The sequence below is a fragment of the Phalacrocorax aristotelis genome, chromosome 3, assembly GCF_949628215.1.
Source record: "Phalacrocorax aristotelis chromosome 3, bGulAri2.1, whole genome shotgun sequence".
NCBI lineage: Eukaryota > Metazoa > Chordata > Aves > Suliformes > Phalacrocoracidae > Phalacrocorax > Phalacrocorax aristotelis.
In genome coordinates, this window is record NC_134278.1 from 65,826,034 (window position 1) to 65,898,122 (window position 72,089).

At 37.8% G+C, this 72,089-nt stretch overlaps 1 long non-coding RNA gene across 1 annotated transcript; it reads left to right on the top strand.

The window, feature by feature from the left end:
- Positions 1 to 20,381: 20,381 nt before the first annotated feature.
- LOC142055774 (uncharacterized) lies at positions 20,382 to 58,766 on the top strand. Its single transcript, XR_012660040.1, has 3 exons — positions 20,382 to 20,585; positions 35,353 to 35,447; positions 56,509 to 58,766. It is a non-coding gene; the product is annotated as an uncharacterized LOC142055774 (long non-coding RNA).
- The last annotated feature ends 13,323 nt before the right edge of the window (positions 58,767 to 72,089 follow it).

The window sequence follows — 72,089 nt, forward strand, 5'->3', positions numbered from 1 at the left end:
GCAAATACCATTATCTTTCAGGCCCAGATAATGTCTTCTTACCTTTTAACTTCAAAAAGGTATTAATTTATAAATCAATTTCACACTGCCACAGAAAATGTTGAAGATGACCTCCTGACTCCCCTTTCCATATTACTATTTGTTGACCTCGAACTGGTGGTTGTGGTGATGAAAAGTATTGGCCGCTTTCTAGGTTGCCTTTTTGTCAGCTGGTGTTGTAAACGTACAAGGATGTGGGTTTATAGTCACATTGTTAGAGCTGTGCAGGACATATGCTACTTATAGTGCACTGGGGTCCAAATCTGACATTGTGCTTTTCCCATCTATAAGAGAAATATTAATGTTGTGCAAACTTTTAAATTCTGTGGTTTGTGCACTATCTATAGCAGCATTCTATATTTTTTTTAAGGTTGGTAAAAAAAGCAGAGTAGAAGAGACATAAATTTTAAGGTCTCTAACTTTTTGCATCTCCATCTCTTCCAATTTAAGAAAAAAGAACCATAAAATGAAACTAGTAGGGGACAGGATCACAACAAGCTAAAGCAAACAGCACTATGGAATTCCTTTCCAAAAGGTGTTGGGGATACAGAAATTTTACATGTGTCACAGGAGAGACTGGACAAGTAATTGAGAGAGAGAAGTATTGAGTGTCATTAAATAGACAAATCACATCAGAATCAGGAAATCCCTTGAGCTGAAAATAGCTGGGAAAGTATAATTCATCATATTGTTGTGCTTCCCTTTGCATCATTCTATGGCTATTGTTGCTGACAAAGTTCTGGATTAGATAGGTGCTTTGTTTGCACCAGAATGGCCATTGTATGTTCCAGGATCTTCCCTGTCCCTCTAGTTTCTCCTCTGAACCACAGATACTCTCCTTGTACCCTGTGAAATCAGTTTATTTTCCCCTCATTATTCTCAGGCAGAAAATAAATTCCATTTGTTTCTGTCTGTCCTGCTCTGTTCTCTCTCTGTTTTTATGGGAATTCCTTTTGAATTCTGCTTAAGTTACTATAACTCTGTTCTAAACCCAGGATTAACAGATTTTATTTCACTCTATTTCCCATTCTCCAAAAGTTACTTCTTTCCTCCTCTTTCACGAAGACTAGTTAAACAAGACCCTTTTCACCTTGGTAGTGCCAACACATTGTACCAGAGTCCTCCCATTCGAGTGCAATTCATTCTTATTTAACATACCTCCACCATTTGTGGTTTGTGTGATACATGATACAATTTACTCCATGTACAACCACATTTTTCACTGTTGCAATTCACGTGCAGTATATTGACAAATTACTCAGATTATAGTTCTCATAATCTGAGAAAACAAATTGTATTAGTTCAAGTTGGGACTTGTTCAAATGCTGGAGTTGAGGTCAAGGGTTTCTGAAAGACATGAGCAAGAGCTGAGTACCATCTAGTAATGAGTTCTTCCACACTTGTTACTCAGCTTAGTATGTTATTTCAGCTGTGTTAGTCAGGGAAACTTTTCTCAGAACACTTGATGGCCTCAATTGGCAGGTCAGGGGGGAAACTTCGACTACCTCCAGAGGTTAAAGAGCTTAACAGACCTACTAATTAACTTCAAGCTGTCATTTTGTCTCTGATATGGAGAGCAGAAAGACTGAGGAGTCACTGAGGTAAGCTTTTATATAGTCTTTTTTTAAAATTTAAATAGGCTAGTGGAGAAAAATGACATACAGAGTGATAGTCTTAGAGGATTCCAGGGATGACTATTTTGTATGCTGAAGCTGTGTACCGTTTTGGATAAAGGCAATGGTATTCATATCTGGCTAAAAACCCCATCTATATTCTATTGGGATGAGACCTATGTATTCAAAAACTGGTAGGGGCAAAGATCTCAAGTTTGTCTTGTTTGCAGAGTTCATATCTAAATCTTCAGAAAGAACTGATGCTGCAGTTTTCTCAAATCTTTGGAGTCTAGGTGTACTACAAAGAACATGAAACTGTCTTTGAATAGAACTCAAAGGCAAATGCATTGATATGTTTCCAAAAGACTAAATATGAAAGTGTTATGTAAAAACCTCACATGGAAATATATCTATAACAATGTGAATACTGAGGAGAAATTATCAGTATATTTAATATCTTTGTTCAAGCTTTCTGTCAGTATTCCAGGCATGGTTTAGAATGTTTCATGGCTTTTTTAGTATAGAAGTTGCACTTTGGTGTGTGAAATGTAGTTAGTACCTAATTTCAGGGTTTAAGTTGCTGCACAAAGCATAATTATATTTAATGTCTCAGAAAAGACCAGAGTACTCTCTGCTCCATCAAAGAGTTAACCTGAACTTTGAGAAAGGAGTTTAATAGAGCTATACAAAATATTACCTCAGTATTCCATCCCAGCCAGTTATTTGTGCAGATGTGAATTAATGGACTGTTATAAAGGTAGTGTGATTTCTGTCTTTTCAGTTAAGGAGTGATGATGGCCAAGGTTACTTTTAGTGTGCTACCATTAAGTAATACCAGTGTACTAATAAAAAAAATCTCTGCATATCATTTAAGAACAAATTTCTTAAGAAATATTAGGACAGGTGGAACTTTACACCCTTTGAGAAGCAGAACTGCCCTTGGTCTTCCTCAGACATCATCTGAATCTGTCAGAACCACCAATGGCTGGAAATGTTGAGGCTACCAGAAGTGATACCATACATCAAGCCAGAAAAACCTAATTGTTTGCTTCTAAGCATTTTCTAGTGCATACTGCTCTACTTGAAGTTATATACAAATATTTCGCAGAAGGAAAGATTTCTGACTGCCACCAGTCATCGGTTTCCTTTCTGTGACATAATTCTGAGGGTTGATCTCACTCTCACTGGGTGTCATGACGCCATGGATGTTTCTTCGTGGATATATGTCCCAAGTTTGAACATTTAACTGGCAATTTTGTTTTAAAAATTAACTGGGTTAATGTTGAATAGGACTAATGTGCCTTTGTAATAAATAAAACAATAACAAATTCTTTTTGGTATACAAAAATGTGTCCATTCTTGGAAAGAAATATTTTCTTCCCTGAACAAAGTAGCTCAGACCTTCAGACTTTTGAGCCAAACTTATAAAATATTGTTACGATCAGAGCGCAGCTGGGGGAGTTAGGGCTCCCAAATTCTAATTCAAACATCCTTTGAGGTGAAGAATTTCTGACACTCTCCCCACTCCCCAAATACTCCTATGTCTCCAGAATATAATCTGAAATAGGAATAAGAGGTATATAAACCTTATATGATTCGCTGTACAGGATTAGATATAATTCAGAGTTGTGATAGCTTTGTGTTTGTAAATGTTTTAAAACTGAAATATATTGTGTAAGAGCTAAATCTTTTTTTTATAGCTTTAGTTCTAGTAAAATAACATACATTTTCTCTTATCACTTTAATTACCAAAGGCAATTGATAATCTCTCTGTCCTTTGGGTAGTGAGTGCTTTTGATTTACACTTCTGTATAACCCACTGTTTTTCTAAAAGTTAGCCTGTATAAAGTACAGAAATTGAAAAATCTTTGCTTCAAAGGAACAGCACACACATAGGAGCACACAAACTTTAACGTCAGTGTGACTGTTGTTAATCTTTTTGGAAAACTTACTTTCCAAAAGTAAGGACTTAATTTTTCTAAAGCCCTTAAGAAGTGGATGAAACTGCTGTAGCCTTGATTGAAGTGGTATGACATTATTCTATTACACTATTGCCCTTTGATTCTCTTGGAGAAACCTTTTATGTAAGTGAACTTTGCATGTTTCGCAGTGTGTGATCTCAGCCTGTGCCCCACGCTTTTCTGAAGGATGTCAAAGTATTTAAATACCTGTAGGTTATGCAGATTGTGGAGATAGTACCTAGCAGCAAGCTGTGGACATACCCTGGAACATTACACTTGTGTTTAGGACAGAGATCACAGTGTGCTTAGATATTAAGGTTATGTTCAGAAAAAACTAAAACTTATTCCTTTCACTTAACATTAGGGACAAACAATTTTCATACCTGGGCTTGACAAAGATGGATAATTAATCAGGTGAGGATGGTTGATGACTACCTTTACTGCTTCATGGCAAGGATGAAGAAGGCACGAGCAGGGATGATGAAGACAGAGCAGAGAAACTGAGTGAAATCTGTGCATTGGCACATCTGATGCATTTCTGTAGCAGATTGTCTAGAGGATATAGATCAGTTTGAAGTAAATACACAGGAAGTATTAGACCAGCCAGGCAGGTTAGGAAGGTCACCAGGACCAGATGGCATAAACCCAAGAGTTCTGAATATGAAATTTCCAAACTTCTGGCTAAGGGATATAAAATGTCATTACAAATGGACACTAAGCTAGAGGACTAGGACAGTTGTGTATCTGCCATCTGTCAGAAGGGCTTTAGAGAGGATCTTGAGGATGACAAACTAGTGAGCCTGATTTCCATTTCTGTTCAGATGGTGTATATGTGTATGAATAAACACAAAGTGTTTGGAAGAAGTCACGTAGCTTCCAGAGTTCAGTGATGTTGTCAGTAACAATATGGATAAATGGTATCAAACGGACATAACACACACTGGTTTTTTTAAATTTCTTTGCTCAGGTTCCACACCAAAGGCTTATTTAAAAAATTCTGTTGCCATGGGATTGAAGGAAAGCTTTTTAAAGGAGAGAAGTCAATGGAGAGGCCTTAATAATGGCAATCTTTCAGATTGGAGATTGTTGCTGGCACCAGTTTTAGTCAGCATCTTCATCTGTGGTCTGGGTAGGGCAATGAACAGTGCAATCTGCAAGTCTGTGGATAATAATAAATTCTCTGTTCATGATCAATACCAATGCCCTCAGTAGCAGGGATCTCCAAAAGTACATCATAAAATGGAGCTGACCAAAAGTCAACAGGTGAAGTTCAGTGTGAAGTAATGCATAGAGGAAAAAAAGTATAAACCAGGCTGACATGATGCTGAACTTAGAACTAAAACTGAGAAGGGAACCTCTGACTTTTGTCAATACCTCAGTGTTGAGTGGCAGACAAAAAGCCACCAAAGTGTTTGGCATGTTTAGAAAAGCTAGTGAGGTTATCCTTAGGAACATAGAGGACCTGACATGAGAGGACAACAGGGCATCACTCTAAAAATTGGTGTGCCTGTATCCTGAGCATCATGTGCATTTTGGTCTCCACATCTTATGAAGGGTGTAGCAGAATCAGAAGTATGGAGAAAAACAAGTAAAATGCTCAAAAAGATGGAGCAGCTGCCTTGTGCAGAGATACTAAAAGGCTGGGACACTTTGGTTTGGAGAAGAGAAGGATGAGGGAGGATATGACTGAGGTTCATGGAATCATGTAGGCAATAGATGAACTGAGTATACAATGGTTGCTCACAAACCCCCATATTAGACCTATGGGAACTAAAAACCAGTAGGGGTTTTGTTTAAATCTGGTGAAAGTACTTTTTAACAGAGTGAACTTCTGGTACTGAAGGTCACTGGAGAGGGTGGAGGAAGCCACTACTGGCAGGTTCGGAAAGGGGTTAAACAAAGCCATGGATAACACTCTCACAAAGGTGCCCTTTAGTCCTTTTAATACTGGGCAGTCGTGTACCCCCTGACAATACTAACAAAACCATTCTGGACCCTAAGGACCTGTATGAGTGGAACGGACTACAGAAAGTGGCCAAGCTTATGTTCTCTCCTTGTGTGTCCATTACTGGAGGCAGAATACTGGGCTGGATCAGCACTGACCTGCCCCTGAAGGGCATTTCTTACTTATCCCTGCTTTTATTTGGCCAAAGAGTACTGTATGTGTTTTCTTTCAATGAATAGCCAATCTGCTTTTTAAACAAGATGATTGAAATTTTTATGGCCTCACAGATGAGGACTGCATCTACCTCTGCAGCACCCAGGTTGTCTCAGCCACAATGGAAGGATTGCTATTAGATAATAATTTCTATGCAGAGATCAAAATAGTGTATAGGTTCTGCTTAATCTGGTAAATGAACAAGTAAATGATAAGTCCTGAAAAAATTAAGCAATGCTAAGAATTCAGTATGCACAAATGGCAAAACTAGTGATCTCTTGACTGAAAGGAGAAAGAAGCTTCTTATGCCATTTTGTTTCCCCAGCCAGTGAAATGAGTAACAAACACGGACTAGCATCACAGTCATGTATAGCAAATTAAGGGGAAAGTAGAAAGTCAATATGCTTCTGAGTGCATAAGAATAAATATCATAGGCAAATGGAAGTGTAATAAATGGAGTCCATTGTCACACTTTATGCCATTTACTAACTGGCAAGTTATGTTGCCACAGGCCTCTGAAAGAAAGACACCTGTTTATGTGCCTTGGCACCAGGTTACATATTTCAAAATATGGTAGTGCTTCTTTCCAGGATAAGGAATACGTGTGTAATTGAGTTAGAGAACAAATATCGGGGCATAGAAAACCCTAAACTCTCTATGTCAAAGAGATTGTGGGAAAAAATAATGACCATCTGTCAAACAGGAGGAGTATATTTGAATTTCTTCTACCTGGTAGGCATACTAATCTGTCCTTCATTTCAGACAGTTTCAGATTATCAAGCACCTTGTGAAGGTTTTTAGATATCCAGGCTCAGGAAGCCTGTGCTGTACAGGGGAAAGATTTAAATCTTTAAGGTGGATGCTGCTGTGCATGGAGAATATAAATCTTATCAACTAAACATCGCAACAAATGATAAAGTGAGACCTTATTGATTTTGAGCCATTCAAGAATTGCATAGAGTAGTGGTTTCCAAGGGCTCCTGGTTGGAGAAATCCAAGTAAGGGTTTTCCATTCATAAATAGCCTTCCAGGTAATTTATGTTATTTAGGTGTGGATATGTGATCAGATTATTTAATTAGAGAGTGTTTCTTTATTCCAATAATGTGTTTAGTAAATACCTTTGATAATGATAACTTCTAAATTACTCAGTGGCTGCAGTTATGCTCAGCTGGGTAACCTGTGAAATGGATTCTGCATGAAGATTTAAAAATAGTCAAATATTCTGATTTATGGTGCAATTATGTGGAAAAATGGCTAAATATAATTTTCTCTTTCCTGAGAAAATAATTTTTATTCAGGACACTTACATAATACAATTAAATCAATGGATCTTATCTATGTTCTTAAAGATGAGAAAGTGCTTCTGTGCTATTTAGAATAAAAATAAAATTACGAACATGTTTAAGTGTTGTCCTGTAGTCTCCTAAGGGAATACTGGAAAATATTCCTAGAAAATAAATTAATGGTTTTATAAAACCTAATATATATTTATTTAGATTTGGTAGAAAATAATGCTCACGTAAAACACATAGCTAAAATTAGGCTTACAGAGACAAAGCGCTCCCTGTATTAATAGTAATATGCAGATAAATTGACTTAATCTCACACTCTTCAATAATCAGTAGGTAGTAATATTAAACTTCAGTATAACTGAATAGATTGCTAAATTTAAATCAGGTATCTGATTTTTCAATTGACATTCACCTAAGCACAGATCCCTCTCTCTCTCCATGTCCCCCACACCCAATATGGTTTGAATACTTACACAACAAATCTCAGAAGTCATTTCAGACCCAGCATTTTGTGTAGCAAAAAAGATCGTAGTTTTGAATAGTAAACAAATTAGACAAAATTTTCCTTTACAATAGAGAAGAAATTTGTTGAATAAATTATATTTTCTGAATTATTTCCTCTTCTCTAATAAGCAGACTAGATTAAATTGAGGACCCAGTATAAAGCAGCCACTGAGATATCTATTATCTCTTCATCCTTTTATCCTCTTGCAATTCTCTTGGGGAAGTGTACATGTATATGCTGCATGAAATGTTATTAACTGACATTAAGTCTCTCATCCCCTTAGGCCATGGCTTTTTTCCTGCTACTCTACTGACCATTAAGCAGCTCTTGTGGATGTGATCTGGAAATTGTTGTATTTATACCTTCTAGAGCACGTGTATTAAACTGCTCATTAGGTTTTGATATTACATGATTTCGTAAGCCTCATATAAGTTACAGTATCAATTATGTTTTAGTGTAGTGACAAGAAAATGACAGGCTATTGGTTCTTCGCTTTAAGTGTGTGCCTGTGTCTTTTAAAATATTATCAGTCATCTTTCAGGGTATCTATCTTTCACTCTTCTTTCTGTCATAACTACGTATGATTAAGGACAATATAAGACTGCCTACCCTAAGCCTTGGAGGAAGCCATGTGGAACCTTTTTTCTCTGGCTGACTTGTGTTGGTGGAAGGCAATATTTGGTGGCTTGCACTTTGAGTGGGAAAATTCATGTCCAGGCATGCTTCTGATGCATGTTGGCATGTTGATTATTTGAGTTAGTGCATCAAATCATTTACTGAAAGATAGCATGAGAGGTAGCATGGTGAGAAGGAAATTAAAACTATTGCACAGATATCTCAGTTGCATTCTCCACCAATTATACTGAAAGTATTTTGCCTGTTTGTACCTTGCTCCCATATAACAGCACCAGCAGAGCAGCAAGTACACTGATTGTCCTATTCACTTTCCTGTTTGGTTTAAATGTCTCCAGCCAGAAGCTTTCAACCAGGTTTAATATTCATTTGTTCTAAGATATTCCTTTTTTTTTTTTTTTTAAGCTTAAAGGCTCAAAACTTCAGCTCCCCATGGGAAAAGCAAAAGATTGTACCAGTGCAAGAATCTCATTTCACTCTGCACCTGAACTGTCTCTCTATTTTTATATTTTATGGCCCTGCAGTTCTTTCTACAGTCACACTGGCTGCATTAAATTATGTAAAAGCACAGTCTTGTGACACCTCTGAACCAATCTGCAAGAGAATACAAAACCTCTCTTTTGCTCTTTCCCTGTCTCAAAATTAAATTCCAAAAATTATATGCAAATAATATCACCAGTCTAAGTTTAATGAATGGAATCAAGGAAAGACAAGGGCAAAGGCATCAGTTTTATCCTCTACTAGTGTTGAAGAATTAGCACTAGAATTAGTACAAATTTGCATTACTAAATGGTCTTTGAATGACATGATAACTGGGTGCAATTCAAGTTTGTTAATATTTCTAAACAATAGCAGAAGATGAACTCTCTGCCTAAGTCTTAGTGCTGAAACAAGGAGCACTGAGTTCCCAGTCATAGACTTGCAGGGTGACCTTGACAAGTCAGAGAACATACCTCTCAGTGAGAGATGGGGGATATTAAAATATTTCCTAGCTCGCAGAGGTATTGGTAAGGTTCAATTAATCAGTCTTACAAGATCTTCACACAGAAGAGTTTAGATAAGAGCAAAGTATTATTACTAAAGTGGACCTCTCCTGAGCACTTAATTTTTCATATTACATAAACTTTTTTAGCTCATATACACTGTCAGCATGCAGAGCTATAGATCCCTCAGACCTAGCTTGTGTGGATCTTGTCAAAATACAGCTGTTTTTAGCACTACATCCCTATTAGGATATGACACAATACATCATAACAGCTCCATCAGAGCCATTAGGGTGTAAGCTGTCAATGCGTAATAAGATTACTATGCATTACACCTGCTGGTGCTGTGATAATGCTGAACTAGGTACACTGTCATAGAGTCTACAAAGCCTTTGAATATTGATGTTACAACGTCTCTCTAATGAATGCAGCAGCATTATTTTGAAGTAGAATATCTTCTCTAGTGTGTGTAAAGAACTTTTTTTTTTTAAATAAAGGACTTTAACTTATTGCTGTTTCAGAAAACCCCAAAGATGTCCTCCCCAGTATCTTTATATACTAAACATCTGCAAAAGATTCTACTAACAAATGAAGTTGTTTTAGTCTGAAGGAGGGGCAAAACTTGCCAATCTCTCTCTAAATAAAAGCCAAATTTATTCAAACAGATATAATCAGATAACTGGCCTTGGATGCCATGTACTATAGGAAGTTTGTGTTTGGAATGGCTACAGAGATAGGGACTGCTTCCAATGTGCTTTTTGTCTTTTCAAAAAGTTCAATTTTCAGACTAAAAAAAAAAGGAAAAAAATTTATGCTGTTTTCCCCCTAATATTAGTCAGAGTATAATTGAGACAGGCAAAAAGAAACATTCAAATAATTTGAAGTGAGCATACAAAAAACTCTGCTGATTGTCTAACCACAATCTAGGAAAGATATTATCAAATACAATAATCAGCAGAACCTTCTGTTTCAGAGAAAGACTCTATATTAGTAGGTTTGTGCTTCCTGCCAGCACCTGAGCACCAACCAATCAGTGGTGACTTTATCTTTCTCATACCTTTGTGACAGACCTTTTACTGGGAGAACTGAAGTGCTGGCTCGACCAGGGTCACAATAAAGACTTTGCTGATATTTTAATATCATCACCATCTGTAATTCTATGTATGCAACTTTTGTTTGCAGTATTTCATTATTCCTGAAATAACATGCTCAAAGTGAGCAAGGTGACAAAGCTACAGTAACAGATATATGCCCGTAGTTTGCATGAGAACTTGGACGTCCACTTATACGTTGCCTGTATAGGAGGAGGTTGTGACAAGCCTTGAATAAAGGGAGAGGTGAAGGGAAAGTACATACTCTAAGTGCTTACAATATTTTCAAGTCTTCCCAGAGAAGGCTGGGCTGAGTGGCTTCAAAGTAGCTTTAACATAGCACTTGGCCAGCAAGAGCATTTGTGCATCTTCAGTAGGTCCATAGCCTCTTAAACTGGAAGTTATAGCCTCTTCCAATCAGATGTCTTGTGAATGGTGAGCTGTTTGATTTTCTGAACCTGCCGTAGGGGCAACAGGCAGGCAGACCTATGATCAGAAAGGCTTAATAAATATTCTAGGAATATATATTCCAAAAGGTACAGACTCAGTAAGAAGATAAAACAGTACAGTCATTTTTCATAATGTTAAAAAGTCTTGTTCAAAGACTTTCTCATTAAAAATTAAATATCTTTTGGTGCAGCAATAGAAGGTAAATAGGAAATGCATTCAGAGACCTGACAGACACTTATGCTGAATAACAACCAGAAAAACATGCTGTGGTCTTTGAAGGAGACATAGAGCACAACTAAACAAGGAAAAATACAGAAAAGAATAGGTAAAATTAAAAAAAAGCAAGCAAAATGAGGAGGAGTGTCAATGATGTGACAGGTAGCATGAGTACAGGCTTTTTCTGTTATTAAGGTGAACAGGAAGACATAAGAAATTCAAATGCTTTGCAAGCATAGGCTGACACAGGGGAACAATGGGATGAAGGGAAGACTTGCTTACATGGAGAAAGAAGTTGCTAATTTAAAAGAGTAGCTAACAAAATTACGTGGAAATAATCTAGTGTTCTATCTCAGCATTTTTGTCTCTGGCTAGCATAGTCCACACAGAGGAGAGAATGAGAAAAGACAAAGACATGAATTAAATCATCTACTCAGGAACAAAATCCACCCTCATAAATATAGGAGCTTTCACTGAGATGAAAAGACATATAAAATGCTGGGAATGATCTAGAACAGGTAGTGAAGAGCAAGAGCTCTGAGAACAAACCTATCCCAAGTGTGAACACGTCATTTCCCTCTTGCGGACTTCTCAAAAACATGTCATGGGGTTTTGGAAGAGATCCCCACTTCTTCATGGCAAAATGTTCGAAACTCAAAAGTCTTCTGAAAGTGTTAAAATATACATTAACAGATATAATTTTCTTTGCAGATTTGCAGTGTCAAGGACAGAGTAGCTGCAGAGGAAACTTAAAAATGAAGTTGATTCAAAGACCCTCCCAAACTGAGCAAGAGCACCAAAAAGCCTTCAAAAGCAACATTTGCTGAGACAGCAGGAATCAAATTCTTCCAGAAATTAAATACTTCTTTGCTCCCACTACAGGTTTGATTTTTTGCCTGTCTTTTTTCTTTTTTTTTTTTTTGGAAGGCTATTTTTGAACCACAGTCCCCAGATGGTAAGAAAATGTCTTCTGATTTCCAGCCTAAATTTATTCGTAATCAGTTTATAGTCATTTGTCCTTGTGCCAGCACTGTCCTTTTGTTTTATTAGTATATCTGTATTATGTAGCTATTTGTAGATTAAATTATTTAGTATTACAAAAGATAATATCAATTTTTAAGAGAAATCACCAGTGGAGATTATGAAGATAAAATTCATTGTTGAAACAGCTGTTTGATTACGAAGTTATAGCCTAAAAAGCTTATAAATACAATAAGATGTGTTTTCACATCACTTCAGGGGAAAATAACACGTTGTATCTTTTTATTACTTCTTTTTATGATATTCAATAATGAAATACAGTTAAAATAAATTTCAGTAAAACAGATCTTGATTTGAGAAAAAAGCAGACTAGGTGGAGTCATTGTTGGTTCATTAAAGGAAGGAGCCTATTCTTCAAACTTGGTACAAGCGATGTGATGACATTCTCTTTCAGACCTGACTAATTACTTGGTCACAATTGGTAGCAGTATAACAATTCATTGGCAACTGCATAACAACCAGCTATTTTGGAAGCAGATTTGGACAAATGGATGTTTGAGGGAGGGAAGTTGAAAGTGTTGGGCTGAAGGAATAAAGAGTGTCCAGGGCTATGCAAACATATTGTAGAGATTGTATTGCTAGGTTGTAAGCCCTTCTGAGCAGTGATAGTCCCTATGCAGGTGCCTGTGAGTATTAACAGTCCTCGATGCATTACTGCATAAAACCCAACACTAATAATGTTTTCTAGATTTTCTCTCTTTCTTGTGTGAAGGAAGAATGCAGAGTAAACTGCTGTCTGTCAGAACCTCTATGAATAATTACAGGGATTCCCCTGCAGTGCTTTCCCTTCTGTACAGGACAGACTGAAGGTGTGTGAAGCAGAATATCAGAAATCACATTTCTTGGCTGAATGAAACTTCAGATTTACCTTCCTATTCCTATTATTAACTACCTGCAGCCCCTCCAGCAACATCTTGTATCCACAACTGGACATCTCATTCTCTACCCTGTATATGCTTAAGTATTGGTACTCTGTCAATGCTGAGCTGCTGCTTCCTTTCTCTCTATCCCTGTTTTTCCTCCTGTGTATTCTGGCAGCACAGGCCCCTTCTTTATTAACCTTTTACACCTGAATAAGCCAGAACAACACATGACTCCTGGCCTGAAGAAATGCAGACAAGTGAGTAGGCTGTCTGTCTATTTGCACTGCCTTTCTACATGATGTTTCTCCTATTCCTCAGTGGACACAAGGTACTGGAGATGTATCAAAGATGAGGAGAGTGTGTCTGCCTGCCTGCTCACCCTATATAGCTCTGGGAGACAAGTAGGGTGGATATGAGAGCGTAGCAGTTTGCGGCCACACCAGTGAGTCTCCCACAAATAGGGTGAGAGGTAAATGGTGGGTATAACTGCTTGCATTTCAGCTGATCATAAATGCCAACAGGATATAGCAGCCCAAAGGATAAACTGAACTCAAAAGTACTTGTAGTTACTCTGAAGCATGCACTATAAAAAAAATCAGAAGCAAGACATTCATTGAAGTTCTGGCTTTCATGCACTTGTGTTTGGCATTGTTATTTTAATCTCCTGACCCCATTCTGTGTTTCTGTACTGTTTGTCTTCTCTGGAAATGTTTAACTTGCTAGGTTAAAATTAGTCTTGTGTTATGGAGATACTGTGCTAGGCTACTGGGATTTTCCCCTCTAAAGCTAACCTGATCCTAACTCTGTGTCTTTCGTATGTCTAAACAAATACACTTGGTAGCCTGCCAGCTCATGGTGGCAATAGAAACTTCAGATGAATGTGAGAAAAATTTATAGACCACTCAATGCACTTTATCCGTGGCAATTTTTTTTTCAGGTATAAAAAGCCTTTTGGGCTTAATCCTGAAAATGCCTTTCAAAAGGCCCAACTGCTGAGGAGCTGTCTCTTCAAAGCATTCTCTCCTTCACGCCTGTGAGCCTCCAGTGCATTCCACAGAGAGGCTGTTAACATTCATTTTTTTCCATTACTGCCACATAACCTGTAAATTGTTATGTTTGGGGTTTTTTCCCCCCAAAGGGAGGTGGAAAAAAAAGGGGGGGCTGAAAACCCCCCTTCTGCACATTAACTCTTTACCTGCCTACTCTTCATTCACCATCTCCATCTTCCTCTGGGTCCATCCCATGTTTCTGCAGTCTGGACTGGCCACAGAGTAATTTCCCAGGAAGAATGTTGGAGTAATTCTACACTTTAGCCTAAATAAACTCTACCTGCTCTACGTGGTACTTGGAAGATATTTTCCACTGAAAGGCAATGACAAATTAATTCTATCTAATGATAATTTATTTATAAAACAACTTTGGAAATTAACACAAAAGTAACCTCTATCTTCTGTGAGATCACTTTTTGAGAAATATGTGATGGTATCCTATTTACACAGTAATTAAACATGATTGTCCTTATCTTCTACAGCCCCTGGAAAAAGGCTACTTCTACAGTGATTCCCTTGTCTTATGACAAGTTTAGGTAGTCCTGGAAACCTCTTGGTAAATTGGCCATTCATATCTATTTTCAGTCCCTTAACATTAATACTGAAATTAAGTAATGATTATTTAGGTGGGGAAAAACCACTAACAATAAGCAATCCTATTCTTCCTTGATATACAGCTCCTGATCTTCAGTAAGAATTAGGAATATTAACGTTCAAATGCTAACTTTTCTAAAGAAAAGACATTTTTTCTGGAAAAGTCATACTCTTACAGATAAAGTTTGTCCACATGTGTGCAAGTATTGGAACCTTTTTAATTCTGTACTTTTTCTATACAGTGGATCTTAAATATGAGTTTAATTTAATTGATTTCTGGATAATGAAGAACAGTACAAATAAAATCCATATAAATCTGCTTTATACCAACAACACCTTATGCTAATTCTGTCTTGAGTTTTCTATTTTTATTTACAATAAAAGAAATACATTTAATAATAATATATAGACTATGTGAACTGCCATTAACATGTATATGTTACATACTAGCTCCTCTTACAGCACAAACAGATTATTTTGCAGATGTACACAGCCTTTAAAATAGCTGAGAAAATCAAACTGATGCTTGAGACTGCATACTTTTATTACATAGAAAACAGCAAAAAATGTTCAGTATTTATGTCAGTCTTCCTAGAAAATATTCAAATGGCCTAAAAGCAAAAGTTGTTACTTATGAAGCAATAAGGTGAGATTCTCTTCTTATGCCCCCTGTCCTAATCGTCTCTGTTCGTTACAAGCATTTCTTATTCCTGCCACCATATTGGACTGATCTGGCAATTTCCTGCTCTTGGGCTGAACGCTTAATCAAACAAGTGATGCCACTAGAGCCGGTGGGTATGCTGGAAAGAAATTATTTTTGTCAGAGTACATGTTCACAGGACTGGCTCTAGGATGCTCAGTAGCAAGGCAAAGATATTAAATGTAATCAGTATAGTGAAGAGTTTCAAGAGCCCGCATGACCTTCGTTTGGAGGTGTACAATTTCAGAAAGTGATGTTTGATATCTAGAGATCTTAATCGCCATCCATTTGTTTCCTCAGCTGGTACCTTGGAGATGCCATTCCTAGGCAGATCAGCCCCTTAGAAACTTAAATTTTCAGTCCCATGCTTGTCCATAGTTCCCTCCTAGGTTCATTCACTGGTGCTAGCTGTGCTTAAACACCATTAAAATGAGTACAGCTAGGTAGGAAATATCTAAATAGTGATAGAGATGGGGCTGCTTAATCATTTTCTGGCGCTGAGCACAGGAATGTAAATCTACAGTGTAGATGCATAGCGCTGAGGCCATGCACAAAGGCCCTGTCTGTCCAAGCTTGGAGTACAGGGCTACTCCTGCCCCAGAATTCCTACATTAAAAGCAAACAAAAAAAGTACATATTTAGATCTCTAGAATGCTTGCTTACTTCAAGTTTCATGAGAGACTACAACCAGAAGAGACTTAAATAAATCAGGAAAGCTGGTGGGAAAGAAAGCAGAGCGGAATGCACACACCTCTGGTTCTCATTAATGATATCTCCAGGCCAAGATTTGAGAAGGATGATGAGAAAGAGTAGTTCTTTTCCCTTTTTCCTCAGAGACAAGCTCATCATTATAGTAACACACCTGATCTCGGCCATCCAAAAAGAAAATCCTGAGGTCACCAGATTCACCCATGGGACACTGAGTAAATTGAATGGAGTAGAAATTTCATTTTGATCAACTAGAGTTGTCATGCTTTTTTAAAATTAAGAGATATGCAACCAGTATCTATTGCTTGATGTATTATTGGCAGGAAGTCTAAAATTATTGGCACATATTATCTAGTAGCAATGAACATTAAAAACTAAAGCCTGTCTTTTAAAAAGACATCAGGAAGATAAGGTTCTGAGTCTTATAGAAATAAAATATTTTCTCATGTAATATTTTGTGGAGCTACAGTAGATCTTCTTTGATGAAACTATTTGCAAAACTTTCAAGAACATGTGGATTTTGAGAAGTTTTTGCCAATGAGAGAAAGGCCAGTTGAGTGTGTTATCAGATTCTGTTTTTCTAGACAGGGAGTTACGGTAGCTCTAGCACTCTATTTTTTATTTGTCCTGTGTGGCCCTGTCTAGACTTTATGAATATGGGATTTTGTGGCAAGAACATTCCTTTAAACATCCTCTTTTTGTACTATTTTGCTACAAGCTGTGGGAAAAACTTATTCTGAGATTTTTGTGGACAAATTACTTTTCTTGTGTTATATTGGTTACCTGTTGTAGCAACGATGATTTTCCAAATGTTATGAGCTCAAAGGCATTAATATATCTTATTTATATTAGGCTATCAAGTGGATTAAAAACATAGGCACCATGTATAAGCACCACATGAGAGTATTTCTGTAAAGAGAAATGAGAAGAATTGCAGTTGACTTTGGGATTCCCTTGGATGTGCCCTCTTGAGATACATTGTCAGCGCAGTGGTGTTGCCAGCAAGAGTATAAGATAGGTTCTCCTCCTGAATCAAAATCCACACAGAAAGTTCATGTATCACCTGTGTCTTATGCTCAAGTTATGAGAAGATCCAAGTTAAAGAACCCCATTAATTAAACATTTCCTTACCCGTCAGCTCAATTTTGCAGAAATAGCCATAAACAGGAACATTATTTATCTATTAATTTATTTTAGAATCAGGAAAATATTTTAGAGATGTTCAAACATTCTTTCAGGTTGGAGAAAACTTAAAGTACTATGCGAGAACATAAGGAATTATATGAAAACTTGAAAACTTAAGAAATTAAAGTTAACAGGAAACAGAAATTTAGATCTGATTTTATTATTATCTGAGCTGAATAATATGTGACATGTAAGTGCTATTAAAAACTGATCATTGAAGAGATTTTAACATTCATTCAGTTCCAGCTAGTTGTGGCAGCAATTTAGTCACTATATTTCTTGGATCACTTATTACATGATACTGACCTCTATCTTATTTCCCAGTAGCTTAACATCAAAATATACTGCTATAATAAATGCAAAGTATGTGTATAAGAAGCATTCTCTAATATTTTCAAGGTTTCTATAAACTTCACAGAGTGAAGAGGGTCCTTGCACAGCTATTTATAGAGAGGACTCTGCTCTTTCTACCATGACTTATCTACACTGAATCAACCCAGAAGGTTAGGGCAACAAGATGTATTAAAAGAAGCAATCACTTGATTTCTGATTGTAAATGGGTTTCGTATTTGAAACTGCAGACGGTATGAAACTCTCCACTTCCAAAGGAAAAAGGTATTAACTTGATGAGGCTGACCAGAGAAGAAATTAAAGCAAAATAATTATTATTATAAAACCAAGATGGACACTTAGAGTGTTCCCACTGCTACAGTGCAGTTGGTACTTAAAAGATTCAGTGGATAGAGCACATGGTTGGAAAGCAGTGACAAATTCTGGATTTTTATCATAACGTTTATCCTGGAGAATTTTTTAAATGTTTAATTAATGACACATTAGAAAAGCTTGATATGTTAATAAAACATCAACGTTTTGCACTGAAGTACATTAGGTGCCTTAAACTGCCAAATAAACAGTGACTATTCTGCATGGCAACTGTGTGACATGTTGGTTGTTTAATCATTAAGAGCTAGGCAAATACTGTAAAATATCTTTTGTGCAATTTTGATTGAGTTCCACATCCATTTTCTATTCCTTCTGCACTTGCTTTCCACAAAAGCTAGAGCAAACAGGCTTTATTTGAAGAATTTTACACAATAGGTGACATTTATTCCTGTACAGAGGAAACACAGAAGCAGCATATCTGAGTGCAAAACTGATTCAAAAAATAGCTTTTGCATTATTAGGGATTTACTGTAAGCACTTGAGAGACTGCAGTCTCTTCTCCAACTGGATTAACACTGCCTGCTACAGTGCGGGTTTGATGTCTCAAGATACAAGAGTAGCTTCAGCGATGTGGACCGCTCCCAGAGATGGACAACAGCTGCATCCAACCTTCCCACTGAAAATGAATGGGTGACTTCTACAGACAAGGAGGTAGCAATGCCATGCATTGGCTGTTAACAGCGGCTTCACACATTTTTTCAGTGTTGCAATGGCAGTGGATATGAGGAAATCTGCGGTCCAAGAGAATGAGGACATGTTGAGTAACAAAACATGGGCAAATGAAAGTGATATACTTCTGTGGGTTTTGGGGGGGTTTCCCTTCTCAAGCTCACAGGAGTCTTATATGCAGAGACTTCACAATGCAGTGAAAGAAAAATTAACTTCAGCTCTGTTTTCAGGAAATATATTCAATAGCATGCTAATTTTGGTGGCTATGAATCCCTGAAAAGCTATGTGGCTGAAGAGGACAAGAATTTAAGTGTTCTAAAATTCCTTAATCTTCTTTATCTACTGCAGCTCCCCAAGAGGTTCAAAACCTATTAGAAACCATGATCAGAGACCCGAAAAAATACACTGAATAATCTGAACTCTTACACTTTAATTCATGAAGCTCAGCATTCTATTGTGATGGACAAATCTCTGACAGAAGCCGTTTGCAATCCATCTAAAGCAATAAAGCAAATAAATTCAGGGAAATCTAGATCTACTTTTGCACATTCTGCAAGCAGAAAAAGCTAGGCTGGATGAATACATTGCTAATTGTGAATTATTCATCTCACTCTAGCAATCAGTAACATCCACATTAAACATTAAAGACCTAGATTCACAAGGAGAGTTTAGGCACATAAATACCTCTTCAGGCAGCCAGGGTTGACATTTAAATGCTAGTGGTATTCAACACCTACCCTCCTCCCCCTCGCCTTTTCATAGGTGCTTAAAACTGCATACATACTCAAGTTTCTGTTGAAAGGCATCAGAATAACTTCCAAAATTTCTGCAGCAAGGAGCTTGTAGATACCTGTTTTATTGCTTTTCCATGTCAAAGTTCACATGATAATACTCTCTCTTATCATACTTCTGGTATCCAATTTTTCATCTCACAAAAAATACACTCTGGAACTCTTTCCCTAAAATATTGTATCATTAGCTTCAGGCCTGAAAGCTGAGTTTCTGTACTCCTACCTGAGTACTAACATAAGGTGCAGAGTCAGTCTCCAACATCAGTGGTCTGATAAATATTTTGATATTACACAGACGACACACACAAAAATTGAGCTTCAAGAAGAGAAATTAATTACATTTTGCTAGAATACTTATAACATCAATACCAAAAATATTCATTTTGTGACTATATGATGATTGTATGACTCATAATGATAACAATTCTGATCCCTTTTCTGAGTTTTAACCCTGAGCTTTGTACCTCTGCTTGGTTTGCAGGGAGTGCTGGCTAATAGCATGGCAATTAGTGATTCCTACTTAATCATTTTAGATTTGGTTCAAGCTCTACTAGAAACAAAAAGGCTGGGGCTTCATATCTCTCCTCCAGGGTGAGCAGTAATCCTCTGGCAGTTCTCTTTGGGAATGACTTGACTTCCTCAGTTATTGAAGAGAAGTCTCAATTTCCCAGATTTAGATGAGGGTTAATGGCTATACACAAAGGAGACCTGGACTTCATAGTAGCTCAGGACTGATCTTCTGTATCTCTTTTTGGGTGCTACTAAAGCCCACAAATATACAAAAACTTCTTTAGATCAAATATGGAATTTATACTATCTTTTGATATCCTTTCTCTGAAATAAAGCTGCACTTGCTCAATCTCTTTCTTATTTAACCCTCTGCCCCTTTTCTAGGGTTGGGTTTTTCCCCTCAAATCTTTTCAATGTGAGTAAAAAAATTCTTCTCACTGATTAAATGCAACTGACTTTTTGGGGATGTTAGGTATAAGGATATGATGACGCTTGTTAAGATCATTTCGACGTTACATATAAAGGATCTGTACATATGTCATCTAATCAAACTCTCTCTCTTTGGTTTATTTTTCAGACAAGGAGCCCAGTATTGAACTTCATGGAAACTGGACTTTCCTCAGAAATTTTTCTTCCTCTTCTCCTTTTGTCAGTTTGGCCTCAAGTCACCACTTAAGGCCAATATTAGTTCAGCATGGGTCAGATCCCCATTGTGTCAACATGTCTGACAGATGCCTTAAAGGAAATGGTGGAAGACAAAAGCTCTTCAGTTGTTTAAACTTACGCTGCATAAACTACTTCAGATTATAGGTATGTGAAAAGTCTCAATCATAGATATTTACATGACTCAAATGATTAAGTTCCATACTAAATGTTTGAATTATGATAAACATCTGATATGAAGCTGAAAAAAGGCAGGAAATACAACGTAAAGTCATCAGTCCTCATTTAGCTTGTGTTGTCCTACAGTGGGGTGAGAAGGCTGGGATGGGGAAAGGGAAGAGTAAGAGAAAAGTATGATGTGACCCAAACCTTGAACTCCCTTTGAATTTTAGCACTTCTAGCACAAATGTGTGAAAGAAATATTTAGTCACATTTGTTTGGACTTTAAAAATATTTCACACAAAAGTTTTTTTTTTAATGTAGGAATGTTTTTTAGTGAATGCCTGTATGTGGTCTCTTAGCAAATAAAGCCTTTAAATTGAAACAAACATTATCGTGTCTGACTGGAGCAACCTGCAGACTTTCCAGTTTTCTGAATAAAACCTTTTATTTATGTATTTGTAGTAATTTTGTTGAAGCAAGAGACTAAAAGGTAGATCCACTTTGTTAGAAAGCATAGCAATGTTGTGAACAAAATCCTTCTAACAAATTAATCTGCAATATTTGCTACAGATGCGCAGTAACTGATTGTTAATTTGCAGGATCTCTGTCACTGTAGAAATAATTAATAATATCACATGAATTGGACCATATTTGAACAAACGAGTAACATGCATTTTAACAGAAGTGTAATGGTAACACAGACAATGTTGGACTTTTTTCTATTTTTAGTATGTGATTAAAACCTCCAGTTAGGTATTCCCGTTGTAACAGAAAAATTGGGAACAGGAAATTGTCCAGCGTACCAACGGCAAAATACATCTCAGTGGAATAATTATTTTGATATTAAGTCACTTTTATTCTGGAGTGCAATATTCACTGAATAGTTTTTCTGGTAGAGCTTATAGGGAGAGCTTATTCTGCTGTAGTTGTAATAGGCAATTTCCCTGTGCAGACATGCTTAAGGTTGTGCAGAATATGGTATTTGGAAATAATGTTCCATGCCAAGACGTTTCATAGAATATTTATTTTTGCTTGTGTTATAAAGCTCTGAAGATACAGATTTGTGAAAGGGATGAATGCCTACATGCTGATGGGCACTTAACAAATATTAATAGCCTGGCTTTAAAATATGAGACAGCTGTTTCAGCTGGTTTCCACATGTGATTCCAAATATTGCAGTGGGATAGGATCCCTATATATAGTTCAGAAACAGACCTCCAGCTCAAAGAATCTCCTGGAAAAGGACTTGTTTAGTTGGGAAGCAGGCACTTAGGGTGGGCAAGCTGCATTAAAGTTTTCTGATTTCTGGTCTTTAAGAGAATTGTATCAAGTTCTTGAACTGTAATATCTTAACTGTGAAGGACTGAGGAATTTTCTGAACTTTTCAGGTCATCTCCTATTTTGAGTCATGATATTCCACTGATGTTTAAAATAGGAAAGCATGGATGCTTTGCTCAGAGCATCAGCTCTCGGCTTTTTTAATGTGTTTGAGCAAGAAGCTATGTGTGATGAGGAGAGAAGACAGTCCAGTTTTTTCACCTTGATCAACCACAAGCAGTCCATTTCAGTACAACTTAAGTTGCATGCACCTCCCTGCATGAACTGCTGTGTGCCTGTCCAGTATGACCAATGAAGCTGTGTTTTAATGGATAAAGAGTGCAGCTATATCTAGAAGGGAACAACTTTGAAAAGTGGGATTTTAGGTTTTAGAGCACCATACTGGTTCCACAAGATCTTCCTTTAAGATTCCTTTATTATTCTTTGTAGGTTAATTTCATCCATTTGCAAAGTCACAGGTCAGGCATGTTTATATTGTGTGATAGGTATTCTGTGTAGTGCTGAAAATCTGGTTCCCCCCGTTACCTCAACATGGATGCACCAAAGTGTACCAAAGCTTCCTTCCTGCTTGGTCTTAGGTGTCCTTGCATAGAAACCTGGGGTTGTGATAAGAAAGAGGAGAGGGCTGGTATTTACCCCCTTTCACCCACAACAGGGCACTCCCAAACCCCACAGTATAACACTGGCCTTTGTATTCAACAGGACTGTCTATATAGAGAAGCAATGAGGAATAATTGCTTCAAGGAAATACGAGGTCAAATCATACAAGCAGCAATGATGTTCAATTACTGAAGGCTGGATCTGTCAGTCCCTGGGTCCCCCATTTAGCCTTATGTATTGTCAGAACTTCCTTCTAGATGTGGTTACTTGAGCAAAGGGATAAAAAGGGGGAACTAGTTTCTGGACAATTATTGTCTGTGTCATGTGCTGTTCCAGCCCTGGTACAAAGCTTCCCATTTCTCATACTAGCTATGTGGTAAATGCCATATGGGCAGGCACTTATAGTGGAATTAGTTTGATGCCTGGGTCTAATTAATCGCACCCATAAACGTTGCCTTAACTAAATTCTGCTGCTGACATCATACTATACAAGCACTTTCTAGATCTGCTTTGAGCAACATGACTGACATCTATGATATGGAGATGAACTCTGCAGTTTTTCTGCTGTGGAAAATCAATGATGGATTTGAAATATATGCAGTTATAATTATTTTTTGTCTGTGCTTTTTAAGTCCTTTTTTTCTGAAAACAAGGCCAAGAAGTATATCCTTTCTTTAGAAAGAAAACTGGTGAGATTTTTTCAGTGCCAAATTAAAGCAAATTATAATGCTTTTCATTAAAAGAGGCTTTTGACACAAGTCATGATCATATGGAAATAGATTTAGCTACAGAAAGATATAGTCCATTTTCTGTAATGGTGATGATATTCTAGGCAAAACCAGGTACACATACACGCACACACATGCACGCACAAAATAGTGTTGAAAAGACTTTTGCACTGGAGTGGTTAAAAGTCAAGGACAACACAGTGTCAAAAATAATTGTATTGAATAAATTTGAAATAGAATACCTCAGATCAATCAAGCAAATCATGTAGGAAATATATTGCAAAGTTAGAGTGAAGGAATTAGAATGTGATGATGTCAATCAGAAGCTTAAGTATTGCATCTCTTTTTCTCAGCCCTTCTGGAACCATAAATTACTTGTTTCCAAGATAAGCAACATGTGTCCACGCAAACTCTGCTCACAAGTGTCACCAGTTTGCATGGGCAGCCTTGCAAAATTGGGCCTTGGAGGTATAACAACCATCCAAGCAAGCTGGGAGTTGAAGGGCCTTTTGGCTTCCAAGGCCCAGATAGCTCTGTATGTAATTTACTAAATGTAAACATTTAATGTTTGCAAGCCCTTACAAGCATTAATCAACAGCCTTTGCACTGTGGTGGCATGTGCTTGTTTTAAAGGTTTGGAGGGTAGCACAGCTTTTCAACAGGACAAGCTTTGGAAAATCAGATAGCTCAGAGCCAGGACACTTGCTGAAGCCAGAGGCTTAGGAGTAGCTGCTGCTAGCCAAAGGCTCTTCCCCAGTAAAGACAGTACTGCCAGAAGTGAGTGGAATGTGACTAATCTTGATTCTTTGGAGAAATCATTAAAAACCTTACAGCCTTAATGATCTGTTGATCACTATTTACAGTTGGAATTAATATTTTCATATAAAGGAGTGCTAAGAACTAGTAGGTTTTTTGTTTTAAAATTAATTATTAAGGTTTGTTGAATTATATAAGGGCTACTTCCTTGCCTTTTAGGTAATTCTTCTGCTTTGGTGCGAAATGCATCTCTGGACTTCTACATTCTACCTTTCTCCTTCTCTTTCTATAATATCATTGTTAATTTAAGCCCTTAAACATTCTGTAGGAGTCTGCCTGGAACAACAACCTCCCTTCACACACATACTTTCTTTCTTTTCCCCTGTCTAAAATTTAATTATGTCTTTTTTTAAATAAATCTTTTTACTAGATTCCTCTGAAGCTGTTGTTGTATTAAACACAGTTTTTGGCTCATTTTGTGAAAATTACACATAAGTTAAGATTTTGACTAAGACTGTTGTTGCTTGCTAAACTTGCAACATAAGAAAAAATAGTGAAGTGTACTGATCAGCACAAATATACATTTGCTCAATATCTGAAAGGTAAATAATTATGTCATTGCTACAGATGTACATGTTCTCTGTTCTTTTTGTGTTTATTCACTTAATTGCACCTGCAAAGGCTCAGAATCATTTAATGTATATTACTATTGCTTAATGCTAAATATAGAAAAAAAAGAGTGTTGAAAGGAAAATGTGTGATCAGCTTCTGTGATGGTATTCACACGTGCTCTTAATCTAGCACTTGCATTTTGTATATTTTGACACAAGAGTTAAGATTCTGAGTCTTTACTTACATGCGTAATCATGTAGGTATGGTGTGTCAAGAGCAAATGTTCTAATTCTTTATAGACTGAATTCAAGAACTGAATTAGCGTTTCTGAAAAAAATTGTTAAAACTTTAGAATCGAATTAAGGCCAGCTTAAAATATCTTTACACTGAAGAGCTCAAGAGCTGCAAAAGAAATAGGATGGTGTCCCATTCAAGTGGAGGTGTAAGAACTTGTTCCATAATTAATAAATCTCCAATTGCTGTACGTATGAGGGCACCTCTTTGCCTCTAGCTCTTGAAGGGTCCATTGAGTTCAATGGAGCTATGCAAATTCATGTTGACCAAGCATCTAGCTCTTAGGGTCATGTAAATTAGATATTAACAACAGCATAAGGCCATTTTGTCCATTTTTCTGCTACGCCAATATTATTACCTACAGCATATCGCCCAATTCAGGTTATTAAAATAATGAGATTTCTCTTACTTCCTAGGAAAAACTGTTAATTCCAGACTTTAATTATGCTCACAATTGCAGACTATTTCCTTGAGGTGCAAAAATATTTTTAGTTTCCTTTACATTACCTAATTTTTTTCTTTATTTTTTTCTTTATTTTTTTCCCATAGACAGCTAAATACTTTGTTCCGCTCTGCAGAATTCTCTCTTATTGGCTGAGCAGGCCACTGTGTTTGAGCTGTGGCCTATTAAAATTAGAATAAATGTTTCAAGGCAGAGGAACCTAACAGTACTGTTAAGTGAATGGGAATTTTTCTTATCAGATTATATTGGGTTGTTGTTTTTTTTTTTTTGTAAATGCTCTACTGTCATAACCTAAATCCTCTTCTACAAACTTAGATTTGTGAAGGAGCACTTGGAGGAGAATGAAGGTTACCTTGGCACAAGATCAAACACTCTGCAAAGTAAATTCTGGTGAAGCACTTCAGCTAAATACTTGGTAGTTTTAGGCACTGGGTTTGAACATTCTTTTCTAGGTTCATATGTCATTATCTTACGTGGACATTCCAGTTTCAAGGTTTTCATGGCCTCTTTTGCACACTTTCTAGACAAAGGCTCTTTCCCCAGCTTATAGAAATGGGAATTCAGAGCTTCAGCTGTCCAAGACTAGCTGGTATCTAAAAGTTCCCAGATTCCCAGTTCACTCTGTCACAGCTCTGGCTTACAGCTCATTGCTTTTTTGACATTTGATGGTGAAAACAGACGGACCTAGTAGCTTTGCGGAGCCACCTACATTTTAGTTAGTGAAAAGAAAAATCCAGAAAGAAAAGAACTAGACAAAACAGAGGAATACATCAGTTTTCTTAACACACTTGAATATAGATCATTGAGGAATCCAGGAATTTCAGTGTTGTACATACCTTCATATATTCTGACTAGCCTTCTTTGAATAGTAGATTTCCTTCTTACCTTTAACATTTCCTTCCTTTGTTGCCACCTTCCCACTTTCCCACATGCTGATACTTGAAAATTCTCTGTCTGCCAGAAAAAACTCTTCCAATGGTCCTTCTATTCTGCTCAAACTTCTTCCTCTTTTATGCCTCTTAGGCATTTCTGACATAAGGTTTAACTTATTCTAATGTGAACACTTCAGAACATTCAAAACCATAAATCTGAAAGTGACTTTACCCTCTCTGTTAATTATAAAGAGAATCCAGGATGACTAGCTCACATGCAGGTATCTTCATAGCAGCTACCTAAACTTGAGTAGAAGAATTTTGTACCTGGGCTGAGTGTTGATCAGCTGAAATATGTCTGAAAAGTTTTCTCAGTCCTGGTGGATATTTGCTGAGATTAAAGGCAGTGACCAAATTGACCATGTTTGGGAAGCTCTTCAAAGAAATGTTGAAGGCTAGTAGGGATGATACAGGGCTGAGCCCGTGAGAGGATGGTGCATGCCTATTGCCTGCAAGTGGAAGCGTCTTTCCCCTTAGTACAGTTAGCTGACCTTTCAGGAGCAGAGGAATTGCATGGAACCTAGGAAAAGCCATAAGTCTGAATTACAATTTTGCCTAAAAGAATAGAAAAGCACAGTGCAATATGAAGTATAGAGTATTAGATATGTGTGGGAAGCCTGCATACAAATCACACCAATAAAAACAGAAGACCACCATTTAACACCAAAGTTGAATTAATTTACTGTGTAGTAAGTATAGTCTTTGAAAATAGTATTGTCCACCACAAGTGGAAGTTGCCCACATACTTTCTTTGTAATTTTTTTTTGTGTGGATTTAGATTCTTAGCTCTGCCCCCCCTTTATCTATTTTGAATGTGTTTTGAATTAGTCACATGACATGGCCCTCAAGGTTTTTTCCCAGATTTTAAATTCTCTTTGCATCTACGAGTGTGGGGGGCTTAGGAACAGATATGAAGGTCTAAATAGATACGCTTAAGTACTAAGTTAAGTTCTGTAATAGATGTTTGACATTTTTTATATCTAGCCAATTAAATGTTAGAAAAAAATGATAGATTTGAAAGGAAAACTATAAAAAAAGCTTTTATAGTATTAAACTGCAACTGTGCTGTTTCTTCTTCCTCTTCTTTCCGAATACGATGTTTGATTTCAGAGATGCTGATGGGAGTCTGAGATTCAACAGATTGCCTTCACGTCAATAATTTTGTTTCTGGTTTTGTTTCACCCACAGAGTTTTTCTTCAATGTAAAACTGAAGAGTACCAAGTTCTTAAAATGGAATCAAACTGGCAACAGTATTTTTGTAATGTTTAGTGACTAGAATAATTTTAAACTGTACAATTTTAATAGTTTCCATAACTTGAATCAAGTTTGCTCAAAACACATCTTGATTTTCTTGAAATTCAGCTGAAGTTTATTGAAGTTTATTGATGCTCTATGGAGAACCTCTAAGTATTTTAAATTGCCCAATTTATACTCCTAGGAGACTATAATTAGAGCTAAAAACCAAAAACATTTTAGCAGAAAAAAGTGTTATTTTTCATATACCTCAGAGTCCATTCCTACTCTCATCACAAATTAAGTAGCTGCTGTTTAAAACGTCTCATTACATCTTCCATTTTCAGTACGAATTACTAACGCTGATTTAGACAGGATATAATTTCATTCACAGCTTTAACCCTTTCTTATTTTAATAATTTTGTTCTCGAATGTCCAGTATACAGTGCATTTTGCATTTGATTAGTTGCTTAGTTGACTGATTATCATTCCAGTGGAATGTAATTCCCTAATGTGCAGGCAACAATAGAAGAATCTTTGTATGTGCTACAGAACGGACAGGCAATACAGAAATATCCTGCACTTCTACAGTATGGCTGTCTAAATGTCTAGAACATCTGCTCTCTAATCTAAACACTATCTTACACATATGGATTGAGCGGCTGTGTATCCAAGCCCACAGTGTGTTACCTATTCAAAATCATGACAGTTACCATTTGTTAGGAATCTAAGAGAGGAACAGGAGAGTGGACGACTGATTTTTCTTGTGGATCCTCAAAATGAGGATTGAGGCTTTTTTCAGGGAAAGTGTTAGTAACTCCTCTTGCTGCTGCTCTAACTTTACAGATGATGAAGGCAGTAACTAATTCCCATAGACAATTATTCTATCACTTTCTACAAGCATCAAGTTAACATGAAATGAAATAATGGAATTAGAAATTATCCTGTCTTCATTATTCTTGGAGCAAACTTAAAACTATCATGCCCACCTTTGGAAAGCACAGGATTCTGCTTGCAAGAATCTATATTATTATATTATTATTATCTGCTTGCAGGAAAGCTTGCCACTTTATTCTATAGCTTTGGGGGGAACAGAGATTGACAGCAAACATATAAGTAGTGTGGAGGTTTTGCTTAAATAAACAATTGTTAAAGGTCACTGACAGCGTCAGTTTAATTTCAAATTCTCAACAAAACCTGGGTATTTCAGATCTTTGACCATACAAAAACTCCTTGCCTAACAAGAACTGCACTCATTGACAGAAAGTATTAAGAAAGTGGAGTAAAAGACCTGTATCATCAAATGAACATAAGACCATGGCTATGGGGACCAAAAATCTGACATGGGAGGTACATGACCAATAATTCATTACATGATTGTAATTAAGAAATCCCAGCTACATCTGCATCTGGATGCATTTTACTGTATCCATGCTGTGATTCATCTCCCTCTAGGTGAAACATAAGTTGATGTGGCAGAGTGCCATGTGAACCAGAGGTTAGCCATTATAGGAACTAGAGATTGATTATAGGTTCAAATTAAGATCTGTGTGATGGAAAGACAGTTCTTCAATACAAACTGAAATGCACACAATATTTCTAAGTGAGATGAAATCATGAGCAATGTTTTCATCCCAGCATTTGACACAACCTTTCTTTAAGAATAAAGAAATTGCTTGGGGAATACTGAGAATTCAGGTTTAATGAGTCATCTCTTGTATAAAACCTTGAATTTATCCAAACAAATCAACATTTTAGAAAAAGACTCACAGTCACAGATCCAACTACTTTTGCTGCTGATGTTCTAGGGCTTATCAATTTATTCTCTTCAGAATAACAATAGTATGTTGCTCTTTTGTAAAACAAGCTCATTAGAAGTGTTAGCAACTCCATTTTTCACACATAAATTAGTGAGAATTCTAAGTCTGGCTTAAATATGGTGTGCACACATGTTTCTGGGTGTAACCTAGGCCATGATTATTTCCAGAGCTGGCAAATGCTAGGAGAAACATACTGTGAACATTCATTTGCAATTTTAAATGAATTTTATTGACTTTGTAGATAGATCTATTTTATTCACTTTCCATCAATAGCCACTCTTACAAACAAGTTTCCTGGCAGAGTGTTTTCTAGAGCACAGGGTTTTACATGAAAAATATAAATTGTTAGCTACAAACAGATTTTAAATTGATAATCAAGAAGATATATGGACAAAAATGCATATTTTAAAAGTCACAGGCCTCCAATCAGCAAACAAAAAAAACACCATGTGATTATTTCTTCAACCAAAATAGCCTGGATTATGAGTTTCAGTTCTTCACAATGAACTATGAGTGAGCTGCAGACCAAGAATTACAGAAATTAGTTGGCAAATCATTTCAAATAACAAATAAATTAGAGTGAATCATGATGCATTTGTGAAAATGTCACAATTACTATGCTAATAAGTTTAAATTTACATAGTGTCTTTCATCCGAATGGATCCTAATGATGTATAATCTCAACATCCGGAGGAGGCATGATGTGACAAAGGCTGAGAAAAAATGTCTAATATTACTTTGTTAATACACAGAAATTTATACTTTAGTTTTCAAGCAGTATTAATGTATTTAATTGCTATCAATAAAAAAATCAAATGCTTTTTGTTTCTTTTCCTCTACTCCTTGTTTCTTTTTCTCTACTCCTTGTTTCTTTCTTATTGTGGTTTTTTTTCAGTGTTTCTTTTGCTGCTCTGTTTTTAACATTTATTTTTCTTTCATTTCTACTGTATTTTTTTGTTTGTTTTCTGATACTGTTTTGTTTTAAATTTATTTTCTCATGCCCATAATTTTTTTGTATTTGCTTTATGCTTCGTCTCTTCCATCTGACATAGCAAATTCTTCCACAAGCTGCCTTTTTCTCACTATAGGCTTTTTGTACTCCCAGCTAGGAAACAGGAGTACCCCTTTTCCTCTTCCTCCTCTCACCCTGTGGTTTTACTATCTCTATGCCATTCCACTGATTTTAATTTCTGCCTTTCCTTCTTTCCCACTATTGTATACTCCATCAGGATACTGTCTTCTTCTGGCTTAAAATCCCTTCCTTTTGCATCCACAGTCACCCAAATGTCTCCTATTATGCTTGCCCATGATGCATTACAAAAATGTATGTAAGCTATATGAAACTGCTATATATACCTAAATAGCATATGTTTTACATATTGAACTTATGTGAGATCATATATTGAGTCATGAGTGGTTCCCTTTAATTACAGTCCACTCACATACCATATGTTATATATAAAAAACATATGTCAGACTATCTCTGTGTATGAAGCACTCATGCCTTTTCCACATGGGCAGGTCCTGCAGTTATCCTGATCTCCCAAAGTAGAGTTGGTATTACTTTTGCTTTTCCTCCTCAGTCTTCCAAGCCCCCGGGGCTTCCCGTTGACATGTGTACTCGCTTCTCAGCTTTGCCACTGTGTTGCCTTCCTTGCCCCATACGGATATGAATCCTAGTTTTTTTACCAGAAAAGTTTCTTGGTAATTTGATTTACAGAATACCCTTTTCAGAGCTTGTTGATGGATCTTTCTCTATGTGTCCCTTTCTCTTTTTCATATTTCAGGGATCTGCCCTTGCTCTGCACCTCCCTACCTTCTCTTCTCAGAAAAATGTTGGTCTCCAGATCTCATTTCTAAGTTATAGAAAGGGAAAAAAAGGAAAAAAAGCTCAAAAATGAGGAATCTTACTGGAAGTAAATTAAAAGGAGCAGTTATAAGGAGAAAATAGTCACAGGTGATGGGGAAATTTTGAAGATATAACACTGGTGACTCACAGAAGACACTGCCTGTTAAAAGACTTTAGGTGGAAGCTAAAGAAAGCTCTATAGCAGGAGGTGGCAGGCTACCAGAAGTAAGAGAATGACCTTGTGAGGGTCAAGCTGTGTTCAAATAAAAGAATTTCTCACAACAACCGACAAAACAGAAAAAGAAAAAATCACAAACTCTGGTATGTAAAATATAAAAACACTGAGGCAGTTCAAAGTAGATAACATTTTTAGAAAACACTTGGGAAATGCAAACAAGCTCACAATAAATATTCTTTCAAACACATCAGTAGCAGGAAACCTGCCAGAGACTCTGTAGGGCCTCATACTCATATTGGAGTAAAGAAACACTCAGAAACGATGAGACTACATCAGAAGAAATTTTTTTTTTTTTTTGGTCTCTGTATGATCCATGGCTAAACTTAAGAAGGTTTCCATTCCACAGTCTTTATGGGAGAAGCACTGGGTGATCTGTCCCAAAAAGAAGGGTCAGCAGAAGATATTATAGAACAAGCTGGACAAAATAAATTGTCAGATGTCATCAGGACCTGGTGCTACTTTACCAAGGCTTCTCAAACAGCTTAAGAATGAAATGACTGAACAATTAATGTATGGTCTAACATGTTGCTTAAAATTGTCTTCAGCCTGATGTTCATACTAGACAGACTGACAAAACTCTACTAAAGAACAGAATTCCTGGACAAATGGATAAATGTAATTTTATGAAGAGACAGCTGACATTGCTAGTGTGAATGGAGATCATTCCTCACTAAGCCAGTGGAGTTCTTTGAAGGAATTAACAATCATGAGAATAAAAGATTGTACTAGCTGGCATTCTAGGAATCACAAAGTATGAAGAGGAAAGAATATCCAGTAGATATCATTTAGCTCGGTTTCCAAAAGATGAAACCTTCTCACCAAACATTCTTAAAGAAGCAAGCTGATGTAGCGTAAGAAGAAGGGTATTCAAAAAGATCAATATCTGGTTAAAGACTGGAAACAAAAAAAACCCCCACACAACAAAATAACAATCAGTTTTCTTATTGCAGGTCACCAGCGTGTGCCACAGGGATCTGTGTGAGGGGTTATGCTCAGATAAACATTAATGAAAGATCTAGAAATACTGATCATACGCTGTGATGACAGATATTTGATAATATTCAATACTCTGCAACAATGTGGCAGAAGGCCTTCAGAAAAATGAAAGAAAAAAATGAAATGTATAAAACAGCAAATAAAATTTAAAAATTAAAAAAAAGAAACTTAAATCTAAATAAATATCAAATGATGCAAATGGGAATTATAAGCATCAGAATAGTATTTACCACTCCAAAAACCATTTGGGTGTTAGCTCCTCAGAAACTTCTGCTCATTATTTAGTAGCAAAAAAAGAAAAGGTTAAAAAGGAAGCAATGGAAAACATAATCAAAGACCCTCCTATGTTAAAATTCAGTATGTGACAGCATCTCACATTGGCTGTGTAGTTCTGGTCCCATCATCTCAAGAAGATTAAAAAAGAAATATGAAGGTTTCAGGCTAAGGTGATCAAAGGCATGAAACAGCTCCTATAAAATGGCTGAGGACTCTTTATGGGGGGGAAAGGAGAAAACCTGAGTGGGTTTGTAAGGGTGTCAGGGAGGAATGGGAAGTTCAAGGAAGCAGATGTATCAATTGACCCTTCACAATCACAAGACACTGAGCTGGGTGGACCTTTCACCTGCTTTTCTAGTCTTATGAATTATAGAGGGGGTTATCCTCTTTCTTGTGGCCAAGAGATTGAAAAAAAAGCCTCTGATGTCTGTGGTCTTGTAAGTTAGAATTACTTCATGTGCTTTTCATAATTTTTTTTGACTGCTATATTGTGCCAAAAAGGCAGACCAAGGTATGGATGAAAAAGTTTGGAAAAGACAGCCCACCACCACTTTCCTTTGTCATCTCTTTGGTGTTTGTTGAAGTTGCAGGTTCATTCAATGCTAGGTTCAAAATGTTTAGTCATGTTTTTTGGTGCGTGGCAGTACCAAGTAATCAAATCTGCTAGCCATTCACTAATGTGTATGTAAGTGTGCCCAGCTGGTTCCATAGTCATATTAAAACAAGCACTCTAATATTCATAGAAACATGCTCCGCTTTCCTTATGTCTGCAGATGCAGTCCAAGCTTACCTGCCATGCCTGAGAGGTGGGAAAAAATTATTAGGGAAAGGTTTGTCTTAATTAATAAAGCTTTCTCCATTATTTGTTGAAATGCTTTTCAATTACTCTTTTTGCGTCAGATTATTCCTTGACAACTTTGAAATAGTTTGGAATGAAAGTCTCTTGGTGCTGAGATCGCCTGGGGAAATTCATGATTTAGGTGGAAAATGAAGGATGTAGTCACTCTCTTGCATATTGTGAAGAACAGTGAGCCATGTGGCTGATATTTTTTGTGTAACTCAATACAAGAAGATTGTTTGTCATACTAGATAATGCCCTCTATGATACTACTCCCCTCAGAAATAAAATGGTCACTGAAAAAAATATTTTTTTATTTGCTGTTCATTTTGATTTTGGATTTAAGCCAGGCAGCTGTTAAGATCCTCCTGGGAATATGGAATGCTTTCCCCTAGCAAATAATATTGTTTTATATTAGAGGATAAGTGGACCCAAAAGGTGTTTTATATTAGATTGAGAGCCCAATAAGTCAAAAGTAAATATTTAATACATGACACGGAATGTCACACTCCAGGATTATGGAGTAACAGAAACACTGTGCTAAAATACAGACGGACTAGGTTATAATTCTATTAAAAGATTTGTACCATACAAACAATATAGTGTATTATTTCTTTAAGAAATGATTTAGTGTGTTCCCATGGGTTAACATACATTTCAAGATCGTAGTGATGATAATATGCATGTTTTATGTCAAGAATGGTAATTGACCCTGATGAATTATGATAGGGAATGGGATGTATTGTATTCCCATGCATGCATGTGTCATTTGCCATATTTTTTCAATAAAAATAATTCTTAAGCAGCAAACTTTTCTCAGGAAGAATGGCTAGTTAGTGGCATTTATATCCAGATGAGAATCCCAAGGATCCCAGCAGTTGACACAAAGGAAAGCTAGCATCCTTTATGATGAAAATCATCATTGTTATTGCAGGGGCAAACAAGTGGTACATCAGTATGATGACAGTTCTTCATTATCCAACCGTTTCTCTGTGACTGGTAAACCCTGCTGACCCTGTCCTGTACAAAGGTGCAGTAAATGAAGTTCACTATGAGGGTGGTGAGGCACTGGAACAGGTTGCCCAGAGAAGCTGTGGATGCCCCATCCCTAGAACTGTTCAAGGCCAGGTTGGGTGGGGCTTTGAGCAACGTGGTCTAGTGGAAGGTGTCCCTAACCATGGCAGGGGGCTTGGAGCTAGGTGATCTTTAAGGTCCTTTCCAACCCAAACCATTCTACGATTCTAAGATTAATTTTTGTGAAGCTGGGTGGCGGCATATTTTCTTACAAAACAAGGGCAAATTTTAGTGCTCTGGTGGGCCAACCTGTGTCTGTCTCCTGCTGCAATCGTAGTGAAGGCTATGATATAGAAGACATGGTCTACTGTTAATCTACTTCTTTAGTTTTAAGACATAAGGATCTATGCTATGAGCAGACTCACTTGTTCTGTAATCAATACTGCTCTTACCTGCTCAATTCTATAATGTCCAACAGGCCTCTCAGCACAAGTCCACTCTAATATACCTATTGTAATAAAGAGTTCCACTGTAAAAGCTCTCTTTACTTACCCATTGAACAGTATTTTTTTTTTTTTGCTATTTGGGCAATGTTTGTGAGGTCTAATCTCATTTTATTTTACCCAGAAATCATCCCCTTGGCTTCCTTGTATAGTCAGTGAAGGATAGCTTCCCTGTATAACCAAGTTTCCTGGCTTATCAGTCTTTGTACCTGAAGATGAGCTCAGTTTGTCCTGCTTTTAATCACAAATGTTTCATATCAGATGAACCTTGAACTCTCAGAAGTCTTTGGAGGATGGAGCTGAACGATATTCTGTGCTCTTGGGAAAACTGTTTTCTTCTCACCACGTGGAAACATGTAAGTAAAGTATATTTATTCTCTATTTCGGTTATTGTCTCACAGTCCTAGCTTTTGTCTCTGTTGGAAGTTGATTGCTTGCAAGAACAGTTTGTTACTGAAACATGATGCTATAGTCTCCAAGTATTGTTGTCCTTTCTGTTTCTTAGTATTAGCCCTACCTCTAGGTCCACTCCAGGGTCGATCCAGACAGTTCAGCAGTCCTCTCATGAGACAGCTATTTTCTGATGCTGCAGCCCTCACCAGTACCTGAGAGCACCTCACTCCATGGGTGGGGCAGTTTGTTGCTGATGTTAAAACAGATTCCTTCTATCCTGTACTGGGGAGCAAAGCTGCGACGAGAAATAACTGTTCTGGTGAAGTGTAGAGAGAGTATGTTGTGTTGCAAATGAAAACATGTAGAGCTCTAGTGAGGCTCATACCTTCATATGCATGCATGAAAGCTGAAGTAGTGAAGTGGCTAAGCAGCACTCTGTATTCGCTGAGGCCAGTATTTTCTAAAGCATGTGCAGCTACATGGGCAGACATAGGCAGTTCTACCTGAGGCGTAAACAGGATTTTGGTAGCCAGGGGTATTTTCAGAGATGGAGCTTGGCTGTGACCCACTCGTCTGTGCACAAAGTTCTCAATTTTGATTGTCCAAAGGTTATGCGTTAGAATTTTAGGAGTTTCAGTTGACATAAATGCCATATAGGTGAGCAATACATACAAAGTGTTCCCCTTCTAAAGACTGTTAACATAAAGCCAACAGATTGGTTCCTTATTTCAAAAGATAGAGGGGTCAGTGGTTTGATGCCAAAGGTCCGAGGTACAGTGCCTAGTGATGATGAATGTTTGGTATCAATTAAAAAACAAAAAAAGCAAATGTTTTCAGTCACACAATCAATCTCTTTCTGCCTCCAAGTAAAATGTGGTGACCAGATTTTCAAAATCTGCTCAGCTCTTTTGATAATCAGGCCCATAAACACCAAAGACAATGTTTCAAGAGCTTGTGTAAGCAAAAATAACCATTGAAGCATCATCTAAATTCCAGACCAGTAGAATAAGTCTAAATGGTCACTTTGTTGTCAATATACTGCAAAAAACCCTCCATAATGATAAAAATGCAAGAGAATTGCTTCCTTCTGCTAAACTTATTTTGGACCAAGAGTGAGTCTAATTTCAAGATGCTGTCACATCCTGGTTGGAAGGTGGCTGTTTGTTGACAATGAAACTTGTTTCCTACTTCTTAATACGAACCAGAAAATTATCTGTGCACATTAAAACCAAATCTAAAATAGGCAATCTACTAAACTAACAAAAGCCTTTGCAGTATGGTTACTGAGGTTTGGTTTGGTTTTGTTTTTCCTTCCTTTTGCCTTCTTCCTTTTTGCTGATTCAGTTGAAGCAGACTTCTCTTGTTCATCAGCCAGGTTTGTGGAAAGAGGCACTATTTTCTGTGAGAACCACTCATACTGTTGAAAAAGCAGAAATGTTTGAGCACATAAGCTCTTTTGTACTTCACTTAGCTGTCCTTTGAGGGATAAATGCATGCAATGCAAGGACTTTCTTTACGTTACTCTCCTGCTGTTATGTGACAGTGTTTCTATCTGATTCATCTTCTGTCTGCAAAGCTACTTTTAAAACCTTGGTGCTAAGCAGTACTATCTCTCCAGGGCATCCTGCCAGCCAGACTCCTTGGGTGCTCCCCTTGCACTCCTAAACAGGAACAAATGCTAAGCTGACCGGGTGGGAGGGTTTGTGATCTGGTTACCAAGGATTTATTCCTCTCAAGGGGAAGTTTGCAAACAACCATCAAACTAGTGAATTTGCAGAGGGTTTGTATTTGGAACGAGATTTCTTTCATGCCTTTGCAATGTCATTCTTAAACACTGAAAAGGAAAAAACCACCAAACCCAGTGGTTTCATTTTCATCGTAAGAACTGTAAAAGTATATAACAGGCTAAGTGTGGGGTATTATAACCAGACATCCCAACAGGCGTATAATGAGCCAGCTATTCCTAATTATTTATTTATTTTTTCTTTTATTTTTAATAGTGTTATATCCATCTGTCCTGAGAAAAATCTGATGAGAATTTTTCCTGATTAGCTTCATGTCTTAGTCTCTAGGAGAAAACCTGAAGAGCTAGGGTTTTTTTTGTGTGGGCTAGGCTTGTCTGGGCATTTGGTTCACATATGTCTCATAAACAGCCCCACCCCCACCTTCCTCCCTGTTTCCTGACATACTTCGCTGTTGCATCTTTTCAGTGGGAGTGTCTGTTCTTTCAACTGATGGTTGACTTTTCAGCTGAGAATCAGCATAGCTAAGAGTATAGTATTGGAAGATCTGTTATTTAGTTTTTCACACTATTCAGTCATGAGTAGTAGCAGGGAAAAGATGCTCTTGTTTGTTTTAAAGAAACACTGTACAGGGTATTAACAACCTTAATGTATAGGCACTTATAAATAGGCTTCCAATCCAAACTTCAGTAGAGCATCCCTAAGAAAGGATGAGGCTTAGATCCTTGCATCCCTCCACCCAGCTACCGTCTTGTGCTGCTTCAGGAGAAAAAAAGGGGGTTACAAAGAGAGATGGTTACCTCAGATAAGGGGAAAATCTTCGGTGTTACTGTTGTGTTTTGCCTTCCTGGTGGTGACAATTAAGATGAACACATGTGAGAAGAACATTGAGGTAGGACCCCAAAATGCAGAAGTGTAACTTAGATGCTCCAGAGTCCTAGAAGTATTCTCAGCATGAAACTGACCCTCTGTTAGTCCGAGCAATCACTGTGCCATCCTTTCTCCTTTTTTGACAAGGGTCCAGCCACACTGAAAGGTCTCACCTGATAGTGTGAGAAAGGAAGGCAGGAGCAGGGCTTAGCAAAAGTTCCTGTAGGCATAATTGACTGTTTTCTGTCATGCATAAATTAGTCAATTAATAAGGGGAATCACATTATGCTGCACCTGAGAACTACCTGCATATCCAAATGCCAGAATGGATTCTGCACTTTTTTAGGCTTTACATTGCATCCATCACTTTTAACACAATTTAACTTTCCCTGTGCAATAACATGCAGGGCTTTTATCCTGTCATGGGGTTTTTCTTTGGTAATATAAATATAAGCTGTTCTTGAAGCCCCAAGGGCATGTTTTGCCTTCCTTTTTTTTTTTTTTTTTTTAATGGTGGAAGAAAGCAGCTAGGGGAGGTTCTGAGTTTTATAACCCTACTTCCAGGCAGGAATCTTCATTAGCATATATGGAGCTGTTTGTCTAAGAAATCCTGTGCTGGCCTGGAGGGCAGAGGTGGTTTGCACTGAAGAAATATCTTATTTGGGATCTCAGAAAGTGTTGGGGGTAATAAAAGAAACAGTGACTCTCAACCTAGAAGATGAATGAAATAATTACATTTCCTTCAAAGAAGGTGGGCTATCCCCACCTAAAAGCAATGCTTCCACTCTGAAAAGCTGCAGTGCTACAGGAGCAGATTTAAAAAGTATAAATCTTTGCACTGTTGGTGAATGGAAAGTACAACAGTTTGACTACCCGTGTTATTTCTGGAGAGCACTTTGCCTCATTACTTAGCTGCTGTTCACCCTGCTCTTCAGGTGGGATCCCAGCAATAAACATTGCAAGGCCGTGCAGAAAAAGGTTGCACAGTTGTCAGTCTTCAGACATGGGCTTCTCAGTTGAGGGAGGGAAACAAAGGCAGTATTTCAACACACTGCCCTTCCAGGCTCTGTTGCACTCAGACCAGAGCACCACAAAAGCTGTTTTTCATGGAGAAGCTTCTCAGCCCCTGACTAACAGGTATCATGTTTTCTCTTTCAGTCTGAAGAGGATTGTATTGGCTCTATATTGTGCAAAGATAATATGTGAAACACAAAGTACAAAACAGTACTGAACACTAAAGCTAATGAAGTGAAACTCCAGAGCGCTTATTAGGGAATAGTTGTTTATAACATGAGTAAACATTGCATGGTGAGCTAAATTTTCAGGCCAGTGAATGGTCCCCCACAGTACTCTTAGTTCTTTTCCTTTTTGCATGTTTTCTATTTATGACAGTGTGTATGCATATATCCAAATTTCAACATATTGTGCTTCACATTTTTGAGTGAAAATATTTTTATCCCTTCCACATCTAAGCTGTCCAGGGAGGCTGAACTTGGTGAACTCTGTACTGGTGAGTCAGTCCCATAAAAGAGGGGAGAAAATCTCCATGCCACTCTTCTTGATACTAACCTGACTATACTCTGCAGTATATAATGGGATTAGAGACACTTCAAGAAATTTGTTCTCCCAGTTTTCATTCCACCAGTATTGCTCAGCTTCACTCAAGGCTGAAGAGCTCCAGAGGGCCTGGGAAGGCCCTTGATAAAATCCACCCTTAGGGAATACTGTCTACTAATTAAGTCTGTATTCACAGGAAGTTTCCAAAGAAAAAAGGGTGTGTAGATCTTGGAATGGGAGAAGCTGATGGGAATTTCAGGAAAAGCTGATGAAAAAAATGCCACAAATAAGTAAAGAAAAAAGACAAAGTTGTCTAATCTTTATTTACTTCGTATATTCTTAATCCTTCTTGAAAAATCAGATTTTAAACAAACATGTTATTTTTCTTACTTTATAGAAAGAGGGAAAAATAGAGTGTGGAAAGAACAGTTGTAATGGGGAAAGAAATATTTATTTTTATGTGTCCCTTTTAAAATGAGGCATTAAGTACCCTTAAATACAAATCTACTTACACGAAAATAGCAATGAATTGTTTTGGGAATAATCAGGCTTTGGAAAAAAGAAAGAATTACTTACCAGCTTCTTGACCTTAAATTTTTCTTAATGGCAAAAGAGTGGTAAGAGAATAATGCTGGTTAGCAAAAATCATCCAAGATGTGACAAACATAGAAAGCTGAAGAGATCTACGTCTGGGTTTGCAGTGCCTGGACTCCCTTTGGGGGGCAGAGCATGCAACAGTGGACAGAAAATAATGCAATATGTCACTGCAAGCAGCTAGCTGGCCACATAAGCTATAGGCGAAGAAAAGAAATGAAATCTGGATTAAGAGTTCTTAACCCTTCAGTTCATTAATTCATATTACAAGGTGATTTGTAGGAAAGGATCAGAGCCAGGAGTGGTTATGATTGCTGTAACTCTAATTAGAGCAGTAAGCATGATGCATGTGGGGCCATGCAGTGAGTTGCAAGAAAAAAGGGCGTAAAAATTCAAAGGTAAAGTTTTAAAAAATTGAAAGGTAAATCAGGTTTTAGCATACCTCAGCCCACAAGTATCTTAATTTTTGCCAGCTGAGGCTTCCTTTGCTTTCCTGATAGAAATCCTAAGAATGAAATTAGAGCAGCAGAAAGTCCACTGGGCCTGTCCAATTGAATAGACCTGGTCCTGAAATCCTTAAATATTTTCTTCCTCAGTCAGTGGGCCAAATCTAGACACTGTGGATGATTCTGGAAACTTTTTCTGAGTATAGAAGTCAGTATTAGCAGCTTCAGCAGCAGCTAAGATACCAGTGACAAGCTAGGATCTCTTGCTATTAGCGTGTCCTATTTATCATTAGAAATTCCTGTCTGCACCTCATTCCACTTAGAAGGGATTTCCTTAACAGAGATGGGCTGCATTACTCCTACATGCCTTGATATCTTGAAACGGTGTTCCTCATCTGGCACTGAGATGCCAGAGTTTCAGAGGGTGTTGTTATGCAGCAAAATTGCCTTTCTAAAAGGTGACATGTGGGGGGATATTTAAAGAATAGTTCACAGGGATTTAACTGAAGGGTTCCCACTGATGTTAGTTTACCCCCTGCAAGTCTGACAGGGTAGATTAGGCCACATTGGGGAAAATAACATTCATGCTCAGTCAGTCACAAAAGATCACTACTATTGTGTCACTCACTCCTGAGAGGAGACAGTAGGTATTAGCCATTCTGGTCCCAGTTTTGTTGACTTGAAGCTTGTTAAGCCGGTTTTATATTCATTGAAGGAATGCTTGTGGTAATAAGGAACTAAGCTGAAGCTCTGTGATCCTGTAGCTAAGGCTCGTAGAAGAACTAAAACACATCTCTTTAGCTTAGTGCTGAGAGAGGGGCATTTTTTTCCTGCAGTTTATTTGTTAAAGAGAAAATCCAGTTTAATCAGTTTAGAGAGCTGTCCTGCTGTGTTCATACAGAGCATGATGATTTGGGCTGGGTCCAGCAGCACTTCCTTCCCAAGCACTCTGGACAACTTTATGAAGTCCCTGAGGCGGTTAGTCCCTCTCCTTTAGTTGTAGAAACAGTTCTGGATCTCTGATTTCTTCTTCCTGCCTGCCTGACTCATCCTTCCAATCTTTTTTTAGTACTCAGCTGTTTGCTTCACTTCTGCTGTTAGGTACTAAAGAGTTAAAACTGTTTGAATCCACCACAGTCTCTTCTTCTCAGTGATGGGGGAAAAAATGAATGTTCTGTTTCTTTACTTTACTTGAGATATGTCACAGAGGTTGCAGAAAAATACAGTAAGTGACAGCATCTTTCATGTTATTCTGTCATTTTTCTGAAATAAGAAAATTTGAAGCATTTATGAGTTAGGAACACTGACTCATTACCAACAGAAACAAACAATTCCAAGTGTCTGAATAAAAAGAAAAAAAAGATCCCACAATGTGGCTGCTACAGTCAAACAGCAGAAAATAACCTGCTGATAATAGGTCTTTATGGCCTGACTTCCTGAAAGGCAATACAGCCACAGTCCTCTTGAAGTCAATATGGACTGTAGTTGTCTTCTTACTGTAAAAATTAAAGAAATGTGAAAAAAATTGCATAACATTATTGTGTTACAGTAGAGTATATATACATGCAAAAAATATTTTGAAATGAAGATCAAATGCAAAAGAACAGATGAAATGTATGTTAAAGACAGTACAGTACTTAGAATTTATGTATGTCCAGAAATTCATGCTCCGTAGCTTCTCTATAGTTTATTATGCTGTGGATAAGTACTGAAAAACATTCCCATGTACAGTTTAATAAGTAAAGCAACAGTCAGTAATGACAAAGCAAACTTGGTTTTCTTTTTTGGATAACCAGAAAGAATTAATTTTGCACTTGGAATCACCATATCTGAAATCGAAAAAAATTGTCTCCCTCACAGAAAAAATTTGAAGTCAATCATTTATATGACTGCATCCTTTTTTGTGTGTGTGTTCTCTGAAATAGCTGTGCTCAGGTCAGGGTTCCTTTTTTCTTTGAGTGGACTCTGTCTGCCATTTTTCAATATTTATTGCTTGAAGCCATTAATCATAAACCATTTTCTGTGAGTAGTTGATATGCAAACAGCCAAAGTTTATATTGTGTTGCTTAGTTGTAGGTGGTCAGAAACTCACATGATAGAATTTCTATTTCTGGACTGAATGACCATGCATGCTCTGCCAGGGTGAATATTTGCATGGGTGAATTGAAAATCCCATTTCTGTGTATACTTACTTGAAATTCACTTCCACATTTGTGCTGGAAAAATTGGATTGCTGAGAAGGTGAACACAATGGGAATTAATTTGAAAATGGAATGAAGCTCTTTGATTTGATCTAGAACCAACACTGCAAAAAGAATTTTAAGAGAAAAATAAGAGACATAAATCTGTTTACTTTTAGTGGTGATGAACTGTTCTGAAGTATATGCCTTACAGTGTATTTTTCTTGACCTTATTCTTTTCATGGGATCAATTAGATTTCTGCAGGTTTAATTCTTCGCTCTTATTTTAAAGAATTTTAAAAGCATTCTTCTTTGCATCTGTAGATAAGTTCTCATATGTTCCTTCTGACTTCTGCTACGTAGCAGGACTCTTGCTTGTGTAGTAGGAAGCTCAGCTGGGTGCAGAGAAGCATAATGTACTTGCAAAAATGGTGCTCTTCCCTACAGATCTGAATGGTTTATATGCTAGAGGTTTTATCTTTAGCTATCTTGGTTAGCTCTTCTGTGAGTTTAAACTAAAGCTTTTAATAAATAGTCCCTGCTGCCTTTTCAAAACCATCTTTCATTGATTTGTGAATCAATAAACCATATCTAACAAATCTGACCTGCTAATGAATAAGGATTTGCTCAAACTACTGTTTAAAGCCATGGAAATTTTATATTGAGCCCAGGAGTGATTATTTAAATGTTGGTTAGTTAACAGGTCATATTCTTTAGAATGGCACTATTAATTTCAACAGCTCTATTGATTTCCTTCCTATCAAATCTGAATTGATAGCAAGTTCCCAGACCAGTGCTATCAGTTTCAATAGATCCAGCAACTCGGTTTGGCAAAAATATTGTGAAAAATGTGTACTGCTAGTGTGCAATAGCTCCTGTTTCGATGTCAATTTTTGTTTCACTCCAAAAAACCCAGATCAAATATAACAGATATAAACATTCAGACTAAGGGCTTAATTGAATATTATACTTTTGACCTAAATAATATGTGTGACATACACTCCATAATGTTCAGCAGAAAATGCACTGCAAATATTACAGTTCTGTTGAAAGCTTTTTTATTTGAAAATTGAGCTGGAAATCTTTGAGGAGTACACTTCTGTATAAAAACCAAAAGATATACTTTGTGCTGTTTACGGTACTTGAACTTCTTAGTTTTGACTGCAGCTAAGCTGTTCAGAGCAACTGACTTTTCCTCTCTTTTTACCCATATTTCTTTCCACTCCTTTCTTGTTTCCACACAAAAACGTTCAAGCCCATACATCCCAGAGACAGTCCAAAGTTGCTGCGTAAGAATTCTGGATTATTTTTTAAAATGTTTTACAGAAAAATGATAGATTAGTCAGGAGGAGAGTCTTCAAAATCACAGGAAAGTAAAGTGTTAAGTGAGCCAAAAACCTGGTGTGTGCACCTGGCTTAGAAGAATAAGCACTGTGAAGTATAAATTGCAGTGTAAGTGGAACATACAGATTTGCACTGATTCTCTGAAGGCAAATCAGTCCAGTGATCCATATTTTGTGAGCCTGTCTGTGGTTTTTCTCTTCCTTCTACGTATCTGCTCAGTGCTGTCAGTACTTATTTCTGTGGCACTGGTAAACCTCCACCAGCTGCTGGGCTTGGATTCTGTATTTCCAAATATCTGGGAACTGGGTGCTTTGAGTTTTCTCTGGTATGAGTAAACTGTATCTTTCCTGGTTGTCTCTGAAAGCCTTCCAAGAAATAGGAAGGATGTTAGCCTTCATAACAAGGGGATGTCTCAGCCCAGTGTTGCTAATATCCTTGTTTCTTATGCCTGTCTTCCCTATACACCAACACAGACATACATGCACAACCTTCACCCTCCTGTTTTAGCTCTCCAGGTACCTATGACAGGGAAAGAAGATTTAGTTCCTCACTACAGATGCTCTTTCAAATCACATCACTCTTTATCTGCTTCTTCTGCAGCCATCTCCCTCAGCTTGATCCTGCAGCTCTGGAACAGTCATACTGGAAATTAAGATAGTTATCTGTCATTTATATTAATCATCATTATAGCTTTATGCACAAACCCTACTTATTTGCCATTGAGCTCAATAACATTCCATACATTGCCAAGACTGGAAATAAAGAGTGATGAATCAGGCTTTATCTATCACACTGATTCTTTCTTAGAAACCTTGGCATGTACTTTGAAAGTATAAGGTTAGGGGATGTTAGTCATATAACAATTGACCCGTACTTAGAAACACTGGAGGAGATGTCAGTCATAGAGTGGAATTTGGAAGTAGTGATCAATAATTTATACTAGTGATCACTCGGCCCTTATCTAATAACACATTCTGTACTTTCCACAATCTAATTCCATTTGGCGTTAGTGATCACTGCTTTTCCACTTAAAGTGATCTGATTAGACCTTGAAATATTTCCATTTTTCAAGATATAGCACATCTTCTGCAACTCTATGTAACATATATTCAGGTAGAATTTGATTAGACTGGCAATTTACTTGTGATTCATGCTTAGTTTAAGATACAGAAGCAGGCAGGAAGGCGCCAGTACAATTTTAAGCCATTCAGGGCACCAGTTAAAGAGCCTTTCTATGTCCTTGATACATAATGAACATTTTAGTTACTTTCAAAATCACATCATATTTGCTGATTGTAAAAACAAAACTCAAACCAACCTGCCAGGAGCACCTTGCATGTATGATTTTATTCCTCTTGTCAGAATTCTAGCGTGCAGGAGAAACCTGCACAGATTACCGTACCAGGGAGGACTACCATGAGGCTATTTTGGGTGGCGGGGCTAGGAGGGGTTTGTGTATTTGAGCCATGGATATAGTATAATTAGTATAAATTAGCATTGGCATAGGCAGATGTCATCTGTTTTTTTAATAGATCTTAGCTCCACAGTGGTATTCATTAGTGGCCTAGCTAAACATACATGTATTTATCTATATATATATGTATATATTTGGTGTGTATTTGTATACATGTATACAATGTGTATACACCTATACAGATGTATGTAATATGGGTGTGAATTTATATACTTACTTATACACCTGTCTATATGACATATAAATACACAACAGATGGTGCAAGAGGATGCTGGGCCAAATTGCGACTAGGGCTAGAACAGGATCAACGAGCAGAATCAGCCAGCACGACCTGTGCCTACTTTATGATCTCTGGCTATGGAAGTGGTCTCCAGGTTGAAATGAAGGCCAGAGAGGGTTCGGGGTTAACATCTGGGCCACCCTTAAAGTTAAGCTTCAAGCCCTGAGAACCAAAGGGTAAATGTTAGAATGGGAAAGAGCCAGCATAATATATAAGGGCAGATAGTTAATGTTACCCCCGGAGACTAACAGGAATGTTGGACTTATGCCACCAGGAGTTACCCTGGGGTGCAAGTGGGTCTATATACTTGGGCAGGTACCAACATGGGCTATCTTTTCAGTTTTATCATAAGACCTGGCAGCCTTTGATCTGTATTAAGGAATCAGTTCATGTCTTGCATAGTTACAAGAATTCAACCTTGGGATGGGTTTAGTGAGGAAATCTCAGTCCACTTGCTTCACTTTTAGGCTTCTGCCCAGAGGGGTCAGACAGACAGTGTAAATAAGTTGCTAGCACTAAGGTGACCCATGACGACCCTAACACTTATTTTAAAGTGAGATGGAGTGTCACTTTAATGAACATGTCACCACCTCCATCTCAGATCTTTTTTCCTTGTTTTTCTCTGTATTTAATAGGTTGGAATGGAATTTACTATACGAAGGTATGAAGTAAACTCAACTTATGCAGCTACTGAAAGCAAACTTCATGTTTCTTCATGTTTCAGTTTGTTTCTCTCTTCTACAGGACTTTAGCTTGCTCTTTCCCTGGAGTAAGGCTTAATGTTAAGCTTCATTAATTTCAGAGGAACCCCAGAGTGGACTGGGACATAGAATAACCCCTAGTCCTATTTTTTCTTGGGATGGGTGAAAATTAATTAACTGAGGCTTATGAAAGTGTATAGCTTAGTACATTCATATAACTCTTTAAGTGTTGATTTCATTCTGATTCCACAATTTTCATAAATTCCCTCTGCTTTAAAAAGGTACATTGCAACATTATAGCATGTAGTAATATTAATTGGTGTCATATCTGACATGGTCTAGCATGAAGATAAAGAACATCTGTGGTGGTTCTCTGAATTGATGTTCAAAATCTCAGGTCTTTTACTCCAACTTTTCAATGTGAAGTCAGTCAAGAAAACAACAAAATGAATTAATGATTTATTATGCATCATCAATCTTCCTTTGGTGTGCAGAAGCAGGGATGTTTTTAGTATTCCTTTCAGTCATGTGAGCAGAATCCAATAAGAAGTAAATACCTTGATGAAAGTAATATACTATGTTCTTATTCCATTGATTTGGTCTCTTTACTAAAGCACTGTGTATAGTTTAGTTGGTATTGATGATGTCCATAGTATGCAGGCAGAATTGTGTGTCCAGAGGGAGAAGTTATCTGCCACAAATTATCACAAGTTACCTATTGTAGCCTACTATGGTATTTTGGGTTTTTTAAAGTATTCTCAGAATTGTTATGTCTTGACTGCAGTTGTACCTCTTGACACTCTTTACCTTCAAAAATCTTTCACTTTTCTGTGGGTTTGATTAACTCTTTAACTTTTACTCCAAGTTTAATTAGCTCAACCTACACCAAAACCAATAAGCATTATGGAGCGGAGTTCAGGTATCATTAAATGATGCTCTTAGCTTTTGCTTCAGTCATTTAAGGCCTTTAACTATCACAGAAGTATGTAAAAGAGCAATGCATAAAGTACACATTTTTGCTAATATTATTAATTATGGTTTTTTTGTAGGGTAGGGAGCTCTTGCCTATGATTAATTAAAATGGAGCAACTAATGTCCCAAAAGAACAGAACTTCCTGCATTAGGAATCTCTCTGCTCACAAAACTGCCACAAAGATATATTTGAAACTGTATTTCCATTGATATTCTCTTGGGATTTGCAATTGGTAGGTTGGAAAAACTTCATATCCTTACATTAACTGATCCTAAATCTTCTGAAATCAAGTCAGCAGTGATCTAAAGAGGGATCTTCATGTCTTCTAAGTCAATCAATGTTTCAACTAAAAAACAAACAAGCAAACAAAGAACAACTTTAGAGAACAGCATAAGATCAGTTACCAACCAAATAAATGTAAATGAACTACAATGGACAAACCCCTTTGTAGTATGGTTTAGCTGCTTTTTATTGCACTAATAAAGGTCTGAAAAAGGTTGCTAATCTGTTGCACTACAGATACACCCAAAGACTTTGCAATTTAAACAATCAAGAAAAATCTGTAAGAAGGAAAACATGGGGGTAGATAAGCTGGTTTGCCTGAGGGTGAACGACAGGTCCCATAATGAACACAGGGTTTCCCATTCTAAGTACCCCTCCGGAGTTCATAGTCTGTTAGGTCTTTCATCCCTCACAGTCCTTTAAAGTGAAAGAAGATTGAGAGGTGACTTGATTATAGCACAGATACGAGTAACTTCACAGGGAGAAAACACTGGCTACTGAAGTGTTCTTTAATCTAGGAGACAAAGGCATTACAAAGTATAATAGCTGGCAGCTGAAGTCAGACAATTGCAAATGAGAAATAAAGTAAGCATCCTTACACGGAGAAGGTGATTAAGCGGTGGGAGAAAAACATATCAGAAGAATTCTCAACTTTCCCATCAATTAAAGGTTTCCTTGGCGTTTTCAGATGAAACGAAAACCAAATTTTCGAAAGAAAATCTTTGTCTGGAAACATATGTGTTTTGATGAAAGCAGAATCATTCATCTGTGAAATTTTGTTTTGTTTACAGTTGTTTAGATTTTCTTTCACCAGCTGTTACACTCAGACTAAAGAAAGAGAGAAGATATTGCAACTGTATTATGAATTTTATTTATCAGTATAGAAATTATGTCAGACACCCAGCCTCAGAACCTTGAAAAAGCCTAAAACCATAAGCTTTCAGCCTTTTGGCTGGAGAGGAAACTACAAAAGTGACTCATTATATCTCAAAGGCTCAGAAACCAAAATACAAAAAAAAAAAAAAAAAAAAAAACAAAACCCAAAAAGTAAAATTAATGTTTAAAATAATATGAAAATGTTGTTTACATTCATGATTTGTTGGACACTTGAAATAAAAAGAAACTGGGTTACAGGTAAAAGAGGGAAGATAGGGTGTCTGAAAATATTTGAACTTATTTTTTTGTTTAGCATTTTGGTGGTATCTTTTTTTTTTAAGGAAAATTATTAAATTCTCCATTTTCAAATAATGAAGAAACTCAGAATTACTCTTGTTAGGAAACATCTGAATTATTGTAAATTTAAAAAAAAAGATACCTCTACTTTTCCATATCTTTCCGCTGTGATTTAAAAATTTTGTTCTACCCTCAGAAAATAGCAGCTTTGATCCTTCTGAGGAAGTTTTCACCTTCTGAACTCTAAAGCTGGCTAGATCTTAAATACCACTAATGGAGGGTTTGTGGCATTGGATGGGCATAAGTCTTGCTTCTTTTATTTTAACATTTATAATTTTCACTGGACTCCATCCTATGGAAGATCAGTCTAAAGATAGAACCAGAAAAAGCCTGAAATGCTCCAATTAACTTCTTTTATACCAAGAAAACATTGGTCTCGGATTTGACTGCTTCAGTGGCTCAGATAAACACAAGTCATTCTAGTGCAGTGTCCTGAATGAAAGTGTGAACCTGATCCCAAGCTGTTAAAAGGCTACAGCCATGTTATTTTTCTGTGTGCTGCTGGGGAAGGATGAGAAAGGAGGTGGAGGGAGGAAAATTGCTCTGTGGTGCCTCTGCTTCCATTGTTCTCCTGTTACAGCATTATCTCAATGTCCGAATAAAATGTCAAAGGCTGCAAGAGAAATGCAGAAGCAGACTGGTCTGAGAGTGACAGCTGTCCTCGGTGCAGGCAGACGGTAGGGAAGGGTAAGGTCATATCTTATTTTACAGTGTTCATGGTCACTATAGCTGCCCACAGCTCCTCAGGCTTTGTTAAGAGAGTATGTTTAGCCAGCATTACCAGACTTCTAGGGGAATAAATTACCAATCCTTTTCTTATATAGTGCCCTGCTCATTAACTCATTCTGAATCTCAAAGGAAAACAGCCTGTTGTGCGTGGAAAGTCAGAATTCTTCTCTTGCATCTGAAAAGTCTGGACCTCTGCTGGCAGTATGTAATTTAGGCTGCAGACCCTGCCACAGTCGTTCCTGCCCACCTCCTGTTCCTGGAGCCATATTTTTGCTCTCATGGGAAAGGATGGCTCTTGTGAACAGCTTGTTGTTTCCAGGACAGCATCCCTAGCACAAGGCAGCTGTTGAAGGGGGTACCAGAACGGCTATGTAGGAGATGGCAGGTGAAGTATTTTGAAAATCTACAGCTATCTTTTTCTCCCTGTTAAGAAAAGGGTCATAAAGCATTCTTCTGTCTTGCCCTGATGGACTTAACTGCCCACTTGAATCAATATCATAGAAATGATTTTCAAACTCAGCCTACCATTCCAGTTTCTCAGGCAAAAATACAATTTCTGCATTCATAGAAAAGCTGACTTTAGTTTATTATCTAGTAAATTGCTTGCCAAAGTTGTGTAGAATAAAATGTAGAGTAGGAGGACCTTTCAGACCTAGGTGCACATTGCCTGTGACCAAATAGTCCATGCCCAGGACTCACAAGTATTAATAACACAAGAATAAGAAGGCATAATTATCAGGTATTGATTGAACTGAATGGAAGAGACCTTTCAATGTGTTCTTTAGCTGAACGAGAAGGGAAGAGAAAGAAGGAGAGATTGCGAGGTTATAAATTTTAACGTGGTTCATGTAACATATTTGTAGGTATGCAAGAAAGTGTAGCCTTTCCGCTTGATGGCCAAGCGTGTCTCTCTCTCTCTCTTTCTCTGTGTCTGCCTGTCTCCTTGTTATGTCATTGTAGACCTCTTATCATACAGCTTTTTTTCTGCTTAGGTTTGTTTTCTGATATAGTCAGGAAAGTCATACAATGACATCTCAGGCTTTAATTTTCAAGACAAATCAATGAGAAATCCTTATGTTGGGGAAAAATGATTGACATAATATAGCTACTGAACAGAGTGAAAGGTTGTGGCCACCACATACATTTGCTTCTGTAGTGTATTTTGTCTGACTAAATAGGCATGAGAATTTTAAGATTATAAAGCTGAAGCATAAATAGTTGGGGTTTATGAGGACTCCTGCTAGGGTTGTTGGCATTTGTTGATTTTTTTAACACTTCTGAAGTTTTGGCAATGATGTTAGACACTAAAGAGATTCCCACAGAGGAAAGATTAATATGTTAATATCCCAATCAATTAGCTTCCAAACATTAAAAAAGAGAAAGACTAGGGAAAAAGGCTAAGGGACGGTGAGAGCACAATGCATTGCACAAATTGGTGGCACTGCCACCCATTCCCTTTCACACACAGCTGAGGTCTCTTTCCAGACATAGGGGTGCAGATCACAGCCAGCTGTGGGCTTGCTCTTTTAGGTTGTCTCTCTTTGTATTATTTGACTCTTTCCTATAACATCCCTCCATAACCCATCAGCAAGATAAACAATTATCATCATCTTCTTCATCATCTCCCAGGCCACACGGTGCCTTCAAGGTACTGCATAAGAGGTTCACAGTCTTCTTGACATCTTTTACTCTTTTCCCCAAGACTCAATGGATTGGGTTTTGTTCCTAGTTTCTTCTTCCAGATAAGCTCTTTATGCACCTATTCCTCAATTTATTGGGACTTCTAACACTGCACTGTCCAACAGAGTGTTGGGGAGTCAGATCACAAACATCCTTTTCGCTGGCTGATACTTTATAGTCACATTCAATATCCTATAGGTACACTGCAATTACACTGTAATTTGTCTTTGTATCTCACATTTGTGTGATATATAGTTGTACACTGTAATATGGGTTCTAAAAATGCATTAACTACTCAGCACTGTGATTATGCATGGCTAATTCATCACTTGTATAGTAAACTTTGGTTACAGACTTTTTTAATGTGGTGTTATTAAATGTGCAGTCAGATATACTATAGTGGGATTTCAAAAGCAAACATTGAAAATATCAGACTGTGGGATAAATGCTAAGATATTCTATGCTGTATTCCATTTTTATTAATGGCAACTGTCATATAATTTGCAGTCAAACTGTCACATAAATACGCTCTACTATGAAGTGCATCTTCTTTCAGAGTAAGCTTTGTAGTGATTTTTCCGTAAGGTCTCTGTGCTACTGGTGCTACTTATGATTTTCTGATAGGGTTATCTCCATTCTCATACATTAACTAAATTATGGCAGAGGCATTTCTCTCAATATAACATCTTAAAAAGAGAATGAATTTTATTTTTTTTTCTTTCCTGATATTCTCAAGGAAAACCTTCTCCACTGTTTTCCTTGGGGATGGCTTCATTATAAAATGATTTCTTCTTTTCTCTCCTGTCAGGGGATAGGTGTCTATATTTACCTTTTCATTCACCCTTTTTATCTCCTCCCAAACTTTTATCTTCTGTCCCTTTTCTTGCATTTTTTTACCTTTTCCATCTTCTGTTTCTCTCCCAGCGTAATATGAGCTCTCTCAGCTCTCAATCCCTGTCTTTTCTTAACAAAAAGTGATAAAAGAAGAAGTCTGCTGGTCCAATGGACTGCTGTGTTTACATTTTAAGGTCTTTGTGAAATGGTCCCTTTGTCTTGTGTGTTTTACTAGGTGTAACACAAGAGTCCAGGATCATGATGAGAGCTCCCTTGTGCTACCAAATTACACATAAGTAATGATAGGATATGCGTATGAGATCTGTGGTTGAAATCTCCTTATCAACAAGGGTGAAGCAGCTCTTTTGAAAAACTGAAGGAGACACAGAGCAGATATCTTCTACTGCTTTTAGGAAATGAGATACTTCCTCATTTAATGACTAATACAGTTCACTGTCCAGTTTTCAACACTAGTCTGTAAGGGTAAGATTAATTTAGCCTGGTTTAAAGATCTGGTTCAGGACACTACATGAGCACTTAACAGTGTATCCTAGGCTATCACACCTGACTTCAGCAGGGTATTCCAGAAGGTCTTGTATCATTATCTGCCAGAATGAAGTATACCTGTTGTTTTATCAGATCATTTAAACACATAAAATGGTACTAGATACCTATGTTTAATGATCCGAATCCCTTCCTTTAGTGAGTTTTTGGACCTTTTTATTTGGATGTCCCTTACTCTGTGTAAAGGCTTTCAGTCAGGATCATATGCACAACTTCTGCATGTACAGCAATTGTTTATTGGCTAGTATGGCTATCAAAGGCTGAAACAAAGATTAAGTTGAATATTTTTAGTTTTGCCACCCTGGTGCAGATATCTGAGGAGTCTTTGTTGGTGACTCAGTAAGGTGAAAGCATTGGCCTCCATTGCTCTTTGAAATGTCTTCATCCTCAGTCTTGCTAAATTGCTTTCTTTTTACTTTCCACCTTTTTCTCAAAGTTTATAGCTTTTCATGCCAACATTTCTCTTTTGAAACTGAGTTCATAGATTCTTATGAGCACAGCCTCACTCCTCCACTCTGTGCTTTCTTAATCTGTGCAACTTCACAGTCAACATATTCTCTTGCTCACAGCTTAATGTTGACAGCTATAGCTCAAAGTTGGCTGGGACGTAGCCACATAGCAGAGTTTTACACAGCTGGTCACACCCTTGACCAGCTGGCTAAAGTTGAGTCTTAAATGACTAGGCTGTCTCTCTGCAATACATGGAGATGACAAACCTTTCTGGAAAGTGATTCAGCTGTTTTAGGGTGGAGATCTGTTCAGCTTTTGTAGAAATTTTAAGTTAGGTGAGATAAATCCCAAAGTTACAGATCAGATATGGAAGTCTGACAGACAGATATATGGTTAAAATCCCCAAATCTACCTGACAACCAGCCACTCTAGATGTATGAGGATAGCATGACCTGAGGTGCAGGGATCCACACTGTGAGGGTGTAAGGATATAAGGACTGTCTTACTGTGTCAGATGAAAACCACACCAAACCTGTCTCTGGAAGTGGCCAGTAGCAAATCCTTATGGAAGACTATATGAATAAAGAGAAAGAAATAAAACTCAGTCTTCCAACTTCTAGCAGATACGTCTATTCTCAAAGTGTTTGCATTTTCTGAAATTAGGACGTTCTTTGAAACTGAAGATGTATTTACTTAATTGCATTCCCTTAGCTGTATTCCCATAAATGAAAATATAGTCCCTTAATAGTAGGGAAGTATGGCTTTTACATATGGTGTTTACATGTATTTATGTTCATATTTTACTTAGAAACAAATTAAGTTGAAAAATAATATTACTGCATCACTCTGTGGCTATTGGTTACAGGAAAACAGCAATTTGGCTTCTGTTCATGTATTTATTATTTATTTACTTATTCCAGAGACTTAAGCAGGCGTGGAAGATGATCATATGCTTGCAGGCCTATGAGCTCTGTGAGCTTGCTGCTCAAGTTATTGCTTTCTGTCTCGAAGCGGTTCATCCTAGCCCTGCTCCATTTGCTCCTCTCACCCAGTTCAATACACTGGAAAGCGATAAAAATTTCACTCACTGCCTATTGTTCCCACAGTAAAAACTCCCATTGATTCCCATAGCCACTGGAAGAGGCCTGAAATGAAGGAAAAAAAAAAAACCAAACCACAAAGCAGGATGAGCTGATGGTTTATTCAAGAGAGCAAATTATAGATGAAGCGAGGGCAATTACTAGAATGAAGAGTCCTGACCTGTGCCCAGCCTTGACTCAGGAGTGACAAAGATTATCTAAACTGATCAGAGCCTGTGTTGGATTAAGATATGTTGAGGCTGGCTGTGGTTTGCCAAAAGGAAAAACAAGCCAACATGGAAATGATTTATAAAAGGAAGAAAGATTATCACAACAAGCAGCAAATGAATGAATTATTAATTATTCAGTCCTGGGAGGAAATTATAACACTCTTTAAAGAAGCAAGCATGCTAAAGAAATGAAGCAGTAAGAAAAGCTGCTCCTAAAGAAACAGCAATACTTATTTGACAAATCTGCCAAGGAAATATGAAGCCAGCCTCCTAAATTAAGGTAGAAAGTGAATAATTTGAATGGGACTATTAATACCATTAAAATTGATTGCCTTAAGATTTGTTGTTGTGCAGTTAGATTAAAAGATAGATCAATGTCAGTTTTGTATGGGAGCCCCTCCCACACCAATCAATCAGTGACTCTACAGCTGCTGCCCTCCATCCCTCCCTGAACATTCTTATTTCTTTTCCACCACTCGAGTTAGAGGATGCTTATGTCCTTAAGCCCTTTGTTTCTCCATGAACATAATCTGCTCCACATGGGGCATGGCAAATAATCCTTACTATAGAGTCTTCCTGCACAGTGCTTACACTATACACTGTGGTTACGTGCAATGTTGCCCTATCTGTGCCCTGAGTTGAAAGAAAAAAGGATACATGAGGGCATTAATAAAGTGCTAAGATAACAAAAGCTGTTGAGAGGCTGAGATTATTAGATTATTAGCACCTGATGGGGCTTTGTCTCTTTTTTTTTTTCCCCCCTCAGTTGTGGACACAGACAGAATCAGTTCATTTGTGTGCAGCACAAGCTCCCATTGAGGTGCAGCATGCGGTGTAAACATACAGCTAGTGAGTGGCTTCTTCAGATGAGAAATGCCAGATATTAGTACTCGTAACTACAAAATCACACTTGAATGAGATTTATATTAGTGATGACTTTGCCTGATGGAAATTTGACCTTGAACCCTTAGCGTGTCCTCCTAAAGCCTGTCAATAGTATCGCTGACAATAATATCCCACAAATTGTCAGTATCACAGGGCTTGATTTGTGCCTTCCTATAAAAGCTCTGTTACATACTGATTGGATTCAGTCTCTGGGTTCATCCTTGTTTAAAGCTGTTCAGAAAACGCCTTGCATTATGTAGGTATAAACCTCAAAAAGAAGAGCATGCGAAGCCATCTACTGTGGCCTCCCATGGGTAGGAGGGAGTTGCTGTGGCTGCCTCCGGGCGTGTTGTGTGCTGTTCAGAGAGTTACTCTTGACAGTCTGCTTCCGCTTCCACGATACCCTTGCTGCTTCCGCCACTGGTCTGAATACTTGGGATAGGAGGAAGTTTACCCTCTAGAGTTCAAATCTACTGCAGAATCTTCTGATACAACGTGAAGGACTGGTTGTCATCTTCTAATGGGCACATTTAGCAAGTACATGTCATATCACTAATGCTTTTTTCCCACATATTTGTGAGATGGTGTCAGGAAGGGTGTCTCAAAGGGCAAAAGCCATTGGAGAGGATGTTCTCAGAGTATCTTTGAAACTGGATTGTAGAATGCAATTCAAGGTATGACTAAACTATATGCAGGCATACCTGATTGATAGGAATTTAATCATAGCAGCACACTCTTTCTGCTTCAGTAGTTTCCCACAGTACTGGACAAGCCTGCCTTGGAGTTCATGCTGCAGTATCTTTAACAGAACTAGTATTTGATATAACCAGAGCAAGCATTTCAAGACTTAATGACAGCAAAACCTTTCCTGAAAATGGTGTTGATTCAGCTTGACAGAGACCTGGAGAATCAGTGGATAATTTGAGCCACGACGACAGAAGATAGTGAAGCCTCTGGACCATATCAAGAGTGCTTCAGACGAACATCTGAACCTCCTGAAAAATGATGGGTGTAAGTCAAGTCCATATGACTGTGGCATCTCTCTGAAACTTTTTCATTCCCAGCAGCACTTTTGAGGGGGGGTGATACAAATATAATGATGTACAATCATATAAATAAATATATGCAGAAATGGTAAGAAGTTGTGAATTATCCACTAAAATATTCCACCAAAAATGTCATCCTTTCTCTTTTTTTAAAAATTTTTTTCTCCCCTGGAGTTTCCTTCTTTCTCATTGTACTGCAAAAAACCCCAAGCTGATCTTAAGGAAACCCAGTGTCAGTGCTCACTGAATTTCTTTATAATGCACTGCATTAGAAGCGAAGCAAAGGGTTACGTCCTTCAGAAATGTTGAACTGCACGAATCAGTATATAGGTATATAGTCCACAATTCTGCAGGAGCTGTTGTATTCTCTTTTTCTCGGTTAGGAAGTTTTGGAAATAGGAAGTTTTTCTTCCTAATGTTAATTTGATTTCACTGTTTGGACTTAGAAGGTATCTGTACGACCATATTCTGCCAGTGTTTCAAGAACCGTGTATGCAGGTCTAATCAATATGGTGCTAAAATGCTGACAGAAGTCAAAATAGGTTTTCTAGTCTAGGTGTAACATTTTCCCTAAAACATCCTTACTGTAGACAAGGTGTGAAGTGCAAGGTACATCCAGAGCATGGTAACAGCCACCTTCAAGTCTTTTAAATTCACTCTTTTCTGGAATACATACTTCCAAGAGAACTGGCCTATTTACAGGAGGAGGTGTTCTGAAAATCCTCTGGGAACTGCCTGCAGTGAATGTGATAGAGCTACATATATTGCTCAAAAATAAGAGGAAGAAAATGTGTCCCCTCAAGATGTTAACCAAAAAGGACACACTTTCCTCATCTTAAACTGTAATTATTCTGTCTGCATTATATCTGTTATGGAGGTTATAGCAACGAAGAAAAAAATCTGCATTTTAGAAGGACGTTTTGACCAGCAATAAGAATGGGAATATAGTGTTTTGTTTTCTTTTCCTTTAATGCTAACATCCACTGATCCTTATCCATAAAATGAGGTAATACACAGCAATAAGTGAGAAAAATTGAAAGGCATACCTGCACCTCTGTTTGGCAGAATCACCTAATTAAATGAATTCAAATTATCGCCTGTTGGATATAGGACCTTATAGTGAAGGACACATATTTTCAAAATACTATGCTAAAAGTAAAATCCCAGAAAAGCTAAACATTGATTATAAATAGGCTGCTCTGTGTCAGAAAACAAATATATGTACATCTTAAAAGAAACCTTTCTAGTTAGATAGTGGTTAAAAAGCTCTACTCACCAAAAGGTTTGTATGGCATAAAGTATTGAAGATTTATTGTTTTATGTGTTCAGATAGTGTTGTTGTCTTGGTAGCTTATGACGTTATTTGGCTCATTGATTTATCTTTCATTGATTTGTATGAATCTAGATTTCCTGAGAATGTACTCTGTCTTAGGAGTTTTTTTGGAAGGTATTAAAATGATGAAAGCTGTTGACGTGATAGCCATGGGGACTGAAGACATCTATTGATGTTCTGCTGTTTAAGAAAACCTGATGTAAATTTCCCCACACTAATCCATTAATTTGTCTCAAATCTTGCTGGGAAGGAAAATTTCTGGGGTGATATTTCATCTTCCATGTCCCTTACATCCATGAGTCTGAAGCTGTCATAAGGTAATGGTGATGACCAAACTTCTGACACATAAAAAAGGATTCAAGCATCACTAACACTGACCCTGAACATCCATCAGATTAAAATATTCCTTTCAAAATATATTTATAGAGTCTAGTGATGAATTAAAGAAAACATTACACTGCTTTCAGAATATCATCTAGCTCTTCCTTGTGTTGCATTCAGCTGTTGATTTAGAGGTGGAAGGCTTGGTAGCCTAGTATTGTTCCCCTGAGTCATCTAGTCTCTGCATCTGTGAACATCTCTAGAGCAGTTCCATGGTCTGTAGCAAAATACTTATCAGGGGAATAAAGCTGATTACCTGCAGACTTCCTTGCTCTGGAATTTAAATACAAAATTTTGTAGCTTTTTTTCTTTCTTCCCAGAAACACTTATATATAAAACCTCAGTTTGTTTTCTGTAACCTTGTTATGAATTTCATTTAGAGGTACATTCTAATATTTCCATCAGTAAACACATTTTTTGCAATAAAAGTGGAAGTTTACTGTCTCTGATAAACTTACTGAACTTCTGTCATATTTCCTTGGGGAAATATTTGCTTTTATTGCAGGTAAAAAATCCAGAATTTTTACAGTAAAATTAGTCTGCAGAGCCAAAGGAGTGAGAAGAAAAATAGCCTTAAAACAATTGTGACAGAAAACATGAATGTTTTTAATTCTCCCAGAATTGCTAATTAATGTGTTTGTATATTTTTAAACCAGCTTTTTAATGTAATATGTAATTTTTTCCATATGTAAATCAAACTAGTGTGTAACATTATGGCCTAAGCATCTAGGTAGAATTTGGATTACTGGTCTCCTATATGGTTTAATATATGAGAGGTTGCTTTGCCCCTTCTTAGGGCAGACCATTACTTAACAAGTGAAAGGATATTGAGGACTAAGGTACTAACTGACTCCTGATTTTTGGAATGCAAAGAGCCTCAGGCTGTGACAGTCTGACTTTTGTGAGGTACTCCAGGTGGAGTTCCTAAGGCCACCGGTGCCTTTGGAAGTTTAATTCAAACAGATTTGTAAAGGTTCAGAGCCTTATTATAATGGAAATACAAATATAGTAAAAAAAAACTCCAAAAATAGGCCTTTCTGAATTCCAAAGGAAATCAGTCCTGAAGAAATTATACTTGAGAAGCTTGATTCAAATGATATCTAGGAAAATGGGTAATAACAACATTATCAGAATTTCTTTTTCCACTTTGCTATGATTTCATTTAGTTAACAAAGGATCTTCATAAACTATGATTTATCTTTCACTGTGCATGCTTTTTTATAATGAGGTTTCTTCTGGTGACTCCTTCCTTCTATGCCTCCACTCCACAATTTGAATCTGTATGCTGCATATCATTTTATGTAATTAGCCTATATTTAGATACCTCTCTGTAATGGAAAGTTCCAAGACATATGCATTTTCCTGGAAAAAAATATTTCTGTTCCAGCTTTTCTGAACTTCATTTGGACCTGATCTGTGAGCAGAGCCTAAATCTATCTATTGTACGATTTGCAACACCATTCTGTGCAATTTTAAATGATCTCAGTGATTGAGAGTCCCTGAATGTATTTTAACGAGAGAGACATAAGCAGCTTGTTTAAGATGACCTTCGGATGTCCTTCTCTTTATAGTCCTGAGCCAATTTCATAGGTGAACAATATAAACTGTATGCAGTCTGTTACTATCGGATACAACAGTGAAGTGGCATTCCCCCTTCCCATGGTTGATGCCTGTCATGCTTCATCAGTGCTGACAAGCAATTATTAGTCTTTGTTTCTTTTATACTATATATTGGCAAAACAATCATTGCAAGGAATTGTAGAGGTAGAAACCATTATCTTTGCACTATAGTAGTAACAGAGCTTTTAGGCTTACTAAAAATATCCATTACATTCTATTCTCTTATCTACAAATGCTTTCTATTTTGCTTTGTGCTATTCCAGCAGTTGAATCACCAACTTTTTCTGCATTAAGAATGGCTAACTCTATCCTTCCATCGGGTGATTTTCATTTTCTACTGGCTTTTGTTCAGGGCTGAAGGCATTCCTCATTTGTTATGAGTCCTGCTCTATTAAATATAATTTGGATATCAGTTTTAGCCTCATTGACTTTGAAGATTTTGTTTTCCTCTTAGCAGCTGTGACATGATATGACATTCCTGTGCAAGTTTAAAAAAGGGAAAAAAAGAAAAGAAGAGAAAACAGATTGAGACAATTTTATTTTCTGAGCTGGGAGGAAGTTTTTTGAACTTCATTCTGTTAGGTGGTCATATCTGTATGACTCACATAAATCACTGTTTTCAAGTACTCTTAATAGCCTTCAAGACCTTAAGCAGGATGCAGCCATGGAGAACAAAGCCTTTTTTGCAGGTCTCTGAGCTACCAGCACACCACAGTTCTGTCCTCCCACCTGAATTAGAACAGACACAAGTTATCAAAGGTCTCATCTCCTGCAGGAATTGTCCTTGGTTGAAGACACATGGTTGCAGGAAAACAAATTGCCAGTGCAGACAAAAGAAAAAGCCTTTTATACCCATAGAATTTGCTTCTGTTCAGCTCTCTGGAGAGGTCCAGCACTGTTTCTGGCTATGGATTTTCATTTTCTCAAAAAACCACATGACTGTGAAACCTCTTCCACCACCCCCATCAGAAATCAGTTCCCTCTACTTGCTTGCTCTTGCCTCTTAAACATCCCTCAAGTTTGCCCTGCTGCCATTCAGGGGTCATCTGTTAGTCTGTTTTGTTGAGCGAGATTGTTCTCGAAGTCTCTTTCATGCTGTCATGCTTAGAAAACCTTTGGTAACCTTAACTGGAAACAACTTCTTAAAATCTTTCCTCATGATTAATCAGTGGGGGGCCTACAAAATGAAATCCCACTTGTGAACGAGAAACATGGGCATCCACACAGACTGAGTTATTTAGAAAGACAGACCCAGAAATTGACTTCAGGACTAAGAAAATTTTTACTGAGGATGGAAAAGGGGGAAAGTATATGCATGTTTCTTGATCTGGTAGCACCCACTCTGTACTACAGTCTTGCAAGAGTTACAGCTCAGTCACTGTACTTAATGTTTAATACAAATTTTAATCAAATACCTTGTGTTACTTAGGATGAGGTTTTCTTCTTGCATTTGCTAAAGCTGCCAGAACTATTCAACTCATATAAAACCGAAAAATTGCTTTTCCACACCTCATTTTTTGACATGGTGTATGGACGGTTTATATAAAAGTAGTTATGGTCAGCCATTGTTACAGATTTAAAGGGTTTATTCTCTTTTATCTCAACTTCTGTTTCTTTTCTCCTCATGTGGAAGAAAGGTTTTCTAATCCTATTAGCTTTTGTACTGTCATTTGACATCTTTGTCTTTGACATTGTCGATGAACAAGGGTCTGTCCAATATATAGTTCCAGTTCATCCCCAGAACTAAAAGGTAAACTGTGGGTTGTTGGTTTTTTTTTGTTGTTTTTCTTTCTTTTTCTGGTGGGTTTCTACTGGCATGTTCTCTGACAGTAGAGGAATGAGAAGACTTAGAGACTTAGGCCCCTTCTGTTACCTACAGACTGAGATGAAAGCTGCTCCAAGAAGAAGGGACTAGCTTGTCAGTGCTTCCTAAACAAGAATTATTCTGTCCCGTCATTCCAATCCTTATCTGTTCAAACACTGTCTGCTGCCTACTCCTTTTCCCAGGCTACTTTTACATCCACATTCAATCCCATTCTCAGCCTGTCTCAAATATAGTTTTTTATTTGCACACAGAAGTAAGTTACTTTTATTTCTTCTGACTTGGGACAGACAGCTCTATTTCAGAAATACCTGTTTTACTTAGCTTTTCTTCAGTTGCAAGGTGCTCTTCTAGTTGCCTTTAGACAGGAAGACAGGAGGCAGTTCAGCTGATTGGAGTCTCTCTACTGTCATCCCCTCGTGTAATTTTGAAGGAAGGCTACTGCCTGTCAGAATTTTCTCCCAAGTGTCCCTTTTCTGGATCACACAGAAGAAGCAGGGAGGCTCATGTCTAGCCACTTCTCTGAGACAGCAGGCCATGCGCTGTGCAGCTGCTCGAGCCTGTGTCAGTCAACCAAGTACCTAGGGGAAGCTACAGACCTGCTTGTCATGAGCTGTACATTCAAAATCCCTCTCACAGGAGACACCTTTCTGCCCTTCTTTGGTCTTTTTCACCCATTATCTGTCTACTTCGTTTAGGTAGCAAAATCTTATACTGCTGTGTATCTCAGTCCCCGCAGCAGTAAGCCCAGTGTCACATCAGGGCCTCTAAACATTCATATTTTACCACTAACACATATATGAATATGGTTCTTATGTGAAGAAAGAAAAATCTGAGTAGTCTCACTTTGTTGTTACTGAACTCCTTTAATGCCTTATATATTGCATGTAAGTACCTGGCATAATGCTCTGAAGCAGTGAACTCTAACCATGTCCCTTTCTTTTCTCTAAATTCTTTTGTGGAAGACAAGAGAAGGTGTTGACTACAAACAAGTTCCCAACAAAGCTTCCAAATTATATCAGGGCTCTGGTGAAGCTGATCACTGGTCCTGCATGAAAAATATAACTGATGAATGTAAACATTAGTCTTTCATAAATGGAGAGACTAAAACTGTCCCTTAAAATGAAGAACATGTACCAAGTAGTTTTGCATATAAAAGATCCCTGAAGTAGCTCCTTTGTATTGAACTTCACTCTGTTTTATTTGAAGCTGTAAATCTATGTCAGCAAAGAAAGTGAGATCCTTTCAGTATTATATTTAAAAATTAGAACAGTTTTTGCTCATATATCAACAGAAAATTAAGATTAAGTCGGTGTTGTGGGACAGGATAGTGTTCTCTAGTTCCCAGGTTTGTGTCTACATCCATGTTCCTGTGCACATTTCCATGCAAAGGAAATAAAGACCAAAGAGTCACAGAGCACTCATTTGTACCAGCTCCTATTTCTGCCCTCACAGATCGCATTCTTCTTTCCTCACACTTTATTGGTTCTGCTTTAAACATCAGCCCTTACAGTACTTTCATTGCTGTGCTGTGTGTGCCCATTCAATTTATGCAAATGCGCTTTACTCACTGAGTCACTGCCCATCTACTGCCTTACTTCTAAGTCACCAGAGTACTTTTTAGCCAACCTCTTTTCCCCATTTTTTGAACTGACCTTTGGTCACATCTTTCTTTAATTCTCATTCTAGAAACAGGAAGGTGAAGAGAACACTGAGGCTATAAAAAATGCAATGTGAGTTTATGAAAGAAACAAGACCAAAAAAGTTTACATTTATTTCCTATTTCCTCTTGCTTGCTTGCTTGCTTGGGTTGTGGGTTTTTTTGTTTGGTTGTTATTTTTGTTTTGTTTTTGTTAATTAATATTCTGCTTTCAACAAACCAAAGTATCCTAAAAATGCATAGGGAAAAGCAGCTGAGGCAGACATTTGTAAATGTAAAAAGGGAAGTTACGTGTGTAACTCTTACCAAAATCTACCAGTGCCTAAATGCCCTCTGTGCTTTAGAAAATCTCTCTCTCATATCCTTGTTTGCCAGGATTGACCCTTCAACCTGTACCTATGGTCATTAGAAAAGCTCTGTGAGCAGGGACTTGAGCTAGGAAAGGCTGACATTCTCTGTAACTCTGGTGGCACTAGCAGGTGCTTCCATAATAAATGCCTTGAAATGTGTAATAGCAGTCCATGCTGAAGTTTTGAGAAATCTTTTCAAGTAGAGAGGGTAGGGGTCTATTAGATTAATATGCTTCCTGCTGACTCCTGCTGCTGTCAGCCAGGCGATTGTATACAATGTTTACTTTCACCTCACCACTTCTAATTACAGCTTTTCTGGAAGCCATTGGATGCACTTTTATTCAAATATTCTCTTGATTTGTCACTGCAGAATAGACTATGGTCCCCTCCTTCATTATCCTACATCTGATTTAGTCATCTTAGACTTTTATGAACCTTACAGTTTAAGATAAGTGCTGACAGAAGCAGCTTGGGCACCTATACGTAATTTTTAACCTTCAGCAGTGTGATTAGTGTGTATCAGTGAGCATGACACTGGTCAATATGGAAATACAAATAACACTTTGTTTTAAGATTTCATGAGCACATATCTCAGCATACTTTCAGCTGGTAGGATCAGCATGGTAAACCACTGTCAACTTTTAGCTGTACAATGTTTTTCTGAGGTTCAGCCATGTAATTTAGCCTGAAGTGGCCTGGGTTACCGCATTTGCTATGATATTATTAGAATGGCTATCCTCACAGTGATACAGTTAACTGAGCAAATTAAGAAGTACTTGACGTGTCCTGACAGATTTTTTTTAGTCTTACATTCACAAAACCCCCTTTTAAAAACATGCTATTTATTTTCCTCCCACACCATCCTCATGGTGCCAATTCCATCAAAACAACAATGGAAAACTGGATATCCAGCAGGGAATGTCAAATAAGCAGGTACGCAGGCTATGAAAAAATGAAAAAAACACTTGATAAACTTGGAAATTTTCAGGATTTTGTACACTATAATATATAATATTTGTGATAGATGGGTGATTTTTCTAATTCGATGGTAAATTTTTAGTAGATGCCCCGATTTCCAAGTTTTCTGTTCCAGAGTGATGCATTTAATGACAGAGGTGGTCTTAAATTCCTGTGCTTGATCTGTCTCATGACACTTCTGTCTAAAATTTTCATGCATAAGAACTTTTATATGGGAAGAGTTTGTGTACTTCTTTCATTTGCCTTAAGCCAACAAATAAACCTGAAAAAAAGAGAATCCATGTTTCAGAACTAAAATAATGAATTAATGGGCTGAATTATTCATGGTTGTTCCACCCCTTGAAACAAAATGAATTTGAGGAGGACATAACTGTCCTCAAGAAGGCAATCAGTAAAAGAATAGACCTGTCAAACAAATACTTCGTGTTGAATAATTCACTGTGCTCTAACATTTAATTAACAGATGAACACAGTTGTTCTTGCTCATGTCCAGTGATAGGAAACTATTACATGCTCCCTACTATGCCTTCTCGCTCAGTTAAATACTGCAGGAAGATCTGTGCTGCAAGGAAGCTGGAGACATAGATGTTTATTAATTCATGAATGGTGCTTGAAACACTGACCACAGAAATAAAGCCATGAATTTGAGAAGGAACTGCCCATGTATTATAGCTGGCCCTAACTGATTGTTTGGTTTTTGGCAGCGTGTTTCTGTTCTCTGTCTGCTGACTGATGTTGTTTTTTAAAAAGAGACGCTAGCATTTAGGAATGGAACAGCCCAGCTGTCTGATTGCTTTTTGGATAATCCGTTTGATATTTTGTCACTGAACAAAACAGTCAGGTGTATGGGCTGTGAATAAAGACATTTCATTTGACACATTGCCGTGTCTGGGATTTTTGGATCCCTGGAATTTGCTTTTCCTTTGTCAATGAATCCTTACTTGTGTCAATTTAGGTTGTTGTCTACTGCAAATGAATTCCATTTCATCCCAACAAATTTTTAACCAGCAGATCTAATCTGAGAAGTCACAGTTTGAACTTGGGACCATTTGCTTCTGAATTGCCACAGAAATGACACACATTCATTCTAAATTGAGAAAAAAAAATTTAAAAGCTTGAAAAATATTAAGCCTCAGGCTACTTGTCCTTTATGTGTCTGGTAGTAAAAGGAAAAGACTTTAGGGGATGGTTCTTTCAGCTTTTGCTGCAGAATGACAGCTAAAAAGGAAATAAACTAGAAATAGACTAGAAATATCTCCAACCAGGCTTGTGATGTGTTTCAAAGAGGTACCATATTTAGGCCAGTTATGATGAAAGTTTACAGTTATCAGGTGACAATTCAGCTCAGCAATAAATATGACCTCTCCCTTTTATTCACTATGCATAGTATTTTTGTAAAAGTATTATTATTATTATTGATATTGAGACATTTGCACACCTTTTAAAGCGCTGAAGTTCTCTTCTTCACATGTCATTTGGCAAATAGTTATGATTCCACCCTGCTTGTATCCTGGATAAGCAACTGAATGAGCCATATCAGGCCCATACTGGATGTCACAGGGAGCATTTAATCAGTGATAATAAGTAATGCATTACAACATACTTTATCATGTGTGTTTCAAAGTATTTTGTTTGACACTGGCAGTAACACTGCAAATATATGTAAAATAGAAGTCAGTTTGGACTCAGTGCTGTCTTGGGAAAACTTTACAATATTTTGGTCTCAGTCAGCTGCAGAACACAGGCACTGAATCCATTGGTGCATGTGAGGGACAACAAAGTGGAAATTACAGTTCCTTAATCCTAATAAATTGTCACAGTTGTGAAACCAAACTGAAATCTTTGTCACAAACACCTAGGGAAGTCAAAGCCTTTCCCATTTCAGATTGCATTAGATTAAAACTAGAATTTTTTAATACAAAATCTCTCCCTGCCAAGGCCCTGAGAGCACTTGTAGTGCTGATGTGGCTCTGCTTGTCCTCAGCCCTGTTGTTCGTATTTCATGGATTAACCTTGGACTCAAGGTGTTACCTTGCTTTTGCCAGAAGATCACTAGACAGTATAAGCTGCTGCTGCTGTCACCCTACCCCAGTCACCCTGCTCCACTGCCATGGGACTGTGCCCATCAGTGAGGGGCTTGGCCCTGCTTGCAAGGAGGGTGCTCCTGGCCTCCCTTCCCATGGGGAACCACTCGCTCTTGATGCTTGTTGGCAATTCTTTCTTGGCTATGCTTATTTCCTTGCTTACTAGGAAATATTTTGTAATTATTCTATCCCTTTTAAGCTTCTTTCACTTTTAATTTTTTTTCAAAGGTAAATAGATGGTGTTACGTATTTAAAAATGCTACATGTTACAAATGCATTGTTGAAATTTGTGAACAAATGCAGGTTCTGCTTTTGAATGGATGGCCTTCTTTCTGTTTTCATGTGAGCTGCATAAACTCTTTCCAGAATGAATTTGGCCATTAGTTCCCAAATGCTGTTATATAGTTTGGAAGATAGATGATGAAACAGCAAGTATGTTTGTTTTCAGATTTCAAATCCAGAAGAGACGACTGTGTCATCTACTTGATCTCCCAGTAGCTCTGCTAAAATCTGGGTTACTGACTGGGTCCTACCTTCATATCTTATGACTGAGATCTTAAGAATGACACTGCAATTTATGTGTATGATTAAATTGGTACAGTCTGCTAAATTTCCCCTTAGTTATATTGGTTACATGATGGGCAGAAACACTTAACTGTAAATACACACTGTATGTGTATTTTCACTGCTTTTCACCCATACTGATTCATCACTGGCAGTTTGACCTGATAATCCTCTACAGTGAACTAGCAATGCAAAGATGTCACATTCATTTAGAAGGTGTTGTCCCCAGGCAAGTCCATCTCTGGTGAAGGCGGACATGGCATGATGAAGTGTCAGTGCTAGGTGATTGAGACCACTTAATGAGCTCTTTGATACACCAGCACAGAAAACAATAAGCACTCTTCAAAGGCTGTGATGTTTAATGGGTTTTTCAGGACACTGGAAGCAAGGGCTTCACCAAATTTCAACATGCAAAGGTGATTACAGGTAAAGAAAGAAATTTTTGTCCTGTGGCCTGTGCCAGATATTTTCCCTCAACTACCTCCAGCAGAACTCTGTGAGATGTCTTAGAGCCCAGTACCTCAGTTTCGCTGCTAGTCCTTTCTGGGAAGCAGACTTTAAGTGCAATATGTGACAGAAGCTATGAAGCTTAGGAAGGCTTATGGAAGAGAGGTGGGTTGGTTTAAGTTGGCCTGGGATTTTGTAGAGGATAACGGCTGAACTGTAGAAGAAGTAAGAGGATATAGAAGTGTGAGAACAGTCTGTTCTATGTGGCACAGGAGCTGTTTTGTATCCTTATTAACACTGTCTTTCAGCTGCTTCTGCAGGCTGGCAGAGTCGAAGTGGTGACTATTTGAACCTGAGCCAGAAGCTCGTCAGTCCCATATTTGTGAAGGGTGAGGCAGGCCAGGATGGGCTGACAAAAGCTGGTTACAGCCAAGACAGATGGGCAGGTACACCTGGTCAGAAATATTCTGTCATTGTTTGCTGTCATCTCAGGCCCAAGCAGACTTTGATCCTGTCCCTTGGTGTTCACCTGGAAGTGTCAGAGCTGGGACCCAACTCCCCATCCCTAAAACTGGGAGACGGATTAGGCAGCTATGCTGACCTGTCTGGGTTGATTTCTACCCAAGACTGTGAGTGTGCTCATGGTGGCACACTTCATTAGTGAAGGGTTCCTCTTTGCTGTGATTGTCATCTTTTCTGTGGTGTATGCAGGCATTATCATGGAAGCAGGGCAGCCCAGGAAATGGTGTTACATGTGGCTGGTGATTTCTGAACATCAGCTTAGAAAGCTACTGCTGCTAAGCTGTAACATGGTTGTGATGATGGTGGTGTGGTGTATGCTTTATGCATAGCTTAAGCACTGGCAGATTCCCCAGGAGACAGATTGTATTTTAAAATTTTCCACTGGCTCTTTAGGGAAGGGATCAGTGTCCCTTCAAGCTAATAATATGGATAGCTGAAAAATTTAATGCTTATGATGTACCAAAGTGTCCTCTTACAGATCAGCTCAGACCTAGCTGTTACACCAAACCCATAGTTTTCATAAAGGAAAACATCTAACAGTTAATGAGAGTTTATTTAAAGAACAAGAGACTGGGTTAAATGTGCAACCATCAGCTAAACAAAACAAACCCCAGACTTTCAGGCTAGGCTTATTGCATTACACTAAAAGGTATTAGGACTTGGATCCAGGCACTAGAAGAAAATATTCCGCACAGAGACATTGCTAGAAAAAAACCCTTTGGATTCTGAGTTCGGCCAACCTGTGCACTCTCAAGTAACTTCTGGGGACAATGTGGGGGTTTTGCAGAGACCATGGATTTTTCCTGGTAGGAAGCTACAGAATGGAAGGGGCCAGACTATGCCATTGATGTCAGGGTTGGGCCCTGACACTGTTTGGTTTAATGGTATGTATATATCCCCAGGATAACAATTTATAGATCAAGGTACTTAAGGAAACTCAAGTATGTTTAGAAAATAAACATTCTCTCATGGACAGGTTTGAACAAACTGTTGTGAACATTCTCAGTCTTTCAGGTTTGGCAAGGTGAAAATACAGTATAAATAGTTTGGGTATTTTTTTGTGGTATTTTGTTATTATGTCTCCCAGAATTTATGCAGAAAAATACATCTGAATAGATTGCTGGGAATGGCTGACCTTAAATGGAATGGGCAGCAACCATCTGCAGACTGTAGTAAGTCTTGCTCTGATTCTCAGTTGGATAGTCTCGGTCCCTCAGTTTCTAACAGGTCTATTCCGCCTCACCTTCTCCATGCTCATAATGTTTATAACACCATACTGTTTCCAAATACTTTAAAAGTAGACATTCAAATTCTCATAGAAATTTAGTGGGTTTGGTTTTTATTTTTATTCAATCCCTAGTGATCAGGCTTTATCACAGGCACAATGGCCATGGCAGTTCTTACTGCATTAAGATAGTGCATGTTAATAATTGGTGTGCATTGTATAGTAACAGCAATAACATTTTGTTTAACCATAGGAAGTATTTTTGCCTTCACAGTTTAGACTTTGAGTCAGATCTGCTTCAAGTTACCAGATTGTCTGTTTCTCCCAGCAAAGACTGTTTGGTTGGAAAGTAAACAAATGCTACATATGGATTTTGAAAAACCTTACATCAAATGGCACAAATTAGTTTGCCTACTGCCCAGTGAAGTGCTTGGATGGTAAACTGCAGTGCTAAGAATTTTTTCTTTTTTTTGTGAAATGTCTGGCATTTACCTAATTTTACAATCAGACAGCTAAGCTTTTTCCATTATAAAGTAGAATTAACAAATGTAATCTTATGGAATGCTTTTTCTTCCTCTCACTGAACATCAAACATCAGGGACCATTCTGTTCAATAATTGGAGACAGAACAAAATGACCAAGGCTGTCCAAGTAATGTAATAATATGGCCTGTGGTTGCTTTGATTCAGAAGCATTATTAAGGGAGACTGATATTATCATGCAGTGCTTCATCTTCAACAGAGTAGACTGCTCAGATGAGGATGGTGCACTGCGTGTCGGCACCACTCATATCTGCAGATTGTACCGAAGTATCAGAAAGGAGGGCAGCTATAATGTACTCATTGCTGAATTCCTGAGAAGCTTTCAGTGCATCAGCCTCTGATATATCTCTTTAAGGCAGCCATGTTCTTAACTGAATACCTGCAAACATGATTCCTTGTCAGCCAGCTCTGGTGCTTGCAGTGAAGGTTCCTGCTGCTCTGCCCCCTTCTCTAGCTGGACACGTGGAGGGGATCTTAATGAGCCACTAGGGGTCCTGTCAGAAAGCCCAATAGAAGAGTGTGCTCCCAACAGCTGTGGTGTAGTGGCATGTGGTAATCTAATACTACAGTGCAGTAAGAATGGTTTACTTCAAATTAGCCTTTGAGCACATTTGATGACTGAATTTAGTAATGATAGAATCATAGAATAATGGAGGTTGGAAAAGAACTCTAGGATCATCAGGTCCAACTGTCAACCCAACACTAACATGTCTCCTAAACCATGCCCTGAAGTGCAATGTCTACATGTCTGTGACGTATATATGATAAAAGTAACTGCAGCTTGCCGTGCATTAAGTAATTAGTTGCTGTTCTGATTTTGGCTGAGATAGAGTTAATTTTTTCACAAAAGCTAGTATGGGGCTATGTTTTGGATTTGTGCTGAAAACAGTGTTGATAGTACAGGTATGTTTTTGTTACTGCTGAGCAGTGCTTACACAGAGTCAAGGCCTTTTCTGCCTCTGACCCCACCCCAGCAGCCAGCGGGCTGGGGGTGCACAAGAAGCTGGGAGGGGGCACAGCTGGGGCAGCTGATACCCCAACTGACCAAAGGGATATCCCACACCATATGATGTCATGCTCAAGCATATGAAGCTGCTGGAAGAAGAAGGAAGGGGGGAACATTTGGAGTAGTGGGTTTGTCTTCCCAAGTAACTGTTATAAATGATGGAGCTCTGCTTTCCTGGAGACAGCTGAACACCTGCCTGCCCATGGGAAGGAGTGAATGAATTCCTTGTTTTGCTTTGCTTCCGCACACAGCTTTTGCTTTACCTATTAAACTGTCTTTATCTCAACCCATGAGTTTGCTCACTTTTACTCTTCTGATTCTCTCCCCCATCCCACTGGGAGGGAGTAAGCAAGCAGCTGTGTGGTGTTTAGTTGCCAGCTGGGGTTAAACCAGTTAAAGCACGGCAGTTGCCTTTCAAATTCTTCAAATGATGTGTATTTTCTAAACAGTTTATTATGTGCTCAGCTTGGCTTTATAGCAGCCAAATGTGCCACATATCTGGTATAAGTGCACAAAAGTGAGGAAATGGAAAACTTTCACCACTGGACACTCTGCTGGCTGTGACCTACTTTAATTTAGCACTTACTCACAGGCCAGGAAATGTACAGAAAGGGATGGTATTTTAGATTTGGGAAGATAACAAGGTCCCCCCTTCTTGTCTGAATAGCAAAATCCTGTAATGCAAGTAACACCAAAGATCACTATGTTAAGCAACCTACCCTATTTCTCTGAACAGAGTAAGAAATGCTGGGTGTAAAATAGATCATAGTATAATTGATAGTCTTGTCCATCATCCACTTAAGAGACTTCATTCTCCAAATTGTATTTCCACGTGCCTTCTCCAGCACACTGTAAAACAGTGCTCACATGAGGATCTTGGTAATTCTCTTGGGAAACT